This window comes from Cupressus sempervirens, chromosome 10 (assembly GCF_028749045.1).
Source record: "Cupressus sempervirens isolate cs-2001-9-10 chromosome 10, ASM2874904v1, whole genome shotgun sequence".
Classification (NCBI taxonomy): domain Eukaryota; kingdom Viridiplantae; phylum Streptophyta; class Pinopsida; order Cupressales; family Cupressaceae; genus Cupressus; species Cupressus sempervirens.
Window position 1 is genome coordinate 4,743,736 of NC_143127.1, and position 72,089 is coordinate 4,815,824.

General features: G+C 35.5%; 2 pseudogenes; both read left to right on the forward strand.

Annotated features, from left to right (window-relative positions):
• The first annotated feature begins 27,028 nt into the window (after positions 1-27,028).
• On the forward strand, positions 27,029-27,904 carry LOC149532276 (sugar transport protein MST4 pseudogene; annotated as a pseudogene).
• A 194-nt stretch (positions 27,905-28,098) lies between these two features.
• LOC149532277 (putative magnesium transporter NIPA3 pseudogene) lies at positions 28,099-29,019 on the forward strand (annotated as a pseudogene).
• Positions 29,020-72,089: the final 43,070 nt, after the last annotated feature.

A 72,089-nucleotide genomic window follows, 5' to 3' on the forward strand; every position in this document is an offset into this window, starting at 1 on the left:
TTACAAATAAGAAGGCCTTGACATTTTATAGTTTCTTAATTACAATAAAAGTGACAAATGTTTATTCAAAATGAAGGGCCAAAATTTTTTGACTTTGACAATGTTTGTTGTTGATGTCAAAAGGTTGTTAATTGGTTGTGGCTATAATACATAGTGCAAAGTTGGTCTTTGTAGATGATGTGATATAGTGATTGAATTTACATGAAGTTTATTAAGCTAATCATGAACTAAAATTTATCATGATTCAAAATTACTTCTTGTCATCCATGTGATAGGAACCTTTCTTTGGAAAGCTCAAACATCTACAGGTATGAGTTCATGACATTATCTTTGTTAAGTTATAAATTCCTATCAAAAAAAAAATTCCAAAGTTTTCAATAAGATAAAAAAAAACACACACATGCACATATACATACAAATATGTACATATATACATACAAATATGTACATATATACATATACATATCTATACACACACACATATATAAACACAAACATATACATAAGTTATAATGATTTAAAATAACTGGGGGGGGGGGGGGGGGGGGGTGGGAATCAATTATCCTCAAGTCTATGTGTACCAATTAAACTTTTAAACACTTCAACTAATTTAAATCTGATCATTAAGTAGCTTAGTCTCTATAGAAACTTATCTATAATATAAACTTGAGTATTAAGTGGACTACTAGAGTGCAAGAGTATTTACATGAAGTTTGTTTAGCTAATCATGCACTCAAAGTTTTATCTCCCTCTTTTTTAGTATTTAGTGGACTACCAGATTACAAGATAGGTAGTGTTACATCTATAGGTTCCAATGGTTGATAGCCAAGAAAAAACTCAAATGGACTATGCCATGTATTAGTATGGAGTGCATGATTGTAGCTATGTCAAATGTAAGGAAATATCTCATCCCATGTACATGGGTGTTTGGAGTGATACATTCAAAGGATATGAATAATCATTTGATTTACTACCTCTATTGGGCCATCTATTTGAGGATCAAATTTTGTAGACTTTGTCAACTTTTGTCCATTCTATCTCATAGTGAAGACCAAAATTTACTGATGAACCTTCTATTTCTATTAGAAATAATTCCTTTTGGGAATCCAAAATCGACCCCAAACATGCTAAACAAATAGCTTGGAAGTCTCCTCTACTAAAATTGTTTTTTTACAAGCTTCCATGATAGCCATTTTAGAAAATCTATCAGCCACTAGATATGTACAATCATTTCCCCTTCTACTAGTTGGAAGTCCAAACATAAAATCCATTGAAATAGAATGTCATGGTTTATCAGGGATAGGTAATGGTAGATAGAGATCCAACATACAATTTAGAGTCTTTGTAGTTGCACATGATACACAAGATTTTATATATAAAATGATGTCCTATTTTATTTTTGGCCAATAAATATACTTTTGGAGAACTATAGTAGTCTTATCAATACAAAAATGTCTTGCCACCCAGCTATAGTGTGCTTCCCATATCACTTTCTTCCTCTCTTCACTAGGGACACATATGTTATCAATATGGAAAAGTAACTCATCATGTATATAAAAATCAAGAACATGTTGTGCTTCTAAAGATTTATTGTAAATGTCACAAAAATTAGGATCATTAACATATAGTTGACCCCAAGTTTTTGTTTGATGTCCATGGGAATCCAACTCCATTGTAAAACATATGATTGGAGACCTATTCAAAGATATTGCTACTTTATTATTTCTCTCTTTTTTATGACAAATATTAAGGTGAATTTTTTTCAAATAAGATGAACAGCTTTGATGCCTATCATTCTACATTTTTGCAGGAATAGAAAAGGTTTATGACATGCATCTATTATAATTTCCTTTCCTAAGATACAATGCTTCCCTTGAAAGCCTAAAAAATGCCATACAACTCCTTGTCATATGTGGGCTACATGTATACTATATCGAAAAATGTTTCACTATGATGTACAATGGGGTGCCTATGTTGCATGAGTACAACACCAAGAGTATAATATGATGCATCTATTTCTATTTTGAATGATTTTTGCAAGTTTGGAAGGACCAATACTATAGTTGAACATAATCTTAGTTTTAATTCCTCAAAATATTTCTATTTTTCTTCTATTCACTAAAATTTTTTGTATTCTCCAGCCCTAAGTGATTGATTAAGAGGCCATGATAAATGGGAAAAACAAAATACAAATCCATGATAGAATTTAGCTAGACACAAGAAATGATGAAGTTCTATAAAAGTTTTAGGAGGTGGCCTAACTCTAATTGTCTATATAGGATCCACATGAACACCCTCTCTCTTAATGACATACCCTAAGTATTGGATGCTTTGCATACCAAAAGATAAATTTTCTATGTTAGCATAGATTTTATGTTTTTGAAGAGTCAAAAGAAACTTTTCAACATGATGTAAGTGCTTAGACTAGGTTTTACTAAAAATGAGAATATCATCCAAATAAACATCTATAAAAGAATAAATGAATGATCTAAGAACATCTTTCATCAACCTCATAAATCTAGTAGGAGAATTTTTAAGGCCAAAAGGCATGACCAACCATTCAAAAAAAATCTTCCTTGGCCTTGAATGTAGTCTTCCATACATCTGCAAGATCAATTGGTACTTGGTGATATCCAAACTTCAAGTTAATTTTTGTAAAGAATATAGACCCCATAAATTGATCCAAAATATCATCAATTAGAGGAGTTGGATATCTAGTTTTCACAATAATTTTTTTAAGTGCCTTGTAATCAATACAAAGTCTCCATGTTCCATCTTTCTTTCTTTCCAAAACAATTGGACTACCACATGGTGAAGCACTTGGTCTTATGTGTCCCTTTACAAATAGTTCTTGAAATTGCCTCTTAATTTCATCATTTATAAAAACTAACCTCCTATATATTGTCTCATGTGGTAATGGTGTTCCTAGAATTAAAAAATTAGAGTTCTTGACTTGATAGTGTGTTGGGACCCCAACTGGTTATTTAAACACACTATGTTACTCTTAGAAATTTTTTATCCATCTCCTTTTGTTGGTCTATGATTTTTGCCACCTTATAATGTGTGTTAAGAAAAACTTACTTTGTTTTCTCAGGATGAATCATGAGGAGGAAAAAATTTCCAGTTTGAGAAATCAAACATTTTCATTTTTTAGCACTATTTAAAGAAGCAACTTGAGTTGGACATACCTCTTGTATTTTATACCTCTTTTCACCAAGCTTGATTATGACATTGCATGTTCTAGATTCATAAAACCCATGCCTTTGATACATGAATGACTACCACAAAAAAACATCACATATTATCTAAAGGTTCTACAACACAAATTATTTCATCCTTGAATGGTTTGATTGAGTATGGTAGGCAAAATCATTAATTTATTTTAATATCTTTTCCCTTATTAACCCATCCCATAGAGTAGGTTGTGGGTGTCTTTTCAGTTTTTAATCCAATCTTTTGACTCTCTCCATAGAAATTAAGTTCTTTTGGCTACCATTATCAACAATAAAATGTAGAGGCTTTTCATTAATCCACATTTGTGAAAGGAATAATCTCTCTTCATCTTCACGTGGCACTACTTTCAGAGTTGCAACTATTTCTTATGGGTTTGCTTCTATCACTAAATCATTCTCTTATTTATCAAAATGTTCTATTGGTGTTGATTTAGGCTCAACTTCCTCTCCTCATATTTTTGTCATCAATTTTTTAATGTTGTGATACTCCTTTGTGTTATGGGTTGGGATCTTATGTATCTCACACCACATGTATGTATCTATTTTTGTCTTTTTAGTAGTCCACCATGTATATTGGGTGGATTTGAGGGAGGTTCCCTACCCACTTGTTTTCCTAAAAATATATTTCTACCTTTGTCCCTTGGCTTATTATTTGAAAAGTGTTCTCTTTTCCCTTTCTGTTTAAAATTTTCTTTAATTTTTGCAACATATTTGAAGGAACTTGCTAATGTTTCAATATTCATGAATTCTATCTCATTTTGGATATATCTATGAAGTCCATTGTGATATTTCAAAATTATGTACTTCTCTAAATCTTCTATACCAAGTTTTACAGAAAGTGCATGGAATGTATTGGTGTAATCTTGTACAGATTGGTCCCTCTTTTGTTTAAACAACTACAATTCTATATATTTCTATTCATATATATCTTCAAGAAAGTATACATTTTATGTATTCCACAAATTCTCCCCATTTGGGCTTATTAAAAGAGAGTATTGTTAAGCCTACTCTAAAAAGTGATTCTCTTTCTTTATTCAACATGTTTGTTTCCCATGCTAGTTTTACATGACTTTCAAGTGGGAAAATGTTATTTTTTCTACATCAGAGAAATGATTCATAGAGAAGTATTGATCCAAGTTCAATAACCAATTATTGACAACATCAAAATTAACTTTTCCTCCAAAATTTGGGATATCAAAATTCACCTGTACTTTAAAAGGGGCATTTCCATGGAATGTTACTACCAATCAGGTGACTGTCAATTCTACAACATTTGCAAAAAATGATTCATCATCTCTTCTTATTGCCTAGCCAAATCCTCTTCCACCAACTTCTTAACAACATCAAATGAATTCTCTGACATCTTTGGTTTTGTTCATCGCAAAGGAGCATATTTAGACAAATCTTGTATGGTCAATCCTAATCTTTGATAGGTGGTTCTTGTGTTAGTTGGCATACATGAATGTTACCACTCTAATATCATTGATCTGATTTATAAATTATTTGAAACAAAAATATCTAGTGTCATTCAAATACCTACAATATCAATGTTTAAATTTTGGAAAGACACTTGAAAAACTCGAAAGGTTTGTATGCAAACCAAAAGCCATCTTATTATTCAAAAATGTAAGAATATATAAAATAATGAAACATCAAAAGTCACCTCAGCCATGAATATGAAATGTTTAAGTGGCTATAATAAAATAACAATATTTATCTAAAGCTATTTAAAACTAGGTATTTATTTACCCCAACTTGTCAGGGTCATAATTTTTGAGCTAGAGCTCAAAATTCAAAACCATTTGCACTGTTGGAAAGAAGAACTAAAAATCTTGTTTTAGCCCCTAAAATAGGCCATATTAGGCTTCCCAATTTAAGGGCTTGATGGAAGTTTCAACTTTAAATTTTGAGTAGAAGACCTCTAAAAAAGCCATTTTCTAAGAGCTAGAAAATCCTTTTAAAAAAATATGAAATTTTAAAAGTAATTATTGTTTCTATTTAAAGTCCTTGGATATTCTAGATCATTCCTCCCTTGTCAAGAGGAAAAATTGATTCTACAATGCAATCTCATATCATAACTCCTTAGCCACCATGAATTCTCTATTTTCACATGAAAACTTCTCTGTTCACTTCTTCATACACCTTAGAAATTTTAGGGTTTTTCCTCCTTAAGAATACATAGATGACTTAGGATTAGATATGAATCAATGACTATGATTCATCCATTTTGCCACTTAAACCTTCCCTTTTTCTAATTGGTTGCATGTAATTGCATTGGGAATCCAACTTAAGATTCATCCTTATCTCCAAAATATCATAATTCAATCTTTAAGTTGGCTAAAAAATGGTTTATATAGTTGTTTGTGCCATTACAATAAACTATGAAAAAACTATCTTACTTGACATCTGAAGTCTCTAAAGCTCAGCATATATTGATTTCTTTACTATGGCTTGACATTTGTATCACTCAGCATGCACTGCTTGCTTGGCTCTTGAATCACTCGGCATACACTGTTTACTCCACACTTGAGTGACTCGGCACATGAGTGGCTCGACACTCACTGTGGACTCTGCATGCTCTATTATATACATGTTTTTCTTGGCATGTACTACTTGTTCGGTATGAAATAAGAAAATGGCTTAAGTGTGTAGACACTCACTTGTCAAAACCAATCTGAGATCAATAATCTCCCCCTTTGACATGAGTGTCAAAAACACTTGGTCATGCATTAATATCCTTATTCTTACAAGCATAACATATCTCTTATTTGACTTTTATACAAAATTTCAAAATTTTGTAACAACTTATACCTCAAAATTTGATAACTCCCCCTAAGTTAATAAGTATGTTCAATATTCAAAATTTTGTGCTCCTACTAAGTAAATGTGTCTCAACTAATACTCTTTGACTTCATGTTATTCTTTTCTTTCTCCAACTTAGCTTATTCTATCTTTTTCTCTATCCCTTTTCATACTCTCTCCCATTCTTCTCTATCTCCTTTCTATCTCCCCAAACTTATATATCTCCCCCATTTTTATTTATCTCCCCCTTTTTGACACTAATGTTAATGGGCTATACACTAATAGTGTGTTTGTATAGAAAATATTTATGGACCTCTAAAATAATTTTGAGAGTTTCATCCCAATTATCACATGCTACATCCAAAGACTTAATTTGGATAGCCAGCTTAGCAGCAAGGTGAACTAGGCTATCTAATGTTGAAATATTGGGGTCTTTCTTCATAAGAGTTTTAGCATAACCTAATTCCTTGTGCAAAATCCACATGTGTGGGGTCAATGTTGTTTGGATGCTAATTAGTTTTTCCCTTATATTGGCTTCATCTATAGATAATGTTTCTAACTAACTCTAGGTTTGTAGAAAATTTCTAAAGTGCTTTTTACTTTGAGCTTGTGTCATAGGAAATTTTGCAGCTTATTCATTTATTTGACTTTCCAAACTCAAAATGTGGCTTCGTGTCTCTTTTGTGAAGAGTGTTGGATTACATAGTTTAGTGTACAATGAGAAAATATTCTCAAGTACCTTCTTCAAACTTTCTACTTTTGTTGCCAATTCAACTTGTGTTAGTGCTATGTCACGTGATATTTTCTCATTCACTTTGCTTTGCAATTTATTTTCTAACCATTCTAACAATTTAGCATTTGTATCAAGGTCTAGATTACTACCCTATTCCACTATGTTTTTTAGTTGTTCAATGAGTGGCTTGGTCTCATCTAGAGTAGGTAGACTAAATGCATCTAAAATGATGTCTTTGATATCCAGCAATGCTTTCTTCTACCTATGCTTCCTTCTAAGAAGTTCCTAATGCTTTTTTCTGGCTAGGAATTCGTGGAGTATACTCATCTGCTCAATTGTCATTGTGTCATAATCATATTTTATTAACACAATCTCTTCATCAAGTCTTACATCTCCATATTGTATTATTGCTTCAACCTTTGATGAGCTTGGACTTAGCATTGAGATCTATAATGGTGTTGTGTCTGTTCTCAGCTTCTAAAGAGTATGTATGGAAGGAGTCCAAATTCTAGTAAAATTATTAGGGCTTGAATTGCTACTTGCTCCTTCACCTTTGGTGTCAACTTGGTCTCTTTAGGCTTGTCCTTTTTTTTGACAATGCATTGATAACACCTTGTACTTGTGTTGGAGGTGCAGATAAGATTATCTAATTTATTTGTCTTTATGCATCAGTAGTGGCTTGGGTTTCCACTATATTCTTCTCAACTATATCAACCTTTTCAATTGTATCAACCTTTTCTAATGTAGCTTTAGATACTTTATCCAAAGGTTGTACATTAGTAACTAGAGGGTTGATAGTAGGTGGTTCTTGTGTATTCACCTCTTCCCATGTTGTGTTAGTCACTATTTTTTGCAATTCATTTACACTCACTAATACAGGACTATTAAACAATTTTTCCTATAGTGTAGATTGATCAAGTATCCTTTTTATATCTTCCTCTATAAGGGGATTGATGTTCTAAGTAGTTAGATTAGAACCATCCTTCACTTTGATTTTTTAGTATTCTCACTTGTTACATGTTGAGGGTTGACATCTGGAAATTGTGTATCTTGTACACTTTGTTCTTCTTGTTTCTCTACCTCAGCTATTTCCTTGTCATTAATGTTCATTTTTGTACCTCCATCAACTGCATCTTTATTGTTCTCATCTTTTTCATCGTCTTGAACCTCAATAAGCTCTTGTTCACATACCTTTACTATTGCTAGTCCATATGTAACTTTCCACATCTATGTGGACTTCTTCACAAAATCTTCAATATTATTTTGCAATATGCTAAAGGCCCTATATTTTGGAACAAATCTAACTACATATTTCTTCATATCCTTAGCACTTTGTGCCTTACTAAGTTCAAGCATGACTTGTGGAAGTGAAGTGTCCCTTATTTTTCTTTCCAAGTTCAAAGAACACTGCCATTTCTAGTCAACTCTTTCATATAAGCTTTTAGGCATAGAGTTAGCAATCTCTAGTGGGGCTTTCTTAAAATTTTCCATCATGGCATATATATCTTCCTCCACTTGATTCTTTTCAACTTTACCAAGGTTATCGAAATCAAAATGAGAAAATCCTAACAAATTTGCACTATTCTTAATATTTTCACATAGATTCTCTAGATCTAATAATGGATTGTGAGTCACCACTTTGAATTGGCTATTGTCATCTGATTCAATTCTTTCGTCATTAGATTCAACTTGTGCAATGTATTTCCTCCTTGGCTTTTTCTTAGATCCTCCTTCCTGGTCTACCAGCTTGGTTTTCTCCTTGGCCTTTTGTCCAATGATATGTGCACTAGCCCTTATAGTAGGTGCAATTAGTTTGTGTTGTTTTGGTTTCATAGTCTTCTTGGACCTTGTCACTGGTTAGGCCTTAGCCTTCCTCTTCTTTTGATCAATGGAAGTAGGATCTTTCTTGGTTTCTTCTCCCTTGGTATCTTGAACAACTTATGTCTCCTCCTCTTGCCAATCTTCTCCCATTCCTTGAGTTAGTGCAAGTGGTGCTTGTGTCTGGGTGTCTTCTTCCTCTTTGCCCTCTTCTTCTTCATCCTCTTCCTACTCAGCACCTTCACCAACTTTGGCTTTCAACTTCTTCACCAACTTCTCCTTCTTCTTCATAAAAGAGGTAGTCTTTAGTTCCATAGTGATTTTAGACTTAGCCATCTCATAGTTTCTAAATGTAATAGCATCTTTGTCTATATCTTCTGCAAGTAAACTTGTAATAGTTGCAAAGGCTTCATCTACATTTATTTCATATCCTATTGGTCTCAACCATCTTACCCTTGGGGTTACTACTTGAAAAAATGTATAGTTGGCATCCACTAGGAAAAAAAAATCATCATAATGCTTTTCCACTAGTGATACTAGAATTCTCAATCTTTTCTTCATAGAATACTTAAAGTCCTCAAAGTGGCTAGTCATAATTGACTCAAAGTTTTCAACCAATTGTTCAATGAACTCACTAATTTGTAATGCCACTCACCTATTTGTTTTCTATCCCATGGTGCCACATGTAGGGAATGTTTTTTGAACATAAAATAAATTGCATATAAAAATAGAACCAAATTTGCATTGAGCACTCTCTTTCTTTCTTATAGCTCCTAGGTTCTCAATCAATTGTTGTAGTTGTAACTTTGCTAGATCATATGTGTGATCATTTTTCACAATCTTATAACCAACATCCACTGCAATACAGGGCACACTATTTAATCTATTGCATTGGTAAAACTTATGTTAAATAACCCTTACTATAAAGTCAATCAATGGATCTATAATGGTGTCAATTATCATTCCTCTATTTTTCCACATGGCTCTTGTATTCTTCTCAATGACTTCTTTTGAATCGTTCCTTAGAGTCTTAGGCTAATCTAGGGTTAGATACCATGTTACCCTATGGATTATCCTTTTGGTTATTTTGATAGGTCCATTTTGTAACAAAGTGAACTATCATGAATTTTTCTCAACAAAATTCTAATCCATTCCATTTTGAATACATTTGGGAAATATAGGGCATAAGTTAACCCTTTCTTCTCTATAATTTTAAATTCTTCCCTTAGTACACCATTATCATAGAGTCTATCATATGCTTTCCTGATCTCCATATCTCCAATACTAAAAAATTTGCAATTGTAACATTTCCTAACATCTTGAACCATTAAAACATTTGGGGGTATGATGGATAATTCACTAAAGGGGTCTTATTTGTAAGAAATATCAAGTATGTCTTTGAATATTGGTTTTTTGACATCATTGAACATTCAAAACCTTCTTACCCTCTACATTCTTTGAACAAGATGCCATATGTGAAACTAGGGTTTATGAAAGTAGAAACAGTGTAACTCGATACTTGATAAATACCTTGCAAGATCTGATGAAATGGTGTTGAATCACTGTCAAATCTTCTGCAATCACTTTTGGTGGAATTCTTGATCACCTCTTTCTCTTCTTGGTCTTTCTCAATTTCAAAATGATGTAAAATGCATTGAAACTAATAAAATGCCCTTTTGAAAACTTGCAACTAATGTTGAGTTCTTATACAACTATAGGCTCGACATCAACTACTTCAAGGCTCACTTGGAAACCATTAGTAATTCACTCGGTAGTCATAGTAAACTTTTAATGCTCAATGATAACATGAAAAACTTAAAAGATCTTTTTTTTTTAATCAAAATAACATCTTGCATATTTATTCATGTTTATGTAGACTTTTTAGTACTAAATCCTTTTGGAATTGATGAATGATATAATTTTTAAATATCAGTCCCACATACCTCTTGATTGCTTATTTTGATGAGGTGTGATCACCTGACCCATTGGGTGAAGCTATCTCTTCTTCATTTGATGTGTTGTAATCATCCTTTTTCTTCCATGTCTTCCTCATTTTACTTCTAACATTTTCAACATCTACCTTGTCTTTTCCTTTATCAAACTCACAACTTGGTGCCTTTGACTTTGTTAGACAATATTGACTGATGTGACCAGTCTTCAAACAACTAAACATGTGGTTTTACTCAACCATCTTTTGTAGTCACCTCTGACGTGTGTCCTAATACAATTATCAAGAACATGTCCATATTCTTGACAATAATGACAACTATATCTTGTAGTATAATCTTAGTTATAAGAGTTACCATTGTTCCTTACCTTTGTTTGCTTGTCTAATGACCACATGGGTTTAGATCTGCACTCAAAAGCTCTATGTCCATACTTCTAAAAGTTATAACAATATCCTTCAAATCTTTGTGTGTGCATGGTCTTGGTTGTGCATTCATGTGCCTAATGACCTTGTTTGTTGCACTTGTGATAGTGAACCATGCTTTTGTGCTTGACATTTTGATTTGTAGTTCTGTTGCTACACACATTAGTAGTATGTCCTTTATTACCACAATTATGACAAGTAGGTTTGGAATTCTTACCTTTATTGTTCCTTTCTTCAGTAGTTTCGGATGACTCTCCTTCTTCAATAATTTTGTATCCCAGTCCAGACGTGTCATTGTTAGTTCTAGGGGATCTCAATAACTGCTCAAAGTATTTGATGGCTTCACTTGGTTTCTTGAAACTTTTAGCAAATTCCTTTTCCCTTTTTAGGTCACTTTGCAATTGTTCATTCTACAACTTCTATGTTGTTATCTCAATGTCTTTGACATTCAATTCGTAGTTGGCATTCATCATTTGACTTAGTGTATCCAATTGCATGTTGGAAACCTTGGTTATCTCTAATGATTTCTCCTCCAATATATTGCTCAAAATTCTTTTTTCTTCTTCAATCATGGATTTTTCTTCCATAGATTTCTTCTTCTATTTAGTCACCTGACATAGCAATATGGCTTGTGATTCTTGCTCTAACTTGAGATTTTTGATTCCCTCAGCTTGGGCTCTATTCTTTTCCATTAGATCTACAACTACTACATCAAATTCATTGGAGTCTCCTTTAGCAAATAGCTTAGTAGTGTCAATCTCTTTGTATTGTGTGTCATTCTCCTCAATAGAAATTTCCTTCCTTCCCTTCAAATATTTCTTTAATTCTTCTTTTGTTTCATTCAATTGATGTAGGATGAGATTTATTTCAATCTCTTGATTCCTAATAATCTTTCCTCACTTGTAGACTTCCATTTCCAAGATCTTTCCTCAAAGCTTCAAAGCTTCTCTTTTAGAGAACTAGGCTCTAATACCAATTTGTTGAGATTACAATAGGAAAGATTTTTTTATTTTTTATTTTTTTTTTGGGTTGGGGGGGGGGGGGGGGGGGTCGGTAGTTTAAGCTTTGACCCATAAAAACATTCACCACACATCCATCTCATGCATTAACTAAGTAAATTGAAATACCATGTAAAGCATATACATCTGAAACATGTAAACAAGTAAATATTCACACATGTATTACACTAGATATGATTACCTAGAAACCCTCCAATGAGAAGGTAAAACTGGGGTAGGGATGACACCCACAAATCTTCAATACTACAATAATAAAGTGTATCCAATGAAGGTTACAATGTTTGATCATGAGACATGATCTACCCTGTGAAAGGTTTGCCCTATTAAAGGCTTACAAAGATTTTTAGGTCTCACCTTGTTAAAGGATTTCAACACCCTATTAGAAGTGTGCCTTGCTAAAGGACTTTAACTCATAATTAAGAAATCACCCTATTAAAGGATTTCAATATAGCCTGTTATGACTACTTTGTTAGGAGATTTAATTAATTCACCTGCTAGAATGACTCGGCAATGATCCTGCATTTAGCACTTGGTTGCTTGATGACATATCACCTCTAAAATAATGTATTCTTGATCCTTCTCGATCAAATGTCTCTCTTCTATATATTTTTACTTTCCTCTATTCTCCCTTAAATGATTCTACAATGCAATCTCAGATCATAACTCCTTAGCCACCATAAATGCTCTATTTTCACATGCAAACTTCTCTCTTCAATCGTTCATACACCTTAGAAAGTTTAGGGTTTTTCCTCCTTAAGAAAACATAGGTAACTTAAGGTTAGGTATGAATTAATGGTTGTGATTAATTCATTTTTTCACTTAAACCTTCCCTTTTTCTAATTGATTGCATGTAATTGCATTGGGAATCCAACTTAAGATTCACCCTTATCTCCAAAATATTGTTATTCAATCTTTAAGTTGGCTCAAAAATGATTTACATAGTTGTTTGTGCCATTACAAACAACTATGACAAAACTTTCTTACTCAGCATCTAAAGTCTCTAATGCTCGGCATATACTAATTTTTTTACTATGACTTGGCATCTATATCACTCAGTATGCACTTCTTTCTTGGCTCCTGAATCACTCGGCATACATTGTCTGCTCAACACTTGAATGACTCAGCACATGAGTGGCTCAGCATTCATGTTGGACTTGGCATGCTCTATTATATACATGTTGTGCTCAGCATGTACTACTTGTTTAGCATGAACTAAGTAAATGACTTAAGTATGTAGACACTCACTTGTCAAAACTAATCTAAGATCAATAGATAAGACTCTTTTAATAAGTAGAGATGGTTTAATATGAGAAAACAATCTCTAAAAGGAAAAAGCAATTCTGAGAGAGATAGACACATGATCTCTTTAGAAAAATGATTTGATAGTGTAAGAATTTGGTATAGCTCAGATACCATGTAAGAATTTTCCTTAGGACAAATTTTACCCAAGATTGTAGGATTCAAACACAAGCACAACTATAGACCAAAAAGAGTATGATCAATACCCATTGTTGCCTCATTTTTTTATGATATGCTCAGCTTTGGCTTTCTTTTCATCTTCAATTCTACCTATGTGCATACAGTTCTTGGCAAGATATCCAAGTTCTGTACAAATAAAACATCCTTTTTTAGTATCCCTTTTCCTCATATGATGTTTCACACAATTTTCCCCAATGTGTCCAAATTCACCATAGTAGTGACATCTACACCATGTGTTATAATCTCATCCAAATATTTCTTTCACAATTTGTTCTACTGGGTTCAATTGCTTAGTTTTGCACTCTGAAGATTTTTGTCCTTGTTTCTTGCAATTGTGATATTTACCTTCAAACTTAGGTTTCTCTTTGCATTCACTTGCTCTATGACCATGGTTATTGTAGCTATAATGCTTTCCATTGAATTTTTCTTTACCATTACTCCAGCATTTGTTTGATGTATGACCTATCTTACCACAGTGATTGCAAGTAGGCTTTTTATTCTTTTGAGCTCCTTGTTGAGATGATTTAGCTTCTTTTTGATCCTATTCAAGCTTTTCCTTTGTGTCTATATTGACTTTTTTCATTCAATTCATTCATGCTTTCCTGAGATTTCATCATTTTTTCATAGGTTTTCTTTTCAATGTTAAGATCATTCTATAATATTTCATTCTCTGATCTTAGATTCATAAGCTTTTTGTTTGCATTAGTGAGTTGATCAATGAAGTCTAATTGTTCTTTTCTTCTATTTCTTCTACAACATTACCTTTTTCTTATATGATTTCACATAATCTAACTGATTGAATTTCTTGTTCTCTTTTTAGCTTTCTAACTTCTTCTTGAAGATTGGAATTATTTTCCAATAGATCTTTGATTTCTTCATTAGCTTCATCTAAATTTATTTCTAGACATATGTCTTCAATTTTTTCTTAGATCTTTCGTTATTTTCAATTATTGAGAGAGTTTCTCCTTTTTCTTTCTTGAATTGTTCAATAGCCAATTCCATATCCAACTTTTCATTGTCAATAGCCTTATCTAGCTTATATACCTCCATTGCCTTTGATCTTGTCTCAAGCTATTAAACTTATGATGTGAGAACCAAATTCTCTAATACCAATTGTTGGAAATATGAGGTAGGTAAGGTTACTGAGAGGGGAGGGTGAATCATGAACCAATAAAACTTTATCTTACTTCACCAATTAATCCTTCATAAATTATTCTAATCTAATTGCATGCATGAAAGAACTAAATTATTTAAAACATTCATAACACCTTGACACAAGATATGGTGACCCAAAAACCTTCCAATTAGAAAGTAAAACTTAGGTGGGGATGATAGCCACAAGATTTAGTAATAAAGTATACATTTAACCTATTAAGCTTGTAATTGACCACTTCTAGTGATCTTTCATGTTAGGAGCAATAAAGACTGTGAGATCCACCTTGTTAAAGGATTTACAAACATACAATGAAGTATGAACTTAGTTAGGATATTTAGCAAAATAATATTAAGTCTACCCTATTAAATTATTTAACTGATAAACCTATTAGGATGAACCAGTGGTTGATCTCTAATCTGTAACTCTAATTTGCTAAACAAGATTCCTTATATTTCAATGGTCACCTAACTATGATAGATAAATCTCTATTGTCCCTTATACTACTTGTAGCCTTCTTCAATTCACACTCTTTCTCATCATATTTCTCTTCACATACTTACTTTGATACGATACAATGCATTACATATATACCAATCCAAATCACAACTTACTGGAGTCAACTACAATACCAATTTCATCATAATTCACAAAGTCATCCCAACTGTTGTAACTTAGATTTTGAAGACAAACTTGGTGATATTCTGATACACAAAAAATACTACCAATGCTTAGAAATATTTGGCACTTGGTTGAACTTGAAGCTCGATCCATACTAATCACTTCCAAGTAGCTCAAACTTGGTCATCACTGTGTGACTCAATGAACACTAAGAAACTCAGTAGCTATTGAATCACTAATTTGATACTGCATGACTCAGTCAACACTAGCTTCATATTGTTAACATTGTGAGATCATTAGACATAGTATAACATGGTTAACATACCATATCTTAGTTAACACTATGATCTTCTTCACTTCTACTAAATAGCTCGGTAGCATCTACTATGCTTGGTTTGCACTGTACATTGTCTTTAAAACTTGGTAAACACTATGTAGCTCAGCAGACACTACAAACTAACTTAGGTTCTTGATATACACTGTATTCTAACCACTTGGCTTGGGAATAACTAACTCACTTGGTAAACATTGTAAATTTAATGATAGGCTTGGTAGCAACTATAGATCTCGGTATCAATGTAACCATTTTACTAACTATTGAGTTCACGATAGACAATTTGACCTTAATTTTAACAAGCACATGGACTTAGACTCTCTTGAATCAAACCCTTCTACAACAACTCGTGAACTTTTCTATTCAACTCTTCAATTTTTGTTGGTGTCATTTTGTGTGCTGCCTTGTTTGGAAAATTGGCTCTTGGAATCCAATCTATCTAGTGACTAATCTTCATCACTAGGGGTAATCCAATAGGTTCATTATCTAACACAATATTAGAAAACTCTCCCAACATATATGTAACTTCTATAGTACCTCCTCTACTTCATTTCCATCTTTTGGAATTATAGAAAAACATATATTCTCACACTTCATACCTTGGAGAAACTCCTTTCCATCAACGAAACATGTTTTGGCAGCACTACATACCTTTTCTTCTTTCTCCTTCAATGGCTTCATCTTATCTTTCACTCCATCCTTTGTCAAAATATAGGTATTTTCTCACCCATCATATACATCATATCTATCAAACTTCCATGGCCTACCAATCAAAGTATGACATCTTTCTATAGGTATGATATCACAAAGCACCTCATCCTAGCAGCTTCTAATCTTGAACTTCATTGAGAATTTCTCACTAACCATGACCTTGTGGTCATCATGCAACCAAGAAATATGATATGGGTGTGGGTGTTTCTATGTCTTCAACTTCGATTTTGTGACCAATTCTTTTAACATCAGATTTTTAGTACTTCCACCATCAATGGTCACTTTACAACACTTATCTTCACATTTTCACCTTGTGTGAAACAAGCTCCTTATTTGATCAGGTTCATTCTTAGCACTTAGTAGAACTCTTCTATTAACTAGAAATTCTCCTCTTTTAGCATCTTTAGAATGTGATGATCTAGCATCTTCATCAACATAGGCAACTCTATCCCAACCTTCAGTTCTTTGATTGGTCCTTCCTTGGCACTGGGAACATTCAAATGCTTTATGCCCTTCCTCTCTACAATGAAAACATTTTCCATGGAAACCTCCTCTTCTAGATCCTTGCCCTCTTCCTCTTTGATCTATATTATTTTGGTCATAGAAATGATTGGAATTATTTCCCCTCTAGTTTTGACTACTACTTCCAGCCTCATCCTTGTTCTTCTAATAATCATTTCGGCCTCCATAAGATTGTCCCCTAGATCTTCCACACAACCTCTACTATTATTTTTGTTATCAAACATTTTGCTTATCTTTTCCTCAACTCTTAGGGAAAAATGGTATGCCTCCTCAATATTGGTCACTCAAAAAAGACTCAATTCCTCTTGAATTCTTGGCCTTAACCCATTAAGATAATGGGCCACTTTCTTCTTATCAACTTCTACATGGTTGGTTCTAATGAGAACTCAGTAGAACTCTTCGGTATAGTCTTGAAAATATTTTCCCACTTGCTTAAAACCTTTAATTTTCTTCAATATATCAAGCTCATAATCCATGGGAATGAATTGTCACTTCATTTTAACTACCATCTGATCCCATTTGGTTATTTTTTCCTTTCCTCTTTTATCTCAATCCAATTGGATCTCCTACCATGAGATCTCTATATGACCCTTTATTTTGGCCTTCGCAAACTTGACCCTATCTAGATCTTCAATATCTTCATATTCAAAATATTATTCTAATTCATTAAATTTGATCAATTCCTCTAAGTTGATATTTCTCAAAAATGTTGGAACATCAAACTTGGTTCTTTTTCCAATATTGAAAATGGCCTTAAAAAATTTTCCCTCCTCTCGATTAAGAACTTCCTCTACTATAGCTTGGTATGTATTTCCTTCTTCATTTCTTTCATCCTCACTTTCATCATCTCCTATTGCAAGATTCATTCCTTTGTGTATCTATTCTTGTAATCCTTGCATTTTCCTCTGGAAGGTTCTAAAATCATATGTATAACACCTTCAACACTTCCACCACACTCTCTTTATAGAGACATTTTTGCACTTCTATTGAAATCCTAGTGTAAATTGCCTCACAATCGGTGATCTATCTACATGCATAGCCCAAACCATGATCTTGATGTGAACTACCTCATAATCGATGATCTATCCCCACACTTAGAAACTCCAGCTATGATACCACTTGATGAAGGATGCTCCCCTTAATACCATAAATCCATAACAAAAACAAAGAAACAACAACAAATTATGAGAACAAAATATGGGCTTCTTATTATCACTACAAATGTGAAATTATAGAATTTACAATTACAATATGTTAACCCACATGGGTGCCTTCATTATAGTAATATGTTAGACAAAGCTATGAACTATCACCTAGAGTTGTCCTAAATAATGTTCGAGCATTTCTTAAATAGGCAATTTTATATTGCACAAGAAGGTTCTAAATACTCAAACTTAATATCTAGGGCTAACAAACCCTAACAATACATATAGAGTTGACCAAACACACGTTAGACATTTAGTTTCGAAGTTTTGGTCGGCCAAATTTAGAAGGCCATAACTCTTGAACCATTGCTCTAATTGGCTATTATAACCACTTTTTGAAAACCTCAGCTTCTAATCTACAAGCTCAAATTTGTGCAAGCGCCCATGTATCAAGTTTTTAGGCCTCATTTGAGAACATTTAAGCCTTCAACAGTGAGCTTGAAGTTTATATACCAAAATTGAAAATGAAAAATCCACAATAAATCAATAAATACACATGTAATGGTATTAAGACTCAACTTTTAGGCTAATATATCCAAGATCAATATCCACCTCTATAATTAAGACATTCCAAGCTTGTATGACTAACTTGCTAACCAAAAAACCTCCATATATAACAACCTTGCATTAAGATAACCCTTATTGAAACAACTAAAATGAACAAATACATAGGCTTAACCAAGGAAACAAGTAGATGATTAAGGAATTGGAAGTTTATGTCGAGTGATGCTAGAGTTTACCGACTGATAGTATAAGCCAAGAAAAATATAGTGTCAACTAAGCATTAGTATTAGAAAGTATGCTAAACAAAATAGTTAGTATCGACTAAGTAATTCAGTAATGACCAAGCGTCAAAACCCATTTTTGGCTGAGACAACATTTTTAAGTTTGTAAGGAGATCTTAATTTCTAGCCAATATAATTAAAGTCTTAGAATGTGGAAAGTATGTTGAAGATAAGGATGGATGACCTAGAGCATTTAATTCAAGGGAAATTGTGTTTGAGCATTTCTATGCTGAATTCAAAGAGAATTTTGGATAATTTTCTAGAAGAGAAAGGAGGAGATGAACTGATGGAAGGATTTGATGAATCTGACCAAAGCATAAGATCTATAATGATGTTTAAGTATAAAAAGATTAGAACTACCTATTTAAGGAGACATAAGGGTAACCTAATAAGGTAGGAGTAGTTGTTGATTTTGTTAATTGGAAAACTTGAAATGAAGTGTTGAGGTGAACAAAGATTGCTTGAAGGGTGGTCAAGTGAATCAATGATGGAGATGTTAATGGAGGTCATTCAATGAATCAATTGTTGGACCAAATTGTGATCTTTATTTTCAAAGTGAGTTATATTTATCATATCAACCTATTTTTACTTTCTTACCATTGTATCAGTTTAAAATCATTTAATCAAGGTTGACCTAATATTCATTTATAAGTCCTTTAATCAAGGTGACATTCTAATGGAATTTTCTTAAACCCTCTAACAAGGCCACTCCTAATAGGGTCATTAAATCCTTTAACAAGGTCACATTTAATAGTTTATTTTGTAACCTTTAACAAGGTTGGCTCCCAATAGAGATCAATTTAGAAGAGTGAAAAATTGGTGACATGTTGCTAGTAATTTTTTCCCAAATTGGGTTTCAACATTAAATCCTAGTGTCATACTTGTGTGGATGTTATCTGATATTTTTTTACTATTAATGTCTTATATTCTACAAGTTTGTTACTATTAGGATAGTCGATTGCAAGTTTTATGTTTCTAAATGTTTACTATAGAGACCGAGCTAATAAATGTTTGGATATGAAGTATTTGAAGTTATTAAATGTTTAATTGGTAAATCTAGACCTAAGGATAATTGATTAACCCCTCTTCTTAGTTAATATAAATCATTCTAACAATACTAATTGTTTTGATTGACAAATTTTCTAATATATGGTTGATATTGATGCTCGATTAACATTGTATTTTACTCAGCTTATACTATCAGTTGGTCAACACTAGCATCACTTGGTATATACTTCTAGTTCCTTAATCTTTTTCTCTTTTTCTCTATCAATCCAATGCATTTGGTTTTTTTTAGTCATTACTTCTAGGCTTCAATACAACTATCCTCTCCTCTTGGGTTATGATTAAACAATCATAATATCTTTTCAAGGTCGAACTAATCAAGTGCCCATTATAGTTTCTCATAAATCAACCTTTCTCTAGGTCCTTTTGCTATCTCTTCTTCTCAAACTTTCTTCATCAATATCCTTGATATGGAATTCCAATCAAATAGAATTTTTCTTACCAATAAGGTTTAACATCAATGACAATATAATAATTGGTCCAATTGTAGTTCCAACAATCTCCCTCTTTGGCATTGATGGCAACACCTTTATTTACCATGCAATCTAAAACATTCAATTGCTTCAAGAAATTCTCTTTGTGTTTAGTATCACATCTTCATTAATATCCTTAGTTTCATTCCAATTCTCATTCATGTAGCTCTGATATGCAACACATAGACTCACTCTATCATATCATATAACAAAATTAATCAGCTCTCACTTTATTGTTGGCACCACCTTGCATTGATCTCAAACTGGATCCTAACTTCATAACATATCCCTCTTTGATAGCAATGTCAAAGACACTTCATCTTTCTCATACATCTTTGTCATGTAGATATTTTCATGTTAATACTTCTATATATCATCTTTTCTTATGACTAATATAACATCTTTTTCTTCTATCCTCACTACTTTAGGAAGTTCCTAAAGTATGACTTTTTGCATCAACTTGTAAGATATTATAATCAACACATTTGATGCAGTGCTCCATCTTATCTTAAGTAGACTTAGCTAGGGGAATGATCCCTAATTTACCTCTTAGATACTCATGTGCATCCTTAGGTAAGGCCTTAGTAAAAATATTAGCTATTTTCTCCTTAGTATTCAAATATTCCAATCTCACTTCTTTATCTTGAACTAATTCCCTCAAGTAATGATACTTGATAGAAATGTGTTTGGTCTTTGTGTGCATTATAGGGTTATTTGATATATTTATAAAACTTGTGTTGTTATAATAGATAACAAATGGATCAATGATATCTTCCTTCATTCCATTTAATAATTTCTTCATCCACACAATGTTAGAACAATTTAAATGAAGTTCCACTTCTTGCTTGTCCATGAAATCAATCTCTTTATTGGAAAGAAATATCCACCACTTGTACTCTTTCTATCATCAACATTTTCTTCCTAGTTAGCATCTGTGTACACTTTTAGTTCGAACTTATCATTCTTTTTTTAATATAGTTAATAGTCCTTGGTTCCTTTCAAATATCTTAGTATTCTTTTCATTGCCATCGTATGATTCTCTTTAGGATTTACAAAAAATCTTGCAACAATCCCAACTACTAGTGCAATATCTAGTCTTTTGTGAACAACATATTTTAGCTTCCAAATCATTGATCTATACAATGTCTGGTTCACATCAATAGAATCATCATTCTTAGAGAGCTTATGTGTAGTAGTTATAGGTGTGTTAATTGGTCTTGAATCTTCTATCACAAAGGTTTTTACTATCTCCTTGATATGTTTTGATTGAGTAATATAGATACCTTCCTTCACTTGATATACTTGTAAACTAACAAAGAATTAGATTGTTAGGATTAAACCTCAGACAAAAATAATAGTTACATGAAAATATAACTAATATCAAAATATAATAGATCACACAGAAAAGAACACAAGACACCAAGATTTAGCATGGTTCACCTAATCCTTAGGCTACGTCCACCACTAGTAAGTCCAATATTATTATTATCCAGTGATTACAATCCACAATCCCTTACATCTCAATACCTCTGCAAGAAGCTACAATATCACCATTACATTATGAAATCCCTAATCCTAAGCCTTTTTATCTAAGCTTTTGTCACTTATGAAATTAGGGCTAGAATAAATTGTCCAATGGGAAAAATAGCAGTTGATGCCTTTTACAATATAAGGTCATTTTTGGCTTCAGAGGCACTACCCCCAAAAACCTCCATGGAGATGTTTCCCCTTGACCCCACCCTATACTATGACAAGGAGTGTATCTAGGGCATTGCCCTAGGACCCCACAGAGGCATTACCCCTTGACCCCATCTTGGTGGTGCTACCCCCAAACCTCGTAGAAATAATATGGGGAGAAAATTGTGTCGAAAAAACCTATGATTTTAATTAGGCTCCACATCACAACAATATCCCACTTGGAGACTGAGCATACTCCATAATAATAACCTCCCACTCGGAGACTAATCATAGCACTGCTAAACCTATAGCTCCCACTGGAATATCAAACCACCCTAGAGTCTATTATTCTTTTATTATGTTCAGTCTAAAAGATCAATTGAAGCTGAAGAGGAATACAGCTTCTCCCTTGGTACTACCTTAGTAGACATAAATGTTGGATTATAAAATGTATGAATCTTGTCCAACTTTAACTGTCCATCATCCAAAATTGATCGAATGAAATGGTAACATAACTGTATGTGTTTTGTCTTTGAATGCAGATCTAAATTCTTGGCAAGATGAATGGCACTCTGACTATTTGTAAATAAATAATTATCCTTCTAAGGGTGTTCTAACTCTTCCATAAACAATTGAAGCCATATCATCTCTTTGGTTGCCTCTGTAGCAGCAACATACTCTACCTCTATAATGGATAAAGCATTAACCTTTTGTAAATTAGAAACCTAGCTCACTGTTGTCCCACCAATAGTAAATACATAACATATAGTACTCCACCCAGTATCAATATCCCCTACCAAATCTGAGTCAACATAGCCTTGTAAGTCAATAGTAGAGCCCTCCAAGTGTAAACACTTAGTGGATGTTCCTCTCAAATATCTAAAAATCCATTTGACTGCATTCCAATGCTCAATTCTTGGATGACTCATATATCTGCTAATGACTCCCACTACATGTGCAATATCTAACCTTGTACATACCATAGCACACATCAAGTTTCCTACAATTAAAGCATAGGGTACCTTGGACATCTTATCCTCCTCTTCTTCTATCTTTGGACACATCTCCTTAGTCAACTTCAAATGATGAGGTAAAGGTGTGTTGGTAGCTTTAGCATTCTCCAAAGATAAATGTTGAAACACCTTCTCAATATAATCAGCCTAAGATAAATTCAATTTCATGTTCTTCCTATCTCTACAAAATGTTTGTACCAAAATGTCATGCCCAAAAATTACAGGGCAAACACACATGGGAGATTTATTTTTTTAAATACTAATAAAAATTAAATCTTACATGATAAAAATAATATATGGTTTAATTAAAATGAATTAATCTAAAATAATATATTCTTTTTATTTACTTTTTAAAAATTCCATACATAAAACAACAATTACACTAAACCTACTCGTAAATATGAATTACAAGTAAAGTTAATTTTAAAATATAATTAACTTAACCATTATAATATTAATTAAGAAAAATACTAATTATCAACACAATTAAATTACTTGGTAATAAATTAATTGATTCCCATTCTTACTAATCAAAATATTAAATTTATAACAAATAACTGACTACACTAATATTAACACCTAATATACAAACCTATCTTAGAACTTTAACATAATCTAATAAAGTAATTTAAACATTTAATTTTAAAATTTTAAATATAATATTAATCTAAAAATAACATATTTAAAACATTTCAAAATTTTAAACTTTTTATAATAACTACTACCCTATCTCATCACACTCATACCTAAGCTTGTTAGAAATGCTTTAGAATAACTGAGAGGGGGCGTGAATCAATTATTCAAGGTCCAAATGTCTTATTAAAACTTTTGACTAAGTATAGTGAGCCCATTCAATCATTCATTCATCCAAGCTTTAACTTTTCTAATGAGCAAGTTACTGTAAATCAACATGCAAGCATAACACATATGAGATCAACACATAACACAATGATTTATGTGGAAAACCAATTTGGAAAAACTACAGTAACATGCTACTCAATTCTCACTCTTCTAAAGTGATGCCCTATAAAATTTCTACCCTATTAAAGTCTTACAACACACTATTAAATGTGACCCTGTTAGTGGATTTAACCACCCTATTAGAAGTGGGCCTGGTTAGAGGACTTTAGAACATTCACTTGGAATGCCACCCTATTAAAGGATTTACAACTAGCTATTAAACCAACCTAAGTCCATACAATTTCCATATCTAATACAATTGTTAGAGAGTATTAGAAAATCTTTGACCTAACTACAACATACAACTTATCTTGCAGATCTTAGATCACTTCTCAGTTCATACCATTGCCTGGTCTTTAATCTCTACAACTTTGATAGCTTGCCCTCCTTTCAAGCTTAGTCTCCTTGAGTCTCCATGCTCAATGTACCAGTGCAATCATCTCTTCATGACCACTTGTAGAAGTAGAGCCTCTATGCTTTCCCTTCTCCTAGATGTCTTCACCTTGACACCCTTCTCCACTTCAAAATTTGGCTCTTTGGCAGCAACAACATTAGCAGCATTAGCTTCTTAGTCTATGACTCCTTAAATAGAAGTCTTGAAGTACCTTTCCTGCTCGATTCTTCCTTCTTTTAATTTCAATTTGTATGGATAGATAGGATTCATTGCATCTAACTCATATTTTATTTCCTCTAGAAACTTCTTGAATTCACCTAAAAATGGTTTACATAGAATTTTGTGCCACCATCTCATCATCCTTATCTTCCAACTAGTTCACAAAATTTAAGGTAACCACTTTGTCGATCTAGATTTGGTGAATCTTCATCATTTAAAATAATGTAGTAGCTCAGCACTATTAAAATACTAGTGCTTGTCACATACTGTGTTACTCGGCATCAACTATGTTTTTCCTAATGCTCGGCACCTGAAGATCACTCAGTACACACTAGAATTTCTTGTTACTCAGCTCCAACTGAGAGTTTTCTTAGCTTCAACTAACTTGCTCGGCACCCACTAATGATCTTACTTTAAGCTTTGCAATCAATCTTGTTACAACTTCTTCATCCAATGTTTCTAAGTGTGACCAACCTCTGTATCCTTAAGTATGTGATCAATACATCATTTAACCATTGTTTTAACTAATCCTTGCACTTCATTACAACATCATAACTCAACCTTTCCCTTAGGTGCTCTTGTTACATCTTGTTGATCAAATCCTCTTCATCAATCAACTAAGTGATAGTACTTGGATCTTATAAGAAAATTCCATTCTTTCAAATAGCATGTTTGACATCAATGAAAAAATAATGATTGAAATCATTCTTTTGACAAAAATATTCCTCCTTTGCAACAATCTCCCTCTTTGATCTTCAACAATAAGTTTTTCAATTAGATTTCCAACAAAGCTAACCACCCACATTTATTTCACCCCTTACACCTTGCTTTAAATTTTGCATTCTCTACCATGCACTTGAATAAAGGGCTGAGAATATTATTTAAATTTGGATGGCATAAAGCCTTTAAAAAAACTAGTCACCTTCCCATCCTTTGATGTGATTGGTTGGGGGAGTATGGGTTGACTTCTTTTTTTAGTTTCCCCTACTTCCATGCTTGGCATACATCCTCATGGGGGAAAAGGAAAGAAACATAGGAAAGTGGCTAGGCCGACGTGAACTACTTGGGAGGTGTGGGAAAGGGGTTAGGTGGGGGGTAGGGAGGAGTTAGGGGGTAGTTAGAAGGAGGGAGTAAGATGTTAGATGAAGTTAGTAAGGGTTTTCATGGTTGTTAAATGTGTAGAATAGGTTAGCAATTAGAATATAGCTAGTGTTTTTTTTGTTTGAATAATTTAGTTATAGTTTAGTTGTTCTATTAGATTTTAATTAGTGTTAGTTAATAATTAGTTTTTAGTTGGTGTTAAGTTATTGTATTAGTATGTGTTAGTGTTAGAATTATATTTGGATTTGGGTTGGTAAGTTAAAAATTAATTGTTATTTGTTAGATGTTAAAATTTGTTAGTTCTTTTAATTACTTGGTATTAATATATTAGTTAGTTAGTAAATTTAATTATTGATAAATGTTAGTATTTTAGTATAGTTTTAGGTAGTTATAATTAAGGATTTTTTTTCTGCCCCCAAATCCTTCATAGAAAATGCATGTGCTAACTAGTGTTTCAGCCCCTTAATTTGATCCATGTTAGACCCAACTATAGGCATATCATCAAAATATAAACATAAAATAATGTAGTTGTCATCATCCAACCTCTTAAAGTAAACACAATGATCTGAATGACACCTACTATATGTTAGGGTTAAACCATGGATAGAAATAACAATTACATGCAAATATAACCAATATCAAAAAATAATAGATCACACAGAAAAAACACAAGACACCAAGATTTAATGTGGTTCACCCAATCTCTGGGCTATATCCACCAAATAGCAAGTCTGATATTATTACGATCCAGTGATTACAACCTAATTACAATTTTTAATCCCTTATGGCTCAATATCACCGCAAGAACCAATTTTCACATCACAACTATCAAACAATCCTTAACCTTAAGCCCTTTTATACAAGTATTTTCACCGCTTTAGGGTTTGTTGCCCGGTTATAAAATTTGCTTCAATTTTGTAAGCCATGATTAATTTTTGAAACTCGCCTGGTTTTAAGCTTTAAATTGGCCATTTTATTTTTGAATTCTTGTGAGTTTCTAAATCTTCATGTCACTGGCTCATTCCCAGCTCTGCACAACACTTGAAATTTTTAAAATCTGACTTCTAAGCCTCAAGTTATTGCAGGTTAATGATAGCCTCGAAAAATATGTTTTCATTAACCTCTCAAAAGGTTAATGTAAGCCTCCAAAATTAACTTCTTAAAAGAGGTTAAGATGAGCTCAAGATCTTAACCATTAACCTGCCAAACACAAAAAAAAAGGTTAAGATATGTTCAAAGAAAAAAAAATTAACCTTTCAAAACGTTAAGAATGAAGCTTATTTTGATGCAAACCATTGTCATAGTCGGCAACAGCATTGGAGGAAGTTGAAAGTAGAGCAATGAAGTTTATATATCAAGATGATATCAGGCTTGTAGAGGAGCCATTAAATTGCAGGCTTTCAGAATTGAGAGCATGCCTGCAAGAGGGCAGAGATGTACTGAGAAAGATTAGAGGAAAAAACAATGTAGATCCAGAGTTCAATGAGTTGGTGGAGGCCATTCAAATGGCACAAAAAGTTAAGCATCCATTCAGAGACCTATGGAAGCGTAGAAACACGCCTCAAACTGTCATAACAATCTACTTTCAAATCTTTCAACGATTCACTGGTATCAACGCTATTATGTTTTATGCACCTCTGCACTTTCAATCATTGGGATTCAAGAGTGATGCTTCGCTCTACTCTGCTATCATTACTGGTGTAGTAAATCTTGTTGGCACTATAATTTCAATATTCTCCGTTGATAGAGTGGGGCGCAGAATGCTTCTTATTGAGGCTGGGGTACAGATGTTTATTACCTAGGTGATAATTGGAGTTCTGTTGAGAGTAGGCTTCAAACAGAGTGAACACCTTTCTCGTAGCACAGCTATTATGATAGTGGTTATGGTGTGCACATTTATTTCAGCATTTTCATGGTCATGGGAGCCTCATGGATGGCTAATTCCCAGTGAAATATTTCCGCTGCAAACTAGATCAGCCGGGCAGAGTCTCACTGTGTGTGCCAACTTTGTCTTCACTTTTGCCATTGCACAGGCATTCTTGTCCACTCTTTGCCATTTAAAATTTGGGATTTTCTTTTTCTTTGCTGGTTGGATTTTAATCATGACTATATTTGTATTCTTTCTCCTTCCTGAGACAAAGAATGCACCAATTGAAGAAATGGCAGAGAAAGTGTGGAAACAGTATTGGCTATTGGAGAAATATGTGGAGAAGTAGAAAATGTTCCTTATTGCTGGAATTCATTCTCCCCTGCCTATACGAAAGTGGGAGCTTGGAACAAGGAAGGGAGTTCATGGGAAAATTATTAAAAATGGTTATTGTGCGGATGTGTGTGTTAGCAATGCATCAGTGTTACTATATTCATAGTCATTTTCCACACATGATACAAGCATAGTCACAGATATGGAGTGGGAGGTTATTCTTACCTATATGAACCACTTTGGTGGGTAGGCATGATTACAATGATTGTTGGAGAGGTTGTAAATTTTGTAGCCTATGCATTTGCTCCAGCTATTCTAGTCACCCCTTTAGGTGCACTCAGCATTATTATTAGTGCAGTACTTGCACATATCATACTGAGGGAAAGGCTACACATATTTGGTATTCTTGGTTGTGTTCTTTGTGTTGTTGGCTCCACAACGATTGTCTTGCATGCCCCTCAAGAACGTGATATTGAGTCTGTTAAAGAAGTGTGGGATCTTCCAACTGAACCAGCATTCTTGTTATATGCAGCTGTGGTAATTGCAGCTACTTTGGTTCTTGTGTTCCATTTTGTTCCACAATATGGGCACACTCATATTATGGTATATATTGGTGTTTGTTCCCTTATGGGGTCTCTTTCGGTTATGAGTGTCAAAGCGTTAGGAATTGCTCTGAAGTTAACATTTTTGGGGCTGAATCAGCTTATATATCCACAAACTTGGGCATTTTCCTTGGTAGTGGGTATTTGTGTTATAACTCAAATGAATTATTTAAATAAGGCACTCGATACTTTTAACACAGCAGTTGTTTCTCCCATCTACTATGTGATGTTCACATCATTTACCATACTTGCGAGCATCATCATGTTCAAGGACTGGGACAGGCAAAATCCATCTCAAATTGTCACTGAAATGTGTGGATTTGTCACAATACTGTCAGGGACATTTTTGCTGCATAAAACCAAAGATCTTGGGGATAGCTTATCATCTGGAGTAGGTGTATATGCAAGTTCATCACCATCTTTTTCTTCATGCATTTCGAAGCATCCTCAAGAAAATGGGTGCACAATTGGGGAGATCATAAATATAAAGTCCGTATTCAACACAGTCGTACACACCACATGCTCTTGATCTCTTCATGAGAAAGAGGATATGAGTTCATTAATAAAATATTGTAACTTGATTGAATCATTCAAATATTAAAAGGAGATCAGCAATGATTGATTAGTCAATCTACCTCTCAAAGGTTTAAGATCCAAGTTTTAGGTCATGCTGGGTTAATTTTATTGAGGTTAATTAACCTCACCCAAATCACGTATTTGGGAGGTAATTACTAACCAAAGAGGGGTAGTTATTAACCTCTGTGTCTATATAAGGGCTCTTTTGGGCTTTGAAAAGGGACTTTTTTTTTTACTTTAGAAGAAGGGAACACTATGCTGAAATTTTGATCTAGGGATAAATTTTGGAAAGTATGTACACTTTTTACCTCTGAATTGAAAAATCTCTATTGCTTTCTTGGTGCAAGAAAATAATGGAATGTGCAGTTTGAGTTCCCTCTTTTCGAATCTAAATTGTTTCAAATGTTGATTCTCTTTGTAGTGAGCATTCTCACGGTATGGTGTAGATGTTTATGAATCTATGGATCAGCGTTGTGCTAGTAATAGTTTTTCAAGCGTAGATCTTGATCATTGTTATTAGCAATTTTAAGTTAGTAGTTTGAGAAAGCTTTGAAGTCGTGTGGTGCATTCGTCATCATGAGCTTTCTCCCTTTTCAATTTTAATTTTATATCTATTTGAAAAGCTTCAAAATTATATCATACGAGGGAGCTGCCCCTCTAAACGCAGAGGAAGGCCGCATATCAAGGGCCTATCCAACTGTTGTGAACGATTTGCCACACACACTCCGTTGGGCCAATTCTACAGTGACAAATCTGTTTACCAATAGGGTTATATTTAATAATTACATGTCGGCTCATAATCCTGATAAAATAGGGGCCAAAAAAAATTCCAAGGTGATGCCCCGAGCCCTAAAAAATTAATGAAATATGTATAGTACTTTCCTAATCAGTCACCACAAACTAACAATCTCCCACTTGGGGACTAATCAAACTCCACACTAGGCAACACTATATCCATGCTCATGCATAAACCTGTCAAATTTTAAATACTATTTCCAAGGTGCTTGCTTCAAGCTATATAAACTTTTCTTCAATCTACACACTAAGTTCTCCTTACCTTTGACCTCAAATCCCTATGGTTGTGTTTTATATATATATATATATCCAAATCACCATGAAGAAAGGTTGTTTTAACATCAAGTTGCTCCAAATGAAAATCTTTAGTAGCCATGGTGTGAATAGAAGTCATTTTAAGAATAAGAGAAAATATCTCATTAAAATCAATGCTCTTTTTCTATGCAAATCCTTTTACAACTAACCTGAATTTAAATATTTTCTTACCTCCATCCTCTTCTTTTAACCTATAAACCCATTTATTTTTTAAATCTCTTTTACCTATAGGAAACTTGCATAAATCCCATGTCTTATTTTTCAACAAAGAGTCCATTTCGTCTTTCATTGTAGACTCTGGAATCTTTGTATCCACTTGCATGGCTTCATCATAACATTCAAGTTCACTAGCATCAATAAGTATAATAGAATACAAAAAAGGAGAAAATCTTTTTGGAGGTCTACTTAGCCTTATTGACTATCTAATATTCACTAGGGTGTGTGGTATTTGTTATTGCGATTGTAGCACATCATGAGAAATTGTTGGAGCATCATCTTTTAGAGTATCATCCAGCACTATATAATCTTCTTTTTTCTCATGTTGCTACAACAGATCTTTGTACAACACTTTCTCATTGAATATGACATCCCTACTTCTTAAATTTTTACAATTTTAAACATCCCAAAGCCAATAACCAAATTCATTAATGTCATATCTAAAAAATACACATTTCTTTGACTTAGCTTCCATCTTGGTTCCATTTTCAGAATCTATATGATAAAATACTTCACACCCAAAGGTTTTGAGAAAAGAATAACTCACCTTCTTACCAATCCATGCTTCCTTTGAAATACCATAGCCCAAAGGAGTAGAGGGACCTCTATTAATCAAATATATAATAGTATTGGCAATCTTCTCCCACATGTTTAAGAGCAACCTTGCATGCAACCTCATGCTTCTTGCGTGCTCCATTATAGACCTATTCATGCATTCAACCAGTTCATTTTTAAGGGAAACCTTGCTTCTTGCATGCTCCATTATAGTTATGTTCATACATTTAGCCACTCCATTTTCCTATGGAGTCCTTGGAATAGTTTTCTATCTATGAATACCATTAGTGGAGCAATAACCTTCAAATTCATGACTGCAATACTCACCACCATTATCAAATTTGAGACATTTTAATTTCTTTCCAGTCTCATTTTCAACCAAGCATTTTCATTTCTTAAAAGTTCAGAATACATCAGATTTATGTCTAAGGAAATATACCCATACCTTTCTAGTTGATCCATCAATAAATGTAACATAATAATGAGAGCCACCAAGGGAAGATACCTGAGCTGATCCCCATACATCTATATGCACAAGCTCTAATCTCTCACTTTTTTTTTTCCTTCTTAGTCTCACAAAACTCACTCTCTTTTGTTTTTCATACTCGCCACTTTCATAGAAATCCATATTAAAACATTTCAGACCTGGTAAAACTTTCTTTGAGTGAAGTGCTTTCATACCTTTCCCACTCATGTTCCCAAGTCTGTTGTGTCACAATGCTATATCAGAATCTACAACAGCTATTTGTTCTCCCTACTCAAAAGTAGAAACTATTATTAAACATTTATTTTTCTATGAAACAATCAAAGTAGAAGGAACAAAATGACTTGTACAAAGATATAAGGTGCCTACTTTCACACCTTTTGCTACTACAATGGAACCTTTTTGATGAGGACACAATCCAAGACAAAATGAATGCAATAGTAAAAGGGGAATATTATTATCAAAATTTATGTGCTACTACATTTAGCACAACAACAAAAAAAGACTCCATGACATGCCTTATGGGCTTACAATGTTATCAAATTCTGGAGAAAACCCTTCTCACAGTACCCTCTCCCAAACTCCACCAAAAACTACCTTTACAATGCTAGGAGTGACGTTAAGTAGCTCAAATTAGGTTTAGGGTTAGGAATAAAATTTAAAATATGCCATTTGGCATCCACCTCCAAAATATAAAGTTCTAGAAAATATGTCAGAAGTCAGTGAAAAATTAGAAGAATCTAGAAATGGTAGTCTAACTTCTGGGAGGCATAACTTTTGATCTGAGACTCCAATTGACAAACTGTTTATATTTTTGGAAAGCTCTCCAAGTCCTATCTATCCCTATGGACAAGAATTGCCTCTTCCCCATTTTTTGGGCCCGTACAAGTCCATTTAGTACCTTAAATTTGACTTTTAAGTGCTCTTAGAAGGTCTCCAAGCAACTTAAAACTACAATAATGTTCAAACTATAAAGTCTTTTGATTTGATTCTTTTTTTGGGGTGCTTTAAATTACATTACAATCATCACTCCAACTTACACCCTCTAACTCATTATAATTATGGCTCAATTACAAAATAACATATTTTCTACATTGGCACATATTCCAAGGTGCTCAAAAACTCTAACCCATTAAACCAATAGTGGAGCTATGAGAGTTGGAATATTTATTTGACCCAAATAGGTATCCTAAAATAAAAATATTTTAAATAGAAACTAACACTAAGCATATTTTTGAGTGATACAGGATTGCCTTTGCACCGCTTGATGTTCTTGCATTAGACACCCAGGGTAGATTAAAAAGTGACCCTGTCACTTTATAGCTGGTAAAGGAAAACCCAAATGGGCAACCTCTATTATGGATATCCAAGTTGATTCTTCTATTGTTCATCCTTTCTACTTCACCAGGTATTCTTCATACTACTTTTTTCTGGTAATCCGGCCCACACGACTATCCAAAATTTCTTCAATCTCTTCCTTCGCAGAAGTAGGAATTGGACTCGGCTCTAGCATCAACTCCTCATCTACACCATCATCATGATATTATGTCAAATTTGTAATATTAAAAATAGGAGAAATGTGAATCCCATCTGGTAGCTCCACCTCATATCTATTCTCTTAATCATGTTTCTTCAAAATTTTGTAGGGGCCAAACTTCATCTTCAGTCTAATACAGGAGCATCAAGTGGTACCTATATCACCCAAAAATATGCTTAGTGTTAGTTTCTATTTAAACTTATTTCATTTTAGGATACCCATTTGAGTCAAATAAAGATTCCAACTCTCATAGCTCCATTATTGGTTTTTTGGGTTAGAGTTTTTGAGCACCTTAGGATATGTGCCAATGTAGAAAAATAGGTTATTTTGTGATTGAGCCATAATTATAATGAGTTAGAGGGTGTAATTTTGAGGGATGATTATATTTATAATTTAAAGCACTTGAAAAAAAGAATCAGGTCAAAAGGCTTTATAATTTGAAAGTTATTGCAGTTTAAAGTTTCTTGGAGACCTCCTAAGAGAAATTCAAAGTCAGATTTGAAGCACTAAATGACCTTGTACATGCCAAAAAATTGAGGAGGGTTATAGAGTTCTTGGAGAGCTTTTTAGAAATGTAAATGGTTTGTCAATTAGAGTCTCAGATCAAAAGTTATGCCTCCCAGAAGTTGGACTACCATTTCTGGATTCTTCTAATTTTACACCGACTTCTGACATGTCTTCTAGAATCTTTTGTTTTGGTGGTGGATGCCAAATGGAATATTCTAAATTTTATTCCTAACCCTAAACCTAATTTGGGTTACTTAAGGTCACTTTTGGCATTGTAAAGGCAATTTTTGGTGGAGTTTGGGAGAAGGTACTGTGAGAAGGGTTTTCTCTAGAATCTAATAACATTATAAGCCCATAGGGAATGTTGTTGAGTCTTTTTTTTTTGTGCTTAATCTAGTAGCATATGACTTCTGATAATAATATTCCCCTTTTCCTATTGCATCATTTTTATCTTGGGTTGTGTCTTCATTAAATCGTATCAAAGCAAGTTTTCCTAAGCGTGTAGCCAGAGTACTGACTATGAGGTAGTTTACACCATGATTGTGTGGTTGTGGGTTTTGATACAAGAATATGCCTCCATAAAGGGAGCATGGTGAAAGGGCCAGAGTTTTTACTCCTAAGGTTAGAGCCCTCCAAAGACAAGTCCACGTATTGCAAGAGGAGATTCGTAGAGGGATGAATGTTGACATTGGTGATGAAAGTGAGGAAGAAAATGAAGAAGTAAATATTGGGAAGGAAGGGGAAGGATATGGAGAAGTCCTAATCCAAGTAGAGAGGCTTTTTAGGGCCATTATCAAGCTTGGAAAAAGACCTAAAATTGACATCGGCATGCTTTTGGGAAACCTAAACCTAGATGAGTTGATCGACTAGATCAATGAACTGGAAGAATATTTTGAGTATGAGGATATCGAGGACCTTGATAGGGTTAAGTTTGCAAAGGCCAAAATGAAAGGCCATGCCAAAATCTGGTGGCAAGAGATTCAGTTGGAAAGAAATAGAAGAGGAAAGGATAAAATTAGAAGATGGGATCACATGGTGGAAAAACTAAAGAAGCAATTCATCTACATTGATTAAGAGCTTGATTAAAATAATAGACTCCACAACATACACTATGGGCTTACAATGTTATCAGATTCTGGAGAAAACTCTTCTCACAATACCTTTTCCCAAACTCCACCAAAAAAATTGCCTTTACAATGCTAGAAGCAACCTCAAGTAACTTGAATTAGGTTTATGGTTAGAAATACAATTTAGAATATGCCATTTGGCATCCACCACTAAAATAGAAGGTTCTAGAAAACATGTCAGAAGTTGATGTAAAATTAGAAGAAACCAAAAATGGTAGTCCAACTTCTAGGAGGCATAACTTTTGATTGAGGAATCTTATTAAAAAACTATTTATATTTTTGGAAAGCTCTCCAAGTACTCTATAGCCCTAGGGACAAGCCTTTCTTGTCACCCATTTTTTGGGCATGTACAAGGCCATTTAGTTCCTCAATTCTTACTTTAAAGCACTCTTAGGAGGTCTCCAAACAACTTAAAACTACAATAACTTTCAAATTGTAAAGCGTTTTGACCTGATTCTTTTTTTAGAGTGCTTTAAATTACAATTATAATCATCCCTCCAACTTAAACCCTCTAATTCATTATAATTATGGCTCAATTACAAAATAACATATTTTCTACATTGGCATGTATCCCAGGGCACTCAAAAACTCTAATCCAAAAAACCAATAGGGGATCTATGAGAGTTGGAATCTTTATTTGACCCAAATGGGTATCTAGAAATGAAAACACTTTAAACAAAAACTAATGCTAAGCATATTTTTGGGTGATACAAGATTGCCCTTACACCACTAAATGCTCATGCATCACTTTTGAAACCTTCTAATTTTTATCGTTAAAACTAACTACACAACCCTCATCAGAGTTTCCTTCCTAAAATCAAATTCCTACTCAGTTTTGGAACATGTCTTACCTTATGTAGTAGCCAATGATTCTCATTCTACAACTTAATCTTAACTTTTCCCTTTCCAACAATCTAACAGGGTTCATTATTCCCAAAATAAACAAGCCCAAAATCCCCTTGGACATAATCAATGAAATAAACTCTATGATGTGTAGTTTGAAATGAAGCACTAGAATCTAAAACCCATGAATCATCAACACTTTCTAAAGACAAAAGCAAAGTATCCTCTTCGGATTTGTTACTTACCACATGTTCCTCCTTGTTCCCTTTTAGTTTATCTCCTTCATTTTTCTTTAGAGTCCAACAATCTTTCTTCTTATGCCCTAGTTTACCATAGTACCAACAAACTCTTGGTCCTCTAGATTGAGACCTCTTCCCCTTTGATATTCCTCTTGATCTCCCACAATTTTTGGAATTATTTCCTCTCTCAGTCATTAAGCCTCTTCTTTGTGCGTTTAAAACACTTCGTTATGTAGATCCACCTATGGTTTTCCTATGAGTTTCCTCACTCAAAATAACAACAATGACATCATCAATTTTAGGGTATTAGATCTAGAAATAGAATTACTTACAACATTACCAAGCCATTCCAACTTTCAGACAAAGAACACAAAATCAAGAGAGCCCTAATTTCTTCATCAAAATTAATACCCACAAAAGATAACTGACTAGTAGCAGTATTAAACTCATTTAAATGATCTGCAACAAATCCACCTTTTTTCATTTTCATATTAAATAAAAGCTTAATGATTTTACCTTGTTTGAAGTAGAGGACTTTTTATACAATTTATCTAGGCTTTGCATCAACTCTTCTATCATCTTTTCTTTTGTAATATTAAATGTCACTAATGATGTCAAGCATAATCAAATGCTTCCAAGTTCCTTTCTATCTAAAATCTCCCAATACTCATCTGACATAGCTCCTTGTTTCTTGGATTTTCCTTCCAATGGCTTCCATAAATCCCTCTGATAAAGATAATCTTCCATTTGCATCTTCCATAACTAAAATTTTTGCGCATTATACTTCTCCACCTTTAGCTTAACCTCATCTACCACTTCCCCCACATGATACTCCCACTCAACTGTGAGACCTTCCTATAGAGGATTGCTAAAAAATGACAACAGTCTAGCTTAAAAAAATGATGATAGTCTAGCTCTGATACCACTTGTTAGGATTAAACCTTAGATAGAAATAATAATTAAATGAAAATATAACAAATATTAGAAAATAATATATCGCACTGAAGAGAACACAAGACACCAAGATTTAAAGTGGTTCACCAAATCCTTGGACTACGTCCACCAATAGCATGTCCAATATTATTATTATCCAATGATTACAATCCACAATCCCTTACAGCTCAATACCACTGCAAGAAGCTACAATATCACCATTACGTCATGAAATCCCTAATCCTAAGACTTTATATACAAGATTTTTTCACTTACAAAATTAGGGCTATAATAAGTCATCCAATGGGAAAAATAGTAGCTAACACCTTTTACAATATAAGGGCATTTTTGGCTTTGGGGGAACTACCCCAAAAAACCCCCATGGCATGTTACCCCTTGACCCCACCCTATACTATAATAGGGAGAGCACCTAGGGCACTACCCCAAGACCCCAAAGGGGTGCTACCCCTTGACCCCATCTTGGAGGCACTACCCCAAAACCCCCATAGAAATAATATAGGGAGAAAATTGTGTTGAATAAACCTCTAAGTTTGATTAGACTCCACATCACAATAATATCCCACTTGGAGACTGATTAGTCTTACTGCAATAGGGAGTGCACCTGGGGCACTACCCCAAGACCCCACAGGGGCACTGCTCCTTGACCCCATCTTAGGGGCACTACCACAAAACCCTTGTAGAAATAATATAGGGAGAAAATTGCACCAAATAAACCTCTGAGTCTAATTAGGCTCCACATCGCAATATCGATTTCCCCAAATATAGACATTTCAAATTCCTTCTTCCTCTCATTAGAAAATTATTTCCATAATGCATCTTGTCCTCCAAATATGATATCATCCACAAATATTTCAGCTAATAGTACCCCTTTACCACCTTTAGTTTTCAAGTACAAATTTTAATTGTCATTGGTCCTTGAAAACCCAATTTTTACCAAATAGTTGTGCAACCTTTCATATCATTCTCTAGGGGGTTCTTTCAGTCAATATAGTGCTTTATGTAGTTTACATAACATGTTCTTCTTGCTAGGATCAATAAATCTTTCTAGTTATTCAATGTAAACCTCTTCTTCTAGTATTCTATTTATAAATGTAGATTTGACATCCAATCGATATACTTTAAAACCTTTTTAAGCAAAATATGCAAGTAGAGTTTGAACTCCTTCCAATCTTGCAACTAGGGAAACTATCTCCCCATAGTCAATGCCTTCTTCATGTGCATATCCCTTTCATACCAATCTAGCTTTGTTTCTTGTGACTTCTCCTTTCTTATTCAACTTATTCCTGAATACCCACTTAGATCTGATAACATTCTTGTTCTCTGTTTTAGGTACTAGTGACCAAGTTTTGTTCTTCTCTATTTGTTAAATATATTTATTTATTGTTTGATTCCAATCGTCATTGTCAAAAGAATCCTTCACTATTTTAGGCTCAAACTTACAAAGTAAACATGTGTCACTTCTTAGTTTTTTCCTTGTCATAACTCCAAAGTCTTTGTTTTTGACGATTTTCTTATGTGCATGATGTCTTCTCAAATATTTTTCTAATGTAGGCTCTTTTATTCTTTCTTCTTCTTCAGGTTCATCTTGTATATTTACTTTAAGTTCATTTTGTATCTATGCTTTATCTTCTAGTTTCTTGGCACTGGTTTCCTAGTGCTTGACAACTTCTTCTTGTATCCTAGCATCATTTTGCTGACACTTGATACCTACAATCTATCGCTTGGTAGCCTTATGTTGCAACTCGACACCTATAGTTTTTTATTACTTGATAGCCTTGTTCTCTAGTTTAGATAAGGAATAGGGCACACCTTCATTGATATATATGAATGTGTTGTAATCTGTAGGTTTCTTTTTGCATTCTACTTCATTTTTTTTCATATACATCAACTTTCACATTTGCACTTTCCACAACTTTGCTAGTGTTATAATTCAAACACTAATAAGCTTTGCTCTTAGTGGAATATCATAGGAATATGCCTTCATCACTTTTAGCATCAAGTTTTCTATTTCTATTGTTATTTAGTATATAAAATTTTCTTTCAAAAAATTTAAAGTATTTCACATTAGGTGCATACTACCATAACTCAAAGGGTGTAATATTTTTTAGAATTCTTTAGAATAACTAAGAGGGGGGTGAATTAGTTATCCAAGGTCCAATGATGTCCAATTCAACTTTTTCTTCTAATCTTTAATGGCACATAACTGAGATATCATGCATGCAATTAAACATTAAACAATCATGAAAAGTAAACATGCATCACACCATAATACTAAGGATTTTGATGACCCAGAAACCCTCTAGGAATAAGAAGGTAAAATTGGAGTGGGGATGATACCCACAAAATAACTGCGCAATTGATTTCAACCACTTTGATGGTCTGCCATGTTAAAGGCCTGCCTTGTTAAAGGCTTTACACACTATTAGATGTGACCCTGTTAAAGGATTTAAGAACATTCAACTTAGAATGCCACCCTGTTAAAGGATTTACATAGAGTTGTTAGGCTCACCCAAGTCCATGGGATTTACAATCACCTTCTCAAAAGAATCTTTCATCCCTCTCTAAGGATCTTCTATCCTCCTCCTAAGTATCTATTTACCCTTCTCCTAAGGATCTCTTTATCCTTCTCTTGGGGATCTCTTTATCCTTTTCCTAAGGCTTATCCACCTAGTTGTTAAGCTAACCTAGCAATGTAGGATTTCAATATCTAATACAATGGTAAGAGAGTATTAGAAGGGTTTTGACCTGATAAAGATTGCAACCCTAACTATGCAGATTTCAAATCACTCTTTAGTTTTTTTCTTTGCTTGGCTTTCCTCCCTTGTAGTGTAGACAACTTATTCACCCTTTAAGATTTGTCTCCTTGAGTTCTTTAACTCATCATGCTAATGCACTCTATGGTCACCTAATCAACTTAGAGTCTTGATGCTCTATTCTTACTCCTCTTTGGCTTCTTTGCATGATCATACTTATGACCAACTCCCTCTCATACATGTGCTCATGATCTCTGACCTATAACTCCTTATAAAGAAGTTAAGTTCTTTATTTCCCGCTCAAATCTTGATTTGATCTTGAGAAAATGGTATTGTTTTCCCTCACAATTTCTTCTTCTAGAAACTTCATGATAAATCCATTAGCATTCACCTTGAATTGGTTTGCATGGTTTACATAGAATTCTGTGACATCTACTCATCATCCTTATCATCCAACTAATTCACAAAATTTGATGTAACAAACTTATCGCTACTGATCTGGCGAATCTTTGACTAAACAAATAATGCAGCAACTCAGCATCATTGGTTTACTGATGCTCAGCACCTGACCAATTCTATGTTACTTGGCACCTGAATATCACTCGACTCCTATATCATGCTTGGCACCTAAAGTCACTTAACACTTGATCTTCACTCAGCACCTAAAGACTACTCGGTACTTGAAGATCACTCGGCACTTGATCTTCACTCGGCACCTAAAGGCTGCTTGGCACCTGAAGATCACTCGGCACTTGAAGATCACTCAGCACACACTAAAGTTGAATTTTCTTAGCTTCAATTGAGAATCTATTCGGCTCTAACTAGCTTTCTCAGCTCTCTCCAATGAACTTAGTTAGGTTTTACAAATGACTTAGTTAAACCTTACATCTTTGATGTGTCTTAGTGTGTCCAACTTCTTGGAGTATGTCATCAATACACTATTTCATCAATGGCTTGGTTGATCCTTATACTTCATTACAACATCATAACTTCAACCTCTCTCTAGGTACTTTAGTTATATCTTATTGATTGCCACCTCATTGACAATCAACCAAATGATAGCATTTGGATCACTTAAGCAATTGTCATTCTTGCAAGTAGCAAGTTTGACATCAATGACAAACCAATGATTGAAAAAAAAATTTACCAGTTCCATTATTCTTCATTCATGATCATTTCAATCATTTCCAACAATATTTGTACCTTTCTTGACTTGTACTCAATTCAAAGTATAAATTGTTGTACTTACAACTTCTCTCCATTATTTTTGTGACACACTCTCCTCTATTATTAGTGTTCTAGCACAATCTATTATTGATCTATTCCTTTTTTCAGCTATTCTATTTTGTAGAGGGGTCCTAGGTGCTGAAATTTGTCTCTTGATTCCTCTATCATTACAAAATATGTTAAATTCATTAGAGATAAACTCTCCTTCTAATGTAGGACCATCTTAGGTTACCTTGTAATCCTACTCATTTTTCTTTATTTTTCTTATCACTAGAAAGTTCCAGTTACTATCAAGTGTCAATTACTACCAAGTTGCATTTAGTGTTGAGTTATAATTACTATCAAGTTCTTGTATGTATTGAGTTTTCTAGTGTTGGTTGAGTATTCTTTCATGTATCGAGTGAACCTAATATTTGTTGATGATTGGTTCCTTCTTTGATCAAGTTTATCTATGATTGGATCTTAGTTTGAACTAACTTATGTAATTAATTTGGATCATGAATTTAATGTTACAATCTAGTCTTGGGACATGTGCAAACCATTTTAACATTGGCATTTCTATTTTGTAATGACTTAGGTAATCACTTAGAGAGTTGACAACACATGTTCCTAAAAGAGTGAATATAGAGGTGGATTGTGGATTTTGAAGTTGTATTTTGTATTTGGTCATAACCTAGAAGGCCTTACAACTGGGCATGTATGTTGATAATAAAATCAACTAATAAAACAAGTTGTTATTCCTTCTCTCCTTGGTATTTTTCTCTATGTTGTTTTCTTCTATTATGTTACTTAGCAAGGTTTTTGGATAGTTGGGTGTGCCTATAACCCTATCTATTCATACCCATCCTTGCGTCAGGTGGTATCAAAGCTTGAGGTTTGTCCTTGTGGTGCTTGGATCATGTAGAAGCCTAAGTTGAATTTAGTTGTATGGTTGCAAATCTACAAATTTCAACTATAACTTTCTAAGGGTTACAATCTTATAGGAACTTTTTGTAATGATGGTTCAAGGTAGAGGAAATGTTGACCCTACTATTATGGATATGGTGAGACAAATTGCAGCTAGATTAGATATTGTGGAGATAGTCCATAGGAGATGAGCATATCTTGATGATGTGAGTGATGATGAAAGCACACTAAACTCTAATCCAAATCCTAAAGAAGATTAGGATGAAGAAAGGTCGTTGAGAGTAGTATCTAGTGTTAGAAATAGGGAACACTAAGAGGGGGGGCGAATTAGTGTTCTACAAATGTTAGCCCAAAATTGGATATTATAATTGACTTATAACTTGCCAATTCTTAATAGTAAAAGTAACCAAATATAAAGAAGAATTATGGCAACATTTTTTTAACTAGGGAAACCCTAGCTAAGGGGAAACCATAGTGGGGATTGTACCCACAAAATGATCCACTAAACAAAAGTATTTAGTTAAGGATATTAACCCTATTAGGAGTCTATTACATGTATATAGTATCTTGGTCCTTGTTATAGGACTAAGACCTGTTAAAATCCTCAACCTATTAGGAGTTGTTATGTACAATTACAAAATGTATGCAAGATGAGCCCATTTCCCAAACATGCAATATACAATGTAGTTCCTTGATACAAAAGGTAGATACAAAAACCTCTTTACAATGTTGATATCTTCAATATCTAATCTTTCCTTTGTTTCACTTTACATACCTGTAATCATACATCATAATTTTCATCACTTATAGTTTGCATATCATTTGTATAGCTTTCACATAAGTTCTCATATCACTTACAACCTAGATACGGCTCTACATATTGCATTCTTTCCTTCATACCTTTACATTTTACTAAAAAATTCAGTCAGCCTTCAAGCTTTCGCACACTTGGAAAAATGAAATACTAACTCTTTCTCTCTTATGGTTAACTTATAGGATGTCATCTCTAATTAGTCAAGTAATTTCATAAATACCCATTCTCTTTTATGCTTTGTTCCTATTTGTATATTGTCATAACTTGTGAAATCAATACTAATGATAGTGGAATCAATAGAGGAAATAGGTGGCAATGACAAATATGAACACTAGGAAGAGTGTAAAAATTAGCTAGAATAGAACAACATTAAGAACCATAGTAGGAGGATTAGGATAAGTGTAAGGAATACTATTGTATGAAGGTTGTGAGATGGTAAATGAAGCAAGTGGAACACTCATAGGTAGAGAAGAAATAGTAAGACTACTAATAGGAGGATTAAATGGTTGAATATAAGTAGTCACAATAGGAGAAACATATGAAAGAATGCTAGAGATAGGTTTGGAAAGAGATAAGGTAGGTTCAACACTAGTGATATGTGAAGCCATTCCTATTTCAAATTTAGCTTGAGTTGAAGCCTTAACATAAGTGTGGATAAGGTGAGTAAGACCACATAAAATATCCATGTCCATCATTGCATATCACTTTCTTAAGAGAATCAAAAGTAACCATAGCATTAGTATTGTGATTCTCTTGAATAAGTAAATCATGTATTTTACCAATCTCAGTAGCAATTTTAAGAACTTGTTTAGGAGGAACCCTTAAAGCCTCATCCTCATTATGAGATGAATGAGAAGATTCATGTTCCATAGAAGGATTAGGGTCATGAGATACCATAGGATCACTAAGGTTCCTAAAGAGGGGAGAAAAGGAATCTTGATCAAAGTGAGTCGTGAATCTATGACTTCTCCTAAGGGGATACTATAAGCAGGGCTTAAGGTAATATAGCCCAAGGATTCACCTACATTAGACACCCAAGGTTTCAAAAACAAGATTTTCCATAAGGACTTATTAACATCTAAAGAAATTCAAAACATAAATCCCATGTGCATTCTTAATCCACAAATCCTCTTCATCAATCATGCTAAAATTTTGTCCAAACTCACTGCTACAACCAACTATATCATCAAAAATATCAGCTCTTCTCTTGCTACTACAACTACTAGGATCAAATGAATCATACTTGTCGCAAGCCTCCATATGATTAGAAATTCTCTTTTGTCTTCTTCTACTCTTAATCACAAGATTAGATAACATTCTTTCAACAATGGGAACCTCAACCACAATTTTTTTAATCTTCGAGCTAAAGTCTTAAAAACACTTAAATTCTCACTACAATATTTGGGGTTAAATTGTGACAATAGGGTAATTTGTGGATTTTCATGTTTTTTTGCAATTGTCCACAACATTATCACAATACTAACATTTGTGTCACAATTGTGATGACCAAGTGAGTATAAAAAAAATAAAACATGACATAAATCATTCTCCATTTTTTTGATCAATTGTGAAGAGTTGCACGTGAAAGATGGTCGAGAGCTCTGAACGTTGGTGGAGATTTCATTGTTGTGCCCTTGTGATCGTTGTATTTTATTGTTGTACCCTTATGATCTCTACATTTTTTGCCCTTGGTGGAGATCAGTTGATATCTAGGATTTCGTTGTAGTGCCCTTGTGATCGCTACATTTTATTGTCACCCCCTTGTGATCTCTACATTTTGTTGTCCTGCCCTTGTGATCTTCATGCTCTTGCTCTGCAATTTCATTGTCATGTTTTTCCTTATGTAAATTTTCTTTTCTTTTCCTTCTAAACATGTATCTCTTTCTATTTCCCTTAGTAGATGATTAGAGAAGCTTCTATTTATGTATATATACATATCAATATATATGTGTGTGTATATACATATACATATATATGTGTATTCGTGCTAAGTGACTTACCTCAAGATCCAACACAAAAATAATGCAGATCAAAAAAAATGGGCAAAGTTCACAATAATGTTGACAAAAACATATCATAGTATATTTTTTAGAAAGAAACAAGCTATTACCCAGTTAAATTAATCTAGTTTTTTATTAGCTAGGTTGATTACAAATTCCTCTAGAACTATCATCAAATTAGGTACAATAAAACAAACAATCAATTGTTCCCAGCTAGCAGAATCAAATACAATTTTCCAAGATGATAAAATTGCATATGAAGATGGATGGATGTATGTATGTATGTATGTATGTGTATTTCTATGTATATATGTATGTGTATATGTATACATACATATATATATATATATATGTATATATGTATATATGTATATATGTATGTATGTAGATATACATATGTATATGTGTATTTATGTGCATATATACATACATACAGACACGTGTGTGTACATGTATGTATGTGTATATAGAGAGAGAGAAATCTTGTGGATTTAGAGATTGGTGGAGATTTAGGATTTTGTTGTCATGCCCTTGTGATCATTGCATTTCATTATCATGCCATTGTGATCTCTGGATCTTGTTGTGATGCCTTTGTGATCTCTATATATGTATGTATGTATGTATATGTATATATACACATGTGTATATGTATATATATCTATATATACATACATACACACACACACACACATATGTGTGTGTGTGTCTATGTATGTATATAAACCAAGAGATCTCTATATATATACATACATACATAGACACACATATGTGTGTATGTATGTGTATATACATATACATATACATTAAGAGAAGCTTCTTTATATATACATACATAAATACATATATACATAGACACACACATGTATGTGTATGTATATATACACATACATATACATAAAAACAAGCTTTTCTAATCACTTGCTGGGAGAAATATAAAGAGATACATGTTTAGAAGGAAAAGAAAAGAATATTTACATAAGTACCTCTTCTCCCCTTAAAGAAAACTATAGATCAAGGTCACACAGATCACAAGGGCATGGCATGACAATGAAATTGTAGAGCAAGGGTGTGGAGATCACATGGGCATGACAATAAAATTTACAAATCACAAGGGCATGGCAATGAAATGCAGTGATCATAAGGGCACGGTAATGAAATCATAGATCTCCACTGATCTCCACCAAGGGCATAGAAATGAAATGTAGAGATCATAAGGGCATAGCAATAAAATGCAATGATCACAAAGGCATAACAATGAAATCTCCAACAACATTCAAAGCTCTCCACCCTCGTTCAGACTCTCCACCCTCTTTTGCATATAAATCTCCATAATTGCTCAAAACAAATGGAGAATGATTCATGTTGTGTTTTCTTTTTTTAAAAAACTCACTTGGGTGTCACAATTGCAATGCAAATGTCAATATTGCAATGGTGTCAAGGAAAATTGCAAAAAAAAATGAAAATCCATAATTTACTCTATCATCATATCTTGTCATTGTAATTTGACCCCAAATATTGTAGTGAGAACTTAAGTGTTTATAAGACTTTCAGTTTTGTTAGTAAACAGTTTTGTCCTTCCAAAATTAAATACAAAGAATGACTCAAGACACCCAAATAGAAGAACAATTGCCACTAACAATTGAAAATACTATCATGAGATTGATAGCTTTCCTCTGAATTGAGAGGTACAACTCCCTCTTAGAAAGATATTCAAAGAATTTAAATAACTGGTTAACATAAAGGTTTTCTAGCATTTACCCATCACTATGGGATAAATACGATTATAAGATTTAAAAGCTATACAATGAAGAAAGAAAATGAACAAATAGCCACAGGACTACCTATCCAGTTTCTCATATCATAGGGAAAGTACAAAGAAGCATTATCTTATTTTGTTGAATATGAATGATAATGCAAAACTGCACCTAAAACATGAAAGAAATGACTGTAGAATCATTTTCAATCCAAGAAAACCATATTCAAACTTTAGAATCTGATGTATGAAACTCTCTTTTATTTCAGATGCATAACAAAACAATAACAATATTATTTTATCTCTGTCATTACAATCAAGTTGCAAAAAAATAGAAATAACACTACTATTCCCCTCCCTATTACAATCACTGCACATAAAATATATTCTCCCTTTCCTGTAGCTGTAGAACTCCCAGTGAAGAGAAGAACCCCCCTTACATCTAGATCTTTCAATAAATAACATTTTGGGTTGTCTTTCTGGTTTCCATAATCGTTTCTTGAAAATCAGTTTCATTATTCTCATGACTTTTCTTCTTCTTATCCCTTTGGAATTTTAATAGCTAAGCCACTTTAAAGTTTCATAAATTATAATAAATCTTTTTACCAAATTTAAAAATGAATCCCTTGTGCATTCTTGGATAGATGGCATGTGCTGGTTACAAATTGCAATCATAATCCTGTAACTATCATTAATATATTGCTGCACTCAAATAGTCATAACTTTTGATCTGTCAAGAATCTTGCAAAACAGCTTGGCAAGGATTTAGATAACTAGGTTTTCTTAAACCAATCTGGAATTCAGCTCAATCCAACAGTTGGATTAAAAGTTGTGGGCCCCGCAACATGACTTTTTTTTTTTTACTGTGGCATATCTGTATTTGCTGGTGTGTTGATAGACCTGCATTCAGTCCATCATAACTTTTGACTTTGGCCAAATTTTGAAGATCACCTTGGTGGACCTTTAGAAAACTTAATTTTGAACAACATATCCAAAATTCGATCAGATCCAATAGTGGAGTTAAAAGTTATGCCACCCGCATTGTTACTATTATTTTAATGCTGTCAAAAAATTTGACTCTGCAGACTCGAACACGAAGTTGAAGTAGAAACCTTTGGTTCAAGTTCAAGTTCGAATTTACAGATATGTTGCACCTTGGAATGTATTAACAATTCAGCCTTTTGCAAACCCAATCTTAAAATGAAGCAGAAATTTGAAGTTCTGAATTTGATGGTTCCACCTAGCATATCTTCATAACTCTATCTTCTTCACAAGTTAGAGTTCATAATCTATCATCAGACATTAAAAACCAACCCAAATCAACTTTGCAGAGTTAGCTTGGGAGTTTAGAACATGGGTGCTAAAAGAATGGTAACAACTGGCTCTGACTAGGGATGTGGGCCGTGAGGGACACAAAGAATCCAGCAATCTCTGGTTGAGACCAGTGTCTAGCAATTGGGCAACAGAGTCATGGGAACAAAGAAAGGAGAAAATTTGCAGAGAAAGGGAAGGACAGAGAGAACACCAAAGCACAAAGCTAACAACAAGACAAAAACCAACAAACTAAAACTAAGCACAACCAAAACTTTATGTACAAAGAACTGGGCAAGCAACCCAGACTCAAAAGAATGTATCTAACTGCTCATGGAAAACCATTAACTGGTTCAGAAAAATATATGCCAGTGCAGAAAAGTGGCTGGAAAATGAGATGCACCACTCCAAGCAACCATCAAGTAGTTGATAAAAGCATGGACCTGAACATCATGTTTTGGACCAACCCCTTAATCACTATGCCAATTCCAAATAGCCATACACCCCCATAAAATTCTGATTTTTCGTGTTCCCCCAATGCTTGATCTCCATGTGGCTGCAACATTTTGATTTGACTGACATGATGTTGAAAATTTATTTCACAACTTCCTCTTTTGATCAGATTTTTAGAATGAGAATAATTTTTTAAATCTGATTTCTCTTTGATATCAACACCAAGCCTATTTTCAAAGTAAACATGTTCTAGAATAGGCTGATCACAATCTTTTAGAATTTCAAGGAAATCTTTATTTTCTCTTTCATGGAAAAGAAAAACCTCATATTCAAATAATTCATTACTCATATCAGCTTCAAAATCAAATGATTCTTGCATTTTAGTCCTCTCAAGATCTTGAGATGCTTTGGACTGTAGAAATTCTTCACTGATCTCCATGTAACCAAAATAAAAGCATTCATAACCAGTATGCAAAATTTCAGTTTCAGCATTATCACCCTTAAGTTTTTCTTGATCTTGATGATCCATTACACTTTCTTGATTAAAGTGACCAGCTGAATATACATCAGAAATATCAAATCTAAAATATTCTAATTTGGAAAAGAAAACACCTGGCAGCAAGCTCTTACTCATTTCAACATCAACAATGCCATCCAGAGGGTCTTCTTGCTCCTGTGGTAATTCAAGATTTGATCTTTCTCCTTGAGAGGTAAAATGAAGATGGAAAATTTTATTTTCCCTGCGTGTATCAAGATAATAGTTGCCTTGTTGTTGATGTTGATTTATCACATTTTCCACTATTATCACCAATGGCTGGGACAACATTAGATATTTTAAAAGAAAAAAATTCAAGTTCCTGCAAGGGCATAGCCAATAATGAGCTTTCATGTAGCTAATTATCACCAAGTTCTCCTTCAGTAGAAAGCCTAGCAAAGCAAGTCATCATATTAGATAACTGAGGAAGATGTTGATCATTCATTTCAGAATGCAAACCAGATTCTTCATTTTTTATGCACTCAAATTGGAAATATTCATAATTAGCTTGCAAGGGATTTTCTACTTTACCATTATCACCATTATACCTTTCTTGGTCTTGTTGATTTGTCGTACCTTACTAAAAAATATTAGTTGCTGAAATTGCATTAGAGGATCCAAAAAAAAAAGACTCAAATTGAAATAATGGTGAAGCCATTGGATTTGATGTTTCAGAGATGTGTTCATCATTATTCTCAATGTGCAAACAATCTTTTGACATATTAAAACAATTATTTTCAGCCGATGGGGTTTTTTGAAAATCTTCATCATCATACTCAACATGTAAATGATATGCTCCAGCCGTATCACAAAGATTATCTTCAATCAAAGGAGGCGTTAGAAAATCCTCTTCATTAAAAACTGTCAGATTTTGACAAACAGAAACAGGGGGTGTTGATTTTTCTTTTTTAAGAACCAGGTGCCTTTTTTGTGTGGGTTTTATCTTTGGATAATACTGTTGTTCTAGGAAGCATATTTCAACCTGTGAGGGTTTAGCACATTTCATCCCACTTAGAATCATGTCATCATCTAAACTGATAGCCTCCCTTTGTACATCTTGTAACCTCTGCAACTTTAATTGTAGAAGCAAGAATTTAACTTCAAATTGCATGGCAACAATGAATATACACAACTGGTTATTCTCACTTGGCTGGCTAGCTAGAGGAATCTTACCAACACTTCTATTAAATCTATCAACAAAATATCTCATGGCTTCCCCTTCTTTGATCTTAATTTGAAAGAAATTTAATAGCAACTTAACAACATCAACCGCAGGCATAAACTTCTGTAGAAATTTTACCTCAAGATCATTCCAACAAGTGATGCAACTATCTGGTAAATTCTGGAACCAATCAGTAGCATTTCCCATAAGGCTTTGAATAAATAGCCTGATGGATACATTTTCTTCCTACACACCAAGAATACTGCATGCAACAGTGACTGCTTTAATGTGGTCATTTGGATTCTAAGTCTTATCTCTAGAAAACTTGGGAGGTATTCCCATGATCTTTTAGGTAGGGTTGAATATTGGACCAAGGCAAATGGTTTGATCTGAGCCCCCCATGGCTGAGTGGCAACCACAGCCATAATAAACACTGGAACTCAAAAATCAAGATTCAGCAGGTTTGAAATACAGAGTCGCCAACCTCCATCCTCGGAGAGGTAACCTTCAGATTTCCAAGAAAAGATAAGCACTGGAACTTGCTTTCTTCCCCAGCGGAGTCACCAAAAACTGTTAGTAAACAGTTTTTTCCTTCCAAAATTAAATACAAAGAATGACTCAAGACACCCAAATAGAAGAACAATTGCCACTAACAATTGGAAATACTATCATGAGATTGATAGCTTTTCTCTGAATTGAGAGGTATAGCTCCCTCTTAGAAAGGTATTCAAAGAATTTAAATAACTGGTTAACATAAAGGTTTTCTAGAATTTACCCATCGCTATGGGATAAATACGATTATAAGATTTAAAAGATGTACAATGAAGAAAGGAAATGAACAAATAGCCACAGGACTACCTATCCAGTTTCTCATATCACAGGGAAAGTACAAAGAAGCATTATCTTATTTTGTTGAATATGAATGATAATGCAAAACTACACCTAAAACATGAAAGAAATGACTGTAGAATCATTTTCAATCCAAGAAAACCATATTTAGACTTTAGAATCCAATGTATGAAACTTTCTTTTATTTCAGATGCATAACAAAACAATAACAATATTATTTTATCTCTGTCACTACAATCAAGTTGCAAAAAAATAGAAATAACACTACTATTCCCCTCCCTATTACAATCACTGCACATAAAATATATTCTCCCTTTCCTATAGCTGTAGAACTCCCGATGAAGAGAAGAACCCCCCTTACATCTAAATCTTGCAATAAATAACATTTTGGGTTGTCTTTCTGGTTTCTATAACCATTTCTTGAAAAATCAATTTCATTATTCTCATAACTTGTCTTCTTCTTATCCCTTTGGAATTTTAATAGCTGAGCCACTTTAAAGTTTCATAAATTATAATAAATCTTTTTACCAAATTTAAAAATGAATCCCTTGTGCATTCTTGGACAGATGGCATGTGCTGGTTACAGATTGCAATCATAATCCTGTAACTGTCATTAATATATTGCTGCACTCAAACAGTCATAACTTTTTATTCGTCAGGAATCTTCCAAAATTTCTTAGAGAGGATTTAGCTAACTAGGTTTTCTCAAACATATCTTAAATTCAGCTCAATCTAATAGTTTTATTAAAAGTTGTGGGCCCCACAACATGACTATTTTTTTTGATTGTGGCATATCTGTATTTTCTGGTGTGTTGACAGACCTGCATTCAGTCCATCATAACTTTTGACTTTGGCCAAATTTTGAAGATCGCGTTGGTGGACCTTTAGAAAACTTAATTTTGAACAACATATCCAAAATTCGATCAGATCCAATAGTGGAGTTAAAATTTATGCCACCCGCATTGTTACTGTTATTTTAATGCTGTCAAAAATTTTGACTCTGCAGACTTGAACACGAAGTTGAAGTAGAAACCTTTGGTTCAAGTTCAAGTTTGACTTCACAGATATGCTGCACCTTGGAATGTATTAAAAATTTAGCCTTTTGCAAACCCAATCCTAAAATGAAGTAGAAAATTGAAGTTCTGAATTTGATGGTTCCACCTCAGCATATCTTCATAACTCTATCTTCTTCACAGGTTAGAATTCATAATCTATCATCAGCAATTAAAAACCAACCCAAATTGACTTTGCAGAGTTAGCTTGGGAGTTTAGAATGTGGGTGCTAAAAGCATGGTAACAAGTTTGAAGATAAAAAAACCTATGGTTGAGGTTCCCACTATTGAAAGATAGTTATTTGATCTTGATATTAAGAGCAAAGGAAGAAGAAAGAAAATTTCTAATCAATGAAGGCTTGCAACAAGTATGAATCATTTGATCCTAGTAGTTGTAGTAGCAATACAAGAGCTGATATTTCTAATGATACAGTTGGTTATAGCATTAAGTTTGGACAAACTTCTAGGATGATTAATGAATAGGATTTGTGGATTAAGAATGTGTATGAGATTTATGTTTTGAATTTCTTTAGATGTTAATAATCCCTTATATATGGAATATCTTGTTTTTGAAACCTTGAGTGTCTAATGTGTTGGAAATGTAATATAGATAGGGTGACTAAGAAGGGGGGGAAATTAGGAACCAATAAAACTTTAAAATTAATTCACCAATTAAACATTCACCACATAATCTATACTAGTTGCATGCATGAAAGAATGAAAGCAATAAAAAATTCACAGCACTTTCACACAAGATATGGTAACCCAGAAACCTTGAAAAATAGAAAGTAAAACTGGGATGGGGATGATACCCACAAGCATTATGATTGCAACACAAAGTTGGCCTATTAAGGCTTACAGTTGACCACTTCTGATGAGCTTCACTCTTAGGAGAAATAAGGACCATTAGGTCCACCTTGTCAAAGGATTTACAAATATACAATGAAGTATGCACTATCTTAGGAGATTTGGGATAAGACTGTTAAGTCCATGTTGTTAGAGGATTTGACTGATGCACCTGCTAGGATGAACCAGTGATTGATCTTTGATCTCCAACTTTGATCTGTTGAATGAGATTTCTTGAATTACATTGATCACCTAATTGTGATAGATAAGTTTTTGTTATTCCTTATATTTCTTGTAGCCTTCTTCAATTTGCACTCATCTACTTCTTACTTGTTCACATACATTTTTTTTATTACATTTGGATATGATACAATGCATTAAATATATACCAATCCACTTAATTACTTGTTGCAATTGACTATAATATGAAATTCATCATAATTCACAAAGTGGGCCCACTATTGTAAATTAGGTTTAGAAGACAACTCGACGATGTTCTGACACTCGGCAAACACTGTCAACACTCGATAGACTCTAGCACTTAGTTGACAATGAAGCTTAGTCCATAGTGATCACTTTGAATAGAAGGAACTTGGTCAACACTATATGACTCAGTGAACACTAAGAAACTCAATAGATACTAAATAACTTGATTGACACTGCATGGCTTGGTCAACACTAACTTCACTCTATTAACATTGTGAGCTCAGTAGACACTAACATTCTTGGTTAACACTACAGAGCTCAATTAACACTAAGATCTTCATCACTTACACTAGAAATCTTGGTAGAGTATGCTACACTTGGGCAATATTGTAAATTATCTTAAATGCTTGACAGATATTATGAAGCTCAACATGAGCTGCAATTCTGACTATTTAGCTTGGTAGCAACTAAAACCAATTGATTAAGTGTTAAGTCACTAATAGAAAAATTAACCTTAATGAAAAAAATCTCCCCTTTTTCATTGACATTAATAGAAATAATCTTGTAATATTTTATGGTTTCTAACCTCATCCCATTTGGAGAGGTTTTTTAAACCAATTTACCCATTAAAATAGGAATTGGTGGGTTGATAATGTTTAAACTAGTAAATGCCACCAATAATTTTAAATAGGTAGATGGGACAATGATCACCCATCATTTTAGGAGATGGGTGGCTGGGAGTTCAACTCCGACCGACCCCTTTTCATATTAAGTAGGTGGTTATGAGTTTGAATCTAACTATTAACTAATTTTTGGAAAATGAATTTCAAGTGCCACGTTAGTTGTTCAGCCACATCATCAGTTGACTAGGATTATGATGTCATCATTTTAAAACCTTTTATCTTGAGTTTAAAATTGTCATAACTTCCACATACAGACTCCATTTTTGACAAAATGAACATTGTTAGAAAGCTCCTAACATGCTCTTCAATTTGAAATTCATTGTTGACCACTTTTGAGATTTTTATTTTTTCACCTTTTGACCTTTGTACCTAGTTTGACCAATCTTTGATAGGCCATAACTTTGTCATCTGAACTCTAATTTTCCCGTTCAAGTTGTGTTGGAGTCAAAATTGAAAACACTTTGTAATGATGTTGGTTCTTGGAGCATTGGGGACATTTCAATTTTAACTTATTTTTATCCCCTAGATCAAGCCTCCCCAATGAAAAAATTTGAACCTCTAAAAGTTTGATTACTCATAAAGTAGGTGAGGGTATAGTTCCCTCACTTTTCCAATCTCCATCCATCTTGCCTTGCTTGGATACATCCCCTTCAATCTCACTCAAACATATTCAACTAGTCCTCTTCATGAAATTTTGACATTCCTATCAAGGATAAAATCTTCTAGCAATTTTGACATGTAGTCTGGTGAAAGATCATCAACAGATGGAACCTAAATATCTATGTCCTCATCCAAGATTATTGGAGGCTCATACAACTTCAAATTCTCAACATTGACAACTGAGTAAATTTTCATGTATAGAAGAAGATTAATGTGGAAGGTGTATCACCTATTTTAGTAGTGCAAATTGAATACTAACTATTAAATGAAAGCATTAACAATACTAAACAAGCTAACACTTAAGATAGGACCGAGGGTTATCACCACAAAAGGAAGCAAACCAAGAATGGTAGGCTCCTAATGGCATAACACATGATATGAAGGATTTGTCCTCGATTTAGGAAATGTGTGCTCACAAGTATAGTTCAAGCTTCAAATGGATCGATGAGGTGAGTGAGATAAGGTTGCAACAATGGAGTCATGGAGTGATTTTTCCATTATAATGGTATTTTGGTAGTGTTTGTGCTCTCAAAATAGCATTATAACTTTGCAATGGAGGATGGATTGATTTTGTGAAGGGAGGAGGTTCAATTTATAGGCCAAGGGTTGAAGGAATGGAGGGCCAAGATGTAAGGATGGAAAGATGGTGAGGGAGGGCTAGGATGCACTCGAAAGGGAGCACATGGATTGTGCTAGTTTAGTACCAATAGGGAGGTAACACTTGTCACAAGGAGGATGAGTGTGAGAGGATAGGATAAGGGTTGGTCAAAGGCTTGATGAGGGTGGTTGAGTATGGAAGAGTCATGAGTGGGGATGGGAGAGGTGTAAGAGATGTGTAAGGGTCATTTATGGCTTTTTGGGCTTCATAAAGATTTATGGTTGGGATATTTTGAGGGGAGACTTTGGTTTGGTTTAGGAAAGTCTTAAACTTATTTAGGGAATGTGACAAGCTTAGGGGGGGAATTAGGCTTGGGTTTAGGATTAGATTAGGGATGTTAGAGATGTGCAAGTGAATGAAATTCATGAGGGTGGGTGAGTTAGTGGCTAAGCTAGGTTAGTATGGGTGGATGGGGTGGATTAGGCTAAATGGAGGATTAGAGATAGGTTAGGGGTTATTAGATTTTGAGACTTTTATTTATCAAATAGATTTATTTAATAAATGAGGGTTTTTGGAATTAGATAGGGGAATAGGATTTAATTGATAAATGATAGGTTATTTGATTTATCAATTAGGACTATAGATGATTAATTAAATTAATCAGCTAGGGGATGGCAAAAGATTAATTAAATAAGATTTTAATTAATGATGCCTTTAGAAATAGCTAAATAGTATTACAAAAGCAGTGTAATCAAATTTAGGTGTCTACATGTCATGTCCCCTTTTCAAGTAATTAAAAATAATAATCTTTGCTAAGGCAGGCAGGCCCAAAAAGGTGAAGTTTTGGAAAAAGGGGATAATCTTTGGAAGCTAATGGACTAATAAATGAAGATTATTATTAAAATATGTTTTATTAAACCCTCTTGGATGTGAGTTAGGGTTATTCCCTCTTTTAAGGGGTTTGGAGGCATTCTGGGCTCATTCCAGAACTTGATTTTTGCTCATTCTTTGTTATTCTTCAGAGGCTGCCAAACCTGTGGAGAAGGAGACCTAAGAACGGGAGTTTGCAAATTTCCAGGGAGACCCAAGAACAGGAGTTTGCAGGTTTCCAAGAAGGCTAAGGATGGGATTTTGAAGCCATTTCATGTGCATGCTCATACAGAGTTTGCCTTTGTGCTGAACAATGCAGATTTGTGGGTTTTCGGGTGTGTTTTTTGTATGAGTTTGGTGTTTTCAGTTGAATATTTCATATCAGTTTGGGTTGATGTTGTATTTCAGAATTTAAGGTGTTAAAATAGATCTGAATATATGTATTGGGATGTGATTAAACTTCTGAGATAGATTATTAGTGTTTTTGTGGTGTTTCTGAGCATTTTTGTGTTAATTTCGGGAGCCCGATGAGCATTGTTTTTGTCCTACACTTGTGAATTGTTGTGTTAAGGCTATATAGATCTAGAAATTTCATTTTTTAGGCTGTTATGCTGCTGAAATTTCTGTAAAAATTTCCATTTTCAGATTTATTAATAATTTGTGAAGTTGTGAAGCTTTTGGCACTATTTTCAGCATACCCGATTTGGGGTTTCTTGAGAAATTTGGTGGATCTTTGTGATATTAGTTGTTTGATCTTGAAAATCTGATTAGAGGCATGAAATATCATGTAAAATTAGAAAAGGGAAATTTCAGTGGTATCAGAGCCATTATCTTTCCAGCCTGAGGGTTTGTAGAAGTTTGCATGTTAGTTTTAACAACTACCCAGATCTTCCATGTCAGTTTTGACAACTACCCAGATCTTGCATGTCAATTTTGAAACTTACCTAGATCTTGCATGTTAGTTTTGACACTATCGAGATCTTGCATGTCAATTTTGACAACTACCCAGACCTTGCATGTCAGTTTTGACAACTACCCAGATCTTGCATGTCAGTTTTGACAACTACACAGATCTTGCATGTCATAATTTATGGTTGCATGTTGCTTCTAATCAGTTGCATGTCAAAATCTATGGTTTCATGCTACTTCTAATCATTTTCATGTTAGTTCTTGGTGAATTTAGTTGTTTCATGTTGCTTCTAATCAGTTGCATGTCAAAATCTATGGTTGCATGCTACTTCTAATCATTTGCATGTTAGTTCTTAGTGTTTGAAGAAGTTATATCCTATTGGGGTTACACTCTACTTTATCTAGAATGGACAGGTATAGTACAGAGTCTCAGAGGACACGATCTTGGACAATTAATATCCAGAGTCAAAATAGTAGAAAGGATGGTTATTTAGACATTCGAGATAAACCTATGAAAATAAGCCATGACATGTCTGAACAGTTGGTTGAGCACCACCGTATGATGAATGACATGTTGTCCGACCCAGCTAAGGTGGATAAGTTGACTAGATTTCTATTTGGAAAATTTTCTCACAGGGCAGATGACACAATTACCAAGAACTTGCATGAGGAGTTTGAGAAACTAGCTTATAGCCAGGCAGAGGTCTCAGATTCTACTCCACCACAGGAGGTAGTGAGAAAGGATATTACACAGATTGATAATAATGGTCAACTTGATACTCAAAATGAGACAATTGTATATAGGTCATTAAAGGGTGATATCACAAGTATTCAGGATGGTATAGTTGCAACAGGTAGTGACTACAGCATAGTGGGTTCAGATGATGATTATGAGGATGTTGTTGTGCATGATGGTGAGATACCTGGTAGAGATGAGCAGACATTGAGCATTCATGACTTTGCTGAGAAAGAGTACCAGGCGCAGTTAGATGCTTCGTCACATGGGGTTGAGGCTGGTAGTACTTCACACAATTTTTCCAGCCAACTAAAAGTGAACAAAGACAGTATTGTGACTTCATTATCTCATCATGACAGGTATGTGGAGTTAGTTGGTATTGGTCATATTACTCAAGTGAGGATTTTGGTTGAGTTACTAGCTGATTCTAGTTTATAGATATGGACTCAAGATTGTTATATTGGCATTTGGGATTCAGTTGACTGGAGATCTTTAACACTTTTTGGTAGCAGTGTTTTTTTGGGTGCTATCATGGATTTGATTAGCAGATTGCACGGTGTTGTCTTTTCTTGTGCTAGCAGCTTGTCCAATGTTGGTATTAGTTTTTATACATCGGTATTGGGCTTTGTTCATATATCCAGTCAACCATACTTGCTGGAGTGTGTTGATGATCTTTCATATTTGGTAGTGTGTACAGATGAGTCCCAGGATCATATTGGCATTGATGACATCCAGAAGGATGTAGTGGGCAATTTTGAAGACTTAGTTTCCTTGGCAGTTTCTTTTGGTACAGAGGAGTTGGATAGCAGTGCTATAGTTTTTGATACTCCGTTTGTTTATATGAGCTTTGGAGTTGATTCACAAGATATGGATGGTAATACTCTAGAGACTAGTAACTTTGAGGATACTCCTTTAGATAGTGCATCAGAGGAGGTTTGTAGGAGATAGTCTAGCCAGTGCCATCATGTGTCTAATCAGTTGAGAGTTAGTGAGTGAGACATTGCTATTGCTTGCCAACATTTTGATGTTGCTCGTCAATTGTTATTCATTTATGGATGGGGTTCTCCTACTAGTGATGAGCAGGGAGGCAGTTATCTTTCCTTGACAGAGTTCCACTCTTTATGGGAGGCTATCCAAATTCTAAGATAGGATTATATGCAGTTGGTAGCCGATAGAGATTATCTTATGGAGTGGGGCAGTATAGCATACGATGCATTGTTGGCCAAGGAAGATGAGGTGAGTGAGCTTACTCAGCAGCTTGAGGTGACTTTTGAGATTCTTGAGAGTACATAGTTTTCTTTCAAGGAGTCACAATTTCATTTGGCTAAGGTGACCATGGAGTTAGAGAAACTACAGTCTTTACTAGATTCTATACAGTCACAAGCTATGGTGTCTGGTGATTCGAGGATGTCAATGGTCGAGATTGTCAAAGATAGTGGAGATGGGGATGCATCCATCCTTGATACTAATATTGGCATATCAGATTTGTCCTCACTAGAGTCAGGTTTAGTTGAGTTGGGTACTGCAATAGATTGTTGTGGTATGCCTGACATGGTGGTGACCTCTAGTACTAATGGCACGAAGACTAGAGATGATGTATCAAAGACCATGCGTGATGTCGATGAGCCGATAGTTGGCATGGTTTTGGCTAGTAATACTACTCCCTTGGTGATGTCTTCAGAGGTAGTAGTCAATTCCAACTTGGTTAGTGATCAATTGTAGTTAGTTACATCTAGATTACAATTTGAGCCACTGATTGAGATTGGTTCATTCTATCGACATTACATTGTGAGATATGCTCGTGACCATATTGATGAGATGATGATACAGAGATGTACTTTGGTTCCTAGTGCTTATCATCAGTTATGGGATAGTTTGATGCCTCAGGATGAGAGTTGTGATGGGCACAACATGGCGATAGGTCCTATAGTTGATAGCTTGATAATACATGACTTAGAGCAGGAGTTTTGGAGTGATGCTTCAACGGGTGTTGTTAGTGATTCTACTCCTTTGGCTATGATATCTCCTGACTTAGCTAGTGAACAGTCACAGTGGGTTGTATCACTTGTTCATGGTGAGCTGTTGACTGAGGTTGGTTTTTTTTATCAACATTATATTCCAGAGTATGTACATCAATTAGCGTTTGATCCTTGTGCTGAGGAGTTGATGGCAGACAAACTTGGTTTGGGTTCCATTTCTGGCTCTTTATCTTGTGATGTCCTTTTACCATCAGTAGTGCATGGGAGTTATGGTTATGAGACAGTGGCTAGTGATTTGCAGAGTTGTGTTGACTGCAGGAGTTGTATAGTGTGTGGATTCTCCATACTTGGTACAATTTCATTCAAGAGCGTTCACCATTGTTGTAGAGTTGGATTGTACATTCCGTATAGGCCAGTGGGATACGTTGATGGTATTTACTGTGTTGGCAGTTTGATTTGTGCCCTTTACTTGGGTTCTAATGTTCTAAGAGTTTGTGTCTCATGGGTTTTTGATTGTGGTAATGGTGATTTTGGAGTTTGGTTGAGCTATAATTGTCAATTTGATTATGGATTCCTCTTGGTCATATTGCAGAGGATATTGCAGGAGCCTGTGTTAATTGGTAGTAGTATAGTTCATGACTACATTTGGGATCTAGTGGATTGATTGGTTTATTGTTCAGCCATTGCTTGAGGACAAGCAATGTTTGGGAGGGGAGGACTTTTCATGTCCCCTTTTCAAATAATTAAAAATAATAATCTTTTCTAAGGCAGGCAGGCCCAAAAAGGTGAAGTTTTGGAAAAAGGGGATAATCTTTGGAAGCTAATGGACTAATAAATGAAGATTATTATTAAAATGTGTTTTATTAACCCCTCTTGGACGTGAGTTAGGGTTATGCCCTCTTTAGGGGTTTGGAAGCATTCTGGGCTCATTCCAAAACTTGATTTTTGCTCATTCTTTGTTATTCTTTAGAGGCTGCCAAACCTATGGAGAAGGAGACCCAAGAACGGGAGTTTGCAGGTTTCCAGGGAGACCCAAGAATGGGAGTTTGCAGGTTTCTAGGAAGGCTAAGGATGGGATTTTGAATCCATTCCATGTGCATGCTCATACAGAGTTTTCCTTTGTGCTAAACAATGCAGATTTGTGGGTTTTCGGGTGTGTTTTTTGTATGAGTTTGGTGTTTTCAGTTGAGTATTTCATATCAGTTTTTGTTTCTGCTGTATTTTAGACTTTAAGGTGTTAAAATAGAGCTGAATATATGTATTGGGATGTGATTAAACTTTTGAGATAGATTATTAGTGTTTTTGTGGTGTTTCCGAGCATTTTTGTGTTAATTTCGGGAGCCCGATGAGCATAGTTTTTGTCCTACATTTGTGAACTGTTGTGTAAAGGCTATATGGATCTAGAAATTTCATTTTGTAGGTTTTTATGCTGCTGAAATTTTTGTAAAAAATGTCCATTTTTAGATTTATTAATAATTTGTGAAGTTGTGAAGCTTTTGGCACTATTTTCAGCATACCCGATTTGGGGTTTCTTGAGAAATTTGGTGGATCTTTGTGATATTAGTTATTTGACTTTGAAAATCTGATTAGAGGCATGAAATATCATGTAAAATCAAAAAAGGGACATTTCACTACATTTTGCCCCTCTTTGACATAGTGTTGAGACAACACTATTTCAAAGAAGTTCGAATGAAGACAACACGAGAAAGATGTTTTCACAACAAGGTTGCCCCAGTATTGGATAAGAAGAGGAGAGACTAGACTCAGATGATGCCCCCTCAAGAAGGAAACGGGGAGAGAAAATGAGGCTTGACAGTTTCTTGAAAAATACAAGAATCCGGGATGAGCAAGGAGACTTAGATTGGCAAAGAGAAAGGGTTGAATTAGCTCAAACTCTCACTACGGGAGAATGATAAAGGGAGAATCAGAGGCACAAAAGGAAGCAAGCTTAAGATGATCCAGGATTAAGGGGAGGACGAAGGAGGGGAGCACTAAAAAAAAGAAATCTAGGAGGAGGGGAGGGATGATGGGATAATGGAGAGGCAGGGAATCCACTGAAGCGGGTTAAGTGGGGGGATACTTCAAAGAGAAGGACCACCACGTAGTTGAGCATTATAGTTAATATAGGAATGTTGGTTAATTGCCAAGGTTATTAAGAACAGCAAGGCCTTTGTACCAATGGTCCAAAGGACTGACAAACGGATGCAAAAAAAGCATGCAAGGATTGCCCCAGCAGCACACATGAATCCCAGAGGAAGCAATGTGGAAGCGATATTGGGTAACCCACAAGCAGAAAAGAAAAACAAACAAAAGATGCAGAGGTGCAATTTAGCTAAAGGATGTAGTGGAATAGCTAATCAAGATGTGCGATGTGTGCAAGAGGTTTGAGCAAGGATGAATGGGCACGAAAGCTGGAGAGATATAATAATACGAGGGTTAAAAAGGATGTACAAACTGATGGACCAAGATATGTTACAATGGGACAAGTTGTGTTTTGTTCATGGTTTGGGAAATGGGAATGTTTTTGAAGGGTGGGAGGACCAAGAAGGGTAGTTAGGGGACCAGGGGGGCTATAAGGGGCTGGAAGGGGGCTAGTAAGGTTTATTTACGCTAAGACGGACAAGGAGATATTATTGTGAGGAGCTCTACATTGGAGATTATGATGGCGAGTAGTGGGCGACTGGAGCACCGAGCGAACATTGTGCGATGGGTACAAGTATAGGGGACACCAGATCGATCGGTAGGGCCAAAAACTTTTCCTTATTTTTGCTTTCTTGAGATTTTATGGTATTCTCGCGAAAGCGAAAATGCGATCCCGTAGGCACGGGTCCAGTGGGATCACAATCCCATCACAGTAGCTTAACCGTGTAGGACTAAAATGGGTAGCAGACATTTTGAGCAAGATCGCGATCTTGGGGTAGGAGGTTCTGCGGGAACGCTAGAAAATTGGAAGGATCACGTTCCCACTAAAAGGAATGCGAGTTGGGGCACGAGAATGTGTTCCCACCGGTTAGGGATGAGAAAAGGTGAGGAAAGGCAAAAGTGCATTTTTGTCAAAATAGATTTTGGGGGGAACACTGGATGGGAGGTTGCGGGGAAGTGTGTGCGGAAATGCAAGTCAAAGGCAGAGGGTAGAAGAGTTAAAGGCGTGATCCCGCGAGAAGATAAACCAGTGGGAACGTGATTTTGTTGCTATAGGAACGTGACCACAAGATTGCTGGATGAAATAGAAAAATGAGGAAAGGAAAATTTGCGAACCCGCGGGAAGGTAAGCCAGCAAGAACACGAGTTTGTGAATGTTGCGGGATCACGAGTTCGTGGGAATGCAGTCGGTGAAACAAAATGCTAAAAAAAGGGGTGGGATGGGTAAGGGGAGAGATGGAGGATGAAAATCTAATGTAGAAAGACTAATATCTGACTGGTTTTGTGGTGTGTAGTGGTCGCTGGATGTTTTAGTATCACGGGAGCAGCAAGCGGCAGTGTTGCGGGCGGGAGGGATGCTGACACCAGCAAACTAGGCGAGGATTCAGATGATCGAACTGGGGTACTTGGCGAGGTTGCCCCATACCCAGACTTACATGGTGATGGTCATAGTGCTGTGCGAGAGATGGCATAGTGAGACGGCGACGTTCCACTTGCCAACGGGGGAGATGACGGTGACACTAGAGGACGTGTATCAGATATTCAGATTGTTGGTACGAGGGATGCCAGTTATGGCGATGAGAGAGATGACAGTGGATGTGGTCGTGCAGAGATTGATGGGGCCAAGAGTTGAGTACAAGATTTGATGGGGATAGTTTGCGATGGACAAGCATTTAGATCGGGTGGTAGTAGAGAGGAGGATCTATTTTTATGTGCTAGGGCTGGTTTTGGGGTACATTGCCCCAGATACAGGGGGTATAGGGGTTACACTGGCACTGATTCCAGTGGTGATGTAGATAGTGGATGCGAGGTGCCCAGCAACGTGGGGTTCGCTAATGTTGGCAGAGCTATACCAAGACCTCCACTAGATAGTGTACCAGGGTGGCGACCGTTAGGGGAGGAGTATTGGGTTTCCTACATTGTTACAAGTGTGGGCATGGGAGCACATTGTCATGCTGAGGCTATTGGGGCAGAGGGACAGAGAGGCGGAGGAGCCAGTGGTGTACAGTTGGGTCGAGCCCCTTAGATACCATCATACAGATTCAGTAGATTACTGGAGGGTGGCTATTGATGAGATATCAGTAGTGGTGTGGAGGCCATATATGAGCCTAGGGTCGTGGGCTGAGGAGGGAGAGTAGCTGTCCTACACCATATCATTGTGTTTTGTGTTTGGACGGTAGGAGTATGTAGCAGAGCAGTATAGGCCAGACAGGGAAATCTGATAGTTTGGGTGGCAGTAGGTGGCTCTAAGGGAGCCACAATGGTATCAGCGGGTGACACGCGAGCCAGTGTCGATGTACTGGGTAGCCTTGCGATGCAACAAGCTTTTGAGAGCATGGCTAGAGTTAGAGCCACAGCAGTGGGTGTGGTTTGGGGGTTTAGTAGATGCAGGATCCACCCAGGAGTATCGAGACACGTGGATGTGGCTGAGGCCGGTGGGGAGAGCACAGGGGACGAGGGTGATGGCGGTGGCAGGCGAGCTAGCCCAGGCAGCCCGATAGGGGCAATATGTGGCCAGAGGATTATGACAGTGTGTAGTAGGGGCTTTCCAGGAGGAGGAGCCAGCTTGATAGAGGATGAGGGTTGTGGGGGAGAGGGGAGCTTAGCTAGAGAGGGGAGCGAGAGAGTGGCAAGAGGTGCCAGAGAGAGGAGGAGAGCGGGGGGCAGAGGAGTAGGGGCCACAGTGGCTAGTAGGAGGAGATGTAGGGGGATCGTCTACCTAGGGAGGAGATGATGGATTGGTGGGGAGTTATGCATCCTTACAGCAGGTGCATGAGGCCATTAGCCAGTTGCTCTGGGATACACAGCAGCAGCGAGATCAACTCCAGATAGAGCATGATCAGTTTAGATAGGAGCGGGATGTAGTGCAAGGGCAAGCGGATAGGGCAGGGTTGGAGATGGGCAGATTGCAGATGGAGCTAGGGTGGACGGAGGGTAGGTTGGAGGTGGTGAGCTAGGAGAGGGAGGCAGCGCAGGGGAGGTTGGATGCACTAGTGGTGGAGGTGGCGACATTAAGAGCGCAGGCACCAGTGGGAGGGGGCTTGGATGAGTTGAGGAGACTGCAGTCTAAGGTGGAGGATTTGAAGGAGAGGGCTAGATTTTATCGGGGCAAGTATCATGCAGCGGTGCCAGCATCCCAGATTGAGCATTATAAGCAATCGACTCGGTCCAGTATAGCAGGGACACATATAGGGATGCATGGTGGAGGGGACAGTGGATGGAGCACTGGGGGCTCATAGAGGATAGGTGGGTCTCAACACACAGGGCATAGTCACAAGACAGGACATAGCCAAAGGCAAGACACAGGGATGGGTAGAGATGAGGCAGAGAGCTCCGGGACAGGAGGGGGAGTGATGAGGCCACCACCTCCACCACCAACAGCACCAGGGGCAGGGAGGGAGGCAGAGCAGTGACCAGTGATAGGCTGGATTTTTGTTATATGATGAGTATTTTGTGCAGAGCGGCCATTTTTGAGATACATGGAGAGTTTTTTGTGTGGGCTCGGACCCATTGGTATGATATGGACATTTGTACACTGATGGACTATTATTCTTTCATTCTTTCATTGATATATAGATATGATGATTCTAGTGTTATATGTGTTATGGACTAGTATAGTGTTTTGATATATGCTAGATAGATAGTGATGTTTTGCTGATATTACTGACGGTTGGTGATGCAGGATACGACATGTGCTTATGATTTTTTGATTGTGCTAAAAATTTGTGATGCAGGATGTGATTTTTGATGACTTTGTATACATGATACAATATGTTTTTGATGTGATTCAGCTATGATAGTGTAGATATGATGTGATGTGATTTTTGATCTATGATAGCACAAATGTGATGTGATTTGATATGATGCTCGATGACATGATTTTCCTTATGATGTGATGATGATGAGATTTGTTGTATGATAGATATCATGTAGTATGATAGGTTTTTGATATGATCCTGATGATGTGATGTTGCTTTATGATAGATGTGATGTGATCCCGAAAAATTGATTGTTTTTGGAGAATATTTGATATGATATTGCATGATGCTAAGTACAGGCTAAAAAATAAGTGACAAATGAATCACCAACGAAAGGATAAACAATAGATTTATGATATGGAAAAATGAATATAATGTTATGACACTTAGGATATGTTAACACAAACTAAGGATGGATAAAAGATTAAAACAAATAAATTGACAAAATAAAATGAAAATTCACAAACTGAAGTACAACTCTTTAAGGATGAACAGTAATGCTAAAATGAGACCTAACTTGATGAGAAAGGACAATAATGCTAAAAATGAAGCACAACCAAATGATGAATAACTATGCTAAAATGAACCATAGTCTAATGATGAATGACTATGCTAAAATGAACCCTAAGAGAGAATAGTAAATTTGTGATACACTAAAAAAACACAAACTAAAAGGTACATCTATGATATATGATAATCCTGTGGGAATAGCATAAAAAAGATCGAGCATAATGATATTCTGTGATATGATAAAGGATACAAGTGATGATAATATAACATCCAAGATTGTTTAGGAGATGTAAGACAAACAATGATGGTGGAATAAGATAACTAATGCTTTGATTTATGATAGTGTTCTATGATATGGAAAGTGATCATAGGAGATACTGACTCTAAGGAGAATAATGGATCAAAAAGAGTAATCAACAAACTCGCAGCCAGGAGGATAGCAGAGATTTGAGAGCTAGGATAGTAATTTATGATAGGGATCACATCATGAGATAAGATTGCATGCGCGAGGCTTTGAATCAAATGATTCTAAGGATGCAAAAAATGATAGCTTAAGGGAGAGGGGTGATGACAATGAGGATACCAGGGTTTCTAAAAAAAAATGAGATGCAGGGGAAACTTGAGCGTGGGGTACTTCGAGAGGAAGTACCACTATGTAGTGTAAACACTTAATTTGATATAGGATTGTTAGGGATTTTCCAAGGTTACTAAGAATGTCAAGGCCTTTTCCCCAAAATTCCATAGGACTGACTCAAACAGGCACGCAAGGATTGCCCCAGCATCACACGTGAGTCTCAGAGAGATCAGTGTTGGAACGATGTTGGATGATCCATAAGCAAATGAGATTACCCAAGTCCATCATGTTTTATCGAAAGATGAAAACATGTTTGAAATATGCAAGGATAATATCAACTGACTCTCAATCAGTGAAAGACTGTGATCAAAACCAACCTTCTTAGGTGTTCTAGTCAAAACACACCATGATATGAAATGATCATGGCGATCTTGAGGAGGAAACAACAAAAGATACATGGAAACAATCAACCAAAAGTAGAAATAATAAAAGACTCCGCAAAGTGAAAAAGGAACCATTTTCCAAAGAGATCAATGGACGAGCTACTAACAGGTTGCAAACAAGACCTGGATAGTATGCACAAGTGAAACTAGTTAAGGACATGGGAACTCGAGACTAGATATCAAAACATAGTAGGTAAATGAGTGACAGGGGAAAGCTCAGGATGAGGAGATAGCGTTGTCATAATACATGGTTTTGTTGAGGTGGGTTTATGTAAAGCACGATTTATGTACAGGGGTTTGGATACTACTATATTCATATAGGTATGGTAGATGGGAGAAAAGGGTTAGTGCAAGGGGTATGAGACATATTTTTACATGGGTAGTATACGCTACATATGGTAAGGATAAAAGGCATGTGATAAGGTAGATCTAGGAGAGTACAATGGTAGGGTACATCAAGTATGGTACACGGGATGCTATAAATGAGATGGGATGTTACATAGTGCGAAGTGCTAGAGGATGATGTTGCGAAGTATGGCGGATAATGATAGGGAACACCTTGGAAAAGTGGGTGGGATGAGTGATAGGATATGGAGGGGCGATAAAGGGGTGTGTGTCGGTAATAGATAATGGAAGAGTTGTAGTACACCTGGCGCCTATTTGCTAGGTTTTCACCAAGGACCTATCCAAGGCGCTTGAATTGCCAAGTTTTCACCATTGGATGCTTTATTTTTATTCTATGCCTTCTTTCTTTCCTTGATTTGCAAATTATGTCGTTAGGCATAAAATTTCTTGAGGTGAATAATGTTGGTAGGAACATTTAGGACTTCACCTTCAAGGGTAGATAGTTGATAGGCTCCTGAGCCAAAAGATGTTATGACTACATAAGGACCAAGCCAAGTGGGCTCGAACTTGCCTTTCTTTTCTCTGTCAGCTTGAACCTTCATGTTCTCTTTAAGGACCATGTCACCTTCCTAAAAACTATGCGGATGGACTTTCTTGTTGAAATTGCACTTGAGGCCACTTTGATAGACCATGAGATGGTCATAGGCTTGTTGCCTTCTTTCATCAAGTAGATCAAGTTGAGTAAGTCGAGCCACTCTATATTCCTCATCAGATATTTGTCCTCGGAGAGAAATGCAGAGTAATGGGAGTTCAACCTCAATAGGCAAGACTACTTTGGCACCATAGACCAAGCAGTATGGAGTTGTACCAGTGGCGGTACGGAATGAAGTGTGGTATGCCCATAGGGCGGGATTAATTTGTAGATGCCAATAATGGCCAGAGTCATTGACAACTTTCTTGAGGATTCTGAGTAGGGTTTTATTAGTTGCCTCAGCTTGACCATTACCTTGTGGGAAATATGGGCTCGAGAAGTGGTGGTGGATGCGGAGGGACGTGCACAATTCCTCCATAATCAGGTTTTCAAAATTACCTCCGTGGTCTGTGAAAATGGTAGCTAGGATGCCAAAGCAACATATGATATGATACAATATAAACTTGGATACCTGAACTCCCATGGCAGTAACAAGGGGAATTGCTTCAACCCACTTAGTGAAATAATCAGTGGCGGTGATTATCCACTTGTGCCCTTCTAAAGAAAGTGGCGCAATAAGACCAAAAAGATCAAATCCCCAACATGCAAAAGGCCATGGTGGTGCAATGGGTTGCAAGTCTTGTGCTAGAGCTCGGATTAAATTAGCATGTTGTTGATAAGGTAAACATCATTTTACAAATTCACATGCATCCTATTCTAGAGTAGGCCAATAATATCCAACCCGAAGGATCTGCTTTGCTAGCACCATCCCACTCATGTGAGCACCACAAAGTCCAGCATGCACCTCTTTGAGAGCCATTGCAGCCTCATTTTGATCTAAACATCAAGAGAGAGTATCATGATAACCACGACGATATAGGGTTTGGGCGATGATAGTGTAACGGGAAGCTTTTCGAATAAGGTTTTGGTGTTGGATTCATGTGAGGTGAGGAGATATGATACCATTTAGTAGGTAAGCATGAATTTTGTGGTACTATTAAGATTGGAGACCAATCAAGACACAGACTCGTATTGATTCATCATTCTCATATGCAGGTTCATACAGTTGCTCAACCAAGAATTCATACTGCGTAGCTTCGTGTGGTATTTCTAAGAGAGAACCAATAGTAGCCATACCATTAGCTGCCTTATTCTAGAGTCGAGGTATCTATATGAACTGGATCTGAGTGAAATGCTCCTTTAGTTGATCAACCAGGTCTTTGTAAGGTAGTAACTTGTCATCCTTGGTTTGATATTCATCCAAAGCTTGTTCGATGATAAGCTGAGAATCACCATAGACTTGAAGCTCTGTGATATTCCATTCAATGACAATTTTGAGTCCTACAACAAGGGCCTCATACTCTGCAATGTTATTGGTACAATGAAATTATAGTTTGAAATATTTAGGGATATAATCACCTTGAGGTGTAACCAAGAGTATGCCCACGCCGGAGCCATGAGAGGTATAGGAGCCATCAAAATATAGCTTCCAGAGTGATGGTGTTTGTATCAAACAGAGGTGTTCATCAGGGAATTCCATGATGAGTGGGTGATTTGCAATTATGGGTGCATCGGCCAAGTGATCTGCAATAGCTTGACCTTTGATGGCCTTTCTATCAATATATTGAATGTCAAACTCACTGAGAAGAATAACCCATTTTTCCAGGCATTCGATGAGTACTGTGCGAGAGAGCATATATTCCAATGGGTCAATCTTTGATATTAGTTGCACAGTATGACTCAACATGTAATGAAATAGCTTTTGAGTGGCAAATACCACTGCTAAGCATGCCTTCTCCATTGGCGTGTAGTTAAGCTCATAGCCTACTAATGTTTGGCTAATGTAATAAATAGCTCTTTCCTTTTCAGCATCATCAAGCTGTGCTAGAAGAGCACCTAATGTTGTGGGAGTAGCTGTGATGTATAATATGAGTGGGTACCCTTCAACTGGAGGAACCAAAATAGGTGGATTAGCTAAGTATTGCTTGATGAGCTCAAAATTGTGCTGGCAAGTTGGGTCCCATTTGAAATTTTGATCTTTCTTAAGCAAGTGAGTGAAAGGTTGACACTTATTAGCAAGCTGAGAAATGAATCGCTGGACTGATTGGATTTTTCCTTGCAAAGAACGAAGATGCTTGAGTGTCTTAGGGGAGCCATATCCATGATGGCTTTGACCTTCTTAGGGTCAATCTCAATACCGTGTTGTGACACAATAAAACCTAGGAGCTTTCCTGAAGTAACACCGAATACACACTTCTTTGGATTTAGCATGAGACGATATTCGGCCAGTCGGTTAAACACTTCCTTGAGGTGAGATAAGTGATCTAAAGAATTGAGAGATTTCACTAGAATATCATCCACATAATCCTCAAGTATCTTATGGATGAGGTCATGGAAGATGACCGTCATTGCGTGCTGATAGGTTGCCCCGACGTTCTTTAACACAAATGGCATCATATTGTAGCAGAATGTGCCCCAAGGTGTAGTAAATGTTGTCTTATGCTAATCTTCTTCTGCTATACGAATCTAATTATATCTAGAGAAATCATCCATTAGTGACAAGAGTTCATGACCGGCAGTGAGATCTACAATCATGTCGATATTTGGCAATGGAAAGTCATCCTTTGGATAGGCTTTATTAAGATCCCAGAAATCAGTGCAAATTCTGATATCACCAAAGGGCTTGGTAATAGGTACCATATTAGAAATCCATTCAGAATAATCTATTTGTCAAATGATTTTGGCCTCTAACAACTTCTCTAGCTCTGCTTTGACTAATAAAGCCACCTTGGGGTGCATTTTTTGAAGTTTCTGCTTGACGGGCTTGGCCCCTGGATCTACTGCCAGATGGTGTACAACTAGTTTGGGGTCCAACCCCGGCATATCCTAATATGACCATGCAAAGTAGCCTATATTTTCATGGAGGACTTCAAGAAGAATTTTTTCTTGTTCAAGTGGTAAAGAGGCTATGATGTATGTGATATGTGGTATCTCTATCAGACTGATATTTAGAGGTCGAGTTTCTTCTGTCAAAATTGAAGATATAGGAGGTTGATCTGAGAGGTTTTCACCGTTGGATATGTCCTTTATTTTTGTTTCATTTTTTGAGTCACCCAATGGCGCTCCAGAGGAGTTTTCACCATGGGATGCTTTTCTTTTATCTTTTTGCTTTTTTGTTTCTTTTCAAACTTCATTTTTGTGACTGGAGTTTTCCTCCTCCCTGAAGTAACCTGCTGGATCCAGCTTGTAGACATATGCCGATGGTGGAGGTGGTCGTTTATGTGGCATTTTTGCCCCCATGAATTTAAGGAGCGCGTGCTCGGTAGAGAACTCATCAACATGAATGACACTTGGTTGGTCCCAATCTATGAGTTTGGGGTGAGCGAGGGGGAGGTCTATGAGGTTCAAGGATAACTGGTAGAGCACAGAGGCTCCGAGGATTATTTCATCAAGGAAAATATCATCGTAAGCTTTCTTTTCAACTTCCTCAAGGATTTCTTCAACCTCAACGAGAGTGTTTTGGATGTTCATAAAGGCGTGGCCTTCCGTTGTAGTGCCCCCAGTTGCAAGGAGTCCATAGCCCAAACTTTTAGTTTTCTGCCCTTGGTGTGCATCTATAGGCTATCTCATACCTAATTCCTAGCAGCCTAAACCACCTCCTTGATAATCCCATTGCTCTGTGGCCAAGCAATGTGACCAGGGATATTTCTATTTAAAGTGATCAAGAAGTGCTTCACTTTTAGGAGGCGGCTCTTTGTATAGCCATGTGTTAATGTCTGGTGTATTTTTTGCTCCATCAAGGATACCTTTGGTGACAAAAGTAGTAGGGCCCAACTGGTGAAGCTGAGAGGTGGTTTTTGGTATAGGTCCTTGATGTATTGGGCATCCTTGAGTATGTGGGTAAAGTGGTAGAGAGCCAACAAAAAAAGCATTTGTGAGACTATACTCACCACAACCTTGGTAGTTGATCTTAACTATGGAGGGAGTGGAGGATAAATGGTGTTCAGATTGTGGCAAGTGCCAGGGGAGTTGGCCATGGTGGTGCCAATTTTGATCCCAGGATAGTGATTGGTGTATGAAGCTTTGACCACATTGCAATAAGAAAAGGGTTCAGGATCTACATGGATGGTAATCTCAGTGCCATTATGCAAAAATTTGATGCACTGGTGATATGTGGATGTAACGGCCTTCATGGAATGAATCCATGGATAATCGAGGAGGATGTTATATGGAAGATTAAGATCAACTACATGACAAAGTGTTTCTTGAGTGGCTGGGCTGACTCTGATAGGGAGCAAGATGGTTCCTTTAGTAGTACGCTCCAAATTGTCATATGCCTTGATGGTGATTACCTCATTGATGATATATGCTTCAGTGTATCCCGCTTGCTTGATAAACTTTAGAGTACATAGGTTTAGAGCCGATCCATTATCTATCATGACACATTTAACTACAAAGTCAAAAAC